Source organism: Phyllobates terribilis, unplaced genomic scaffold, assembly GCF_046119375.1.
Source record: "Phyllobates terribilis strain yellow unplaced genomic scaffold, ASM4611937v1 Scaffold_9__5_contigs__length_417890890, whole genome shotgun sequence".
Classification (NCBI taxonomy): Eukaryota; Metazoa; Chordata; class Amphibia; order Anura; family Dendrobatidae; genus Phyllobates; species Phyllobates terribilis.
In genome coordinates, this window is record NW_027362769.1 from 404985297 (window position 1) to 405057385 (window position 72089).

Consider the following 72089-nt stretch of genomic DNA (forward strand, 5'->3'; position numbering starts at 1 on the left):
TACAGGTTTCCCTCCTGCACTTGGGAGGGCAGCCTTCTTCAGACTGCTCAGCTCCTGGTGGAAGAACATATAAGCAAACCATCCTCATCCTCCTCCCATTGAACAGCAGCTTTCCTAAGTGAGATGTTTCTGTATGTAATGAGGCTGATGGACAGCCACAGGTCCAAACCCTGTGCTAAATGAGGAAAATGTAGTATATTTTATGTAATATGAAAATATGCCCGGGCTCTGATATGTGTCATGGGCTGTTGATATGACATGTAAGATTTGTTCATCTCTATACAGTGGGGAAAAAAAGTATTTAGTCAGCCACCAATTGTGCAAGTTCTCCCACTTACAAAGATGAGGTCGGCCTGTAATTGACATCATAGGTCGACCTCAACTATGAGAGACAAAATGAGAAAACAAATCCTGAAAATCACATTATCTGATTTGGAAAGAAATGTTTTCAAATTTTGGTGGAAAATAAGTATTTGGTCAATTACAAACAAGCAAGATTTCTGGTTCTCACAGAGCTGTAACTTCTTCTTTAAGAGGCTCCTCTGTCCTCCACTCATTACCTGTAGTACTGGCTCCTCTGTCCTCCACTCATTACCTGTAGTACTGGCTCCTCTGTCCTCCGCTCATTACCTGTAGTACTGGCTCCTCTGTCCTCCACTCATTACCTGTAGTACTGGCTCCTCTGTCCTCCACTCATTACCTGTAGTACTGGCTCCTCTGTCCTCCACTCATTACCTGTAGTACTGGCTCCTCTGTCCTCCACTCATTACCTGTAGTACTGGCTCCTCTGTCCTCCACTCATTACCTGTAGTACTGGCTCCTCTGTCCTCCACTCATTACCTGTAGTACTGGCTCCTCTGTCCTCCACTCATTACCTGTAGTACTGGCTCCTCTGTCCTCCACTCATTACCTGTAGTACTGGCTCCTCGGTCCTCCACTCATTACCTGTAGTACTGGCTCCTCTGTCCTCCACTCATTACCTGTAGTACTGGCTCCTCTGTCCTCCACTCATTACCTGTAGTACTGGCTCCTCTGTCCTCCACTCATTACCTGTAGTACTGGCTCCTCTGTCCTCCACTCATTACCTGTAGTACTGGCTCCTCTGTCCTCCACTCATTACCTGTAGTACTGGCTCCTCTGTCCTCCACTCATTACCTGTAGTACTGGCTCCTCTGTCCTCCACTCATTACCTGTAGTACTGGCTCCTCTGTCCTCCACTCATTACCTGTAGTACTGGCTCCTCTGTCCTCCACTCATTACCTGTAGTACTGGCTCCTCTGTCCTCCACTCATTACCTGTAGTACTGGCTCCTCTGTCCTCCACTCATTACCTGTAGTACTGGCTCCTCTGTCCTCCGCTCATTACCTGTAGTACTGGATCCTCTGTCCTCCACTCATTACCTGTAGTACTGGCTCCTCTGTCCTCCACTCATTACCTGTAGTACTGGCTCCTCTGTCCTCCACTCATTACCTGTAGTACTGGCTCCTCTGTCCTCCACTCATTACCTGTAGTACTGGCTCCTCTGTCCTCCACTCATTACCTGTAGTACTGGCTCCTCTGTCCTCCACTCATTACCTGTAGTGCTGGCTCCTCTGTCCTCCACTCATTACCTGTAGTACTGGCTCCTCTGTCCTCCACTCATTACCTGTAGTACTGGCTCCTCTGTCCTCCACTCATTACCTGTAGTACTGGCTCCTCTGTCCTCCACTCATTACCTGTAGTACTGGCTCCTCTGTCCTCCACTCATTACCTGTAGTCCTGGCTCCTCTGTCCTCCACTCATTACCTGTAGTACTGGCTCCTCTGTCCTCCACTCATTACCTGTAGTACTGGCTCCTCTGTCCTCCCCTCATTACCTGTAGTACTGGCTCCTCTGTCCTCCACTCATTACCTGTAGTGCTGGCTCCTCTGTCCTCCACTCATTACCTGTAGTACTGGCTCCTCTGTCCTCCACTCATTACCTGTAGTACTGGCTCCTCTGTCCTCCACTCATTACCTGTAGTACTGGCTCCTCTGTCCTCCACTCATTACCTGTAGTACTGGCTCCTCTGTCCTCCCCTCATTACCTGTAGTACTGGCTCCTCTGTCCTCCACTCATGACCTGTAGTACTGGCTCCTGTTTGAACTTGTTATCAGTATAAAAGACACCTGTCCGCAACCTCAAACAGTCACACTCCAAACTCCACTATGGTGAAGACCAAAGAGCTGTCGAAGGACACCAGAAACAAAACTGTAGCCCTGCACCAGATCAGAGTAATAGGGCCACAAACACTCAGATCAGAGTAATAGGGCCACAAACACTCAGATCAGAGTAATAGGGCCACAGACACCCAGATCAGAGTAATAGAGCCACAGACACCCAGATCAGGGTAATAGGGCCACAGCCAGCCAGATCAGAGTAATAGAGCCACAAACACTCAGATCAGAGTAATAGGGCCACAGATACCCAGATCAGAGTAATAGTGGAACAGACACCCAGATCAGAGTAATAGGGCCACAGACACACAGATCAGAGTAATAGAGCCACAGACACCCAGATCAGGGTAATAGGGCCACAGCCAGCCAGATCAGAGTAATAGAGCCACAAACACTCAGATCAGAGTAATAGGGCCACAGATACCCAGATCAGAGTAATAGTGGAACAGACACCCAGATCAGAGTAATAGGGCCACAGATCCCCAGATCAGAGTAATAGGGCCACAGACACACAGATCAGAGTAATAGTGGAACAGACACCCAGATAAGAGTAATAGGGCAACAGACACCCAGATCAGAGTAATAAGGCCACAGACTACCAGATCAGGGTAATAGGGCCACAGACAACCAGATCAGGGTAATAGGGCCACAGATCCCCAGATCAGATTAATAGTGGAACAGACACCCAGATCAGATTAATAGGGCCACAGACACCTAGATGAGAGTAATAGGGCCACAGACACTCAGATCAGAGTAATAGGGCCACAAACACTCAGATCAGAGTAATAGGGCCACAAACACTCAGATCAGAGTAATAGGGCCACAGACACCCAGATCAGAGTAATAGGGCCACAGACACCCAGATCAGAGTAATAGGGCCACAGACAACCAGATCAGAGTAATAGGGCCACAGACACCCAGATCAGAGTAATAAGGCCACAGACAACCAGATCAGGGTAATAGGGCCACAGACAACCAGATCAGGGTAATAGGGCCACAGATCCCCAGATCAGATTAATAGTGGAACAGACACCCTGATCAGAGTTATAGGGCCACAGACACCCAGATCAGAGTAATAGTGGAACAGACACCCAGATCAGAGTAATAGGGCCACAGACACCCAGATCAGAGTAATAGAGCCACAAACACCCAGATCAGAGTAATAGTGGAACAGACACCCAGATCAGAGTAATAGGGCCACAGACACCCAGATCAGAGTAATAGTGGAACAGACACCCAGATCAGAGTAATAGGGCCACAGACACCCAGATCAGAGTAATAAGGCCACAGACAACCAGATCAGGGTAATAGGGCCACAGACAACCAGATCAGGGTAATAGGGCCACAGATCCCCAGATCAGATTAATAGTGGAACAGACACCCTGATCAGAGTTATAGGGCCACAGACACCCAGATCAGATTAATAGGGCCACAGACAACCAGATCAGGGTAATAGGGCCACAGATAACCAGATCAGGGTAATAGGGCCACAGATCCCCAGATCAGAGTAATAGTGCCACATACACCCAGATCAGAGAAATAGGGCCACAGACAACCAGATCAGGGTAATAGGGCCACAGACAACCAGACAAGGGTGATAGAGCAACAGACAACCAGATCACAGTAATAGGGCCACAGACACCCAGATCAGAGTAATAGTGCCACATACACCCTAATCAGAGTAATAGGGCCACAGACAACCAAATCAGAGTAATAGGGCCACAGACAACCAGATCAGGGTAATAGGGCCACAGACAACCAGATCACGGTAATAGGGCCACAGACACCCAGATCAGAGTAATAGTGCCTCATACACCCAGATCAGAGTAATAGGGCCACATACACCCAGATCAGAGTAATAGGGCCACATACACCCAGATCAGAGTAATAGGGCCACAGACAACCAGATCAGGGTAATAGGGCCACAGACAACCAGATCAGGGTAATAGGGCCACAGATCCCCAGATCAGAGTAATAGTGGAACAGACACCACCGCTACCACCACCGCGTTCCTGAAGGAGGGAGGGCCCTGCGATCCCGCTTCACCACCGCCGCCTGTAACGTTCGGACCATAAGTCGAACCCCCCATTTTCCTCCCAAATTTGAGGGGAAAAAGTGTGTCTTATGGTCCGAAAAATACGGTAAGTATTATAGAACTGCCCTTATTACATCATCCAACGCATCATACGACAGAGGTGGCATCCACAGCAGGACGTAGAGATGAGTCAGGAGTCAGGCAATGTGCAATGACTGCTTGACCGACAAGTCTCTGTTCTTGGAGACATGATCAGGGACCCAAATACATGACAAACTCACCACAGTCCTGGCTCGCTGTGCAACCTATCTCTGAATCTGAATCCTAGGCTATGACAAGGTCCTTTTATGTTTTCATTCAGAATTTATATTTTAAAAAATAATTTCTGATGAAAGGGTTGGCACACACTGGTTTATATTCTACCATGCGAGATTTTCAATTCTCTCGCATGAAAGAACCGCAGGACAGGTGAGCAGAAGATGGAGAACTTAATTTCTCCATCTTCTCCATTGTCTCTGTGAGCAGACATGGGACTGATGACATTAGAATGCAGTCCGATGTTTCACACGCACTCATAGACTTGTATACTTGGGCGTGATCCAAATATCAGAGCCACACGCAGCATGCTGCCGAATTGGCATGAGAAAAAATCAGATAAGCACTGCCCCATAGTATAACACTGGATCGAGTGTGATCCGAAAATACACTGCATAGCACTCGGCCCAATGTTATACGCCAGTGTGAGCGAGGCCTAATGGTGACACCATGAAGGAAAGGAAAATCAAAGAAGAAATGCTGTTTGGAGGTCACACTGTTTTTTTTGCCATCCAAAATGTGTGACTTTTATGTTTTTTCACAAAAATGTTGCTATTTTATGGCACTTTCACCATTTTTCCAAAAGTCAGTGTTAGGGTACGTGCCCACGGACAGGATTAGCAGCTCACTTGCGTTGGGTCTAAAACGCTGCGTTCTACGATACAAGCACAGTGGATGGATTTATAGAGATCTCCTGCCCACTGTGCATCCATTTGACGCTGCATAAACTCACCCGCGGCGCGGCATTACGAGCCGCAGCATGTCAATTATTTGCAGCAGAGACACTAGTCTCCGCTGCATAGTGTCACCCATAGCCATTCATTAGAAGCGGTAAATAACATGGTTCACTAAACACATGAGGATCCAAAATGCTGCGTGATTAAAACGCAGCGTTTTGGACGCAGCAAAAATCCACTGCTGCCAATATGTTGCTATTCCTGAGTGTGGACACAAAGCCTTTATGTGGTGTGGATCACTGCGTGAGTGAACTGCAAGCCAGATTCATTAATTGCAACAAAAAATGTGTAAGTTTGCTCCAGTTAGTGGTTCTGGAAGGTAGAAATGGCGAAATGTGGAGACAGCATTAGAAGTTTTCATAGATGCTCCAAATGTATCAAACACCAAAATTCATGCAAAAAAACAGTAATGCAACCAAAAGGAAAAGAGACTTCAAAAGTTCTTCCAATTACATTGTAACTTTCCAAGATAGTCTTAAAAAACTAATCACAGCAATAAAACCTCAGCAGCGATACAGAGGGCACAAGCTACTAAGCTCAGTGATTGGCTGCAGCAGTCATGTGATCAAGACTAGAGTTTTATTTATTTAACTCGCTCATAGTGCCATTAACTCCACAGTGTCTTATAGACATCATCGCTGTCATCATCAGAGCTCCCAATCTACATTCCCTGTCCGTACACCGCAGCCTGAACTTAGAGGAAACCCACACAAACATGGGGTAGGACATGCAAACGCCTTGCCAATGTTGTTCTTGGCAAAATTTGAAGTCCGGACCCCAGCGCCACTCTGAGCCACTATACTGCATTGCATTGCGCCAAAAGATTACCCGAACCCTGGTCCAGCGGCCACATCAGTAGCCCATGTCCACCGAGCAGAGTCCTGCTAACCTCCTCCTCCAGCTAACATCACGGCTCCTCCTTGATTAGTTGCCCAGCATGGCGACATGTCTGCACCGCAGCACAACTATTGTTTTCACATAAAGGCTCGTGAAGCCACTCGTCTGACCGGTCGGACTCCTAATATTCTGGAGGTATTTTCTTTTCATGATTCAACAATAGTCGTCAGTCATGTGATTTTCTGTATCTGAGCGGATGGATTGTGTAAATGCTTCTTCTTTCATCCATCCTGTCCCAGAATTTCTTACTGTGCTGTATTTCTCCATGTTGTGTTTCTCCTCTTTCCAGCTCATTTATTCTTATGCAGGAGACAGATCTTCCTAGAACTTATTTAAAATGTTTTGAAAAAAATATCCCAATTTTGTCTGTTTAATAAAGAAGATATGATGCCAGTTTATGTAGATAAAGGCTTCACTCAGCTGCTGAACATTAATGGTTATCCAGAACTTTTCTAATTTTTACCTATGGGAATAAGAACTTATAGGCGGGTGTTCATTAACTGTCTGCCTGCTCTGCCTGGCACCGATCTTTAATAAGGGTATACCACAGATAATATAGCCTAATATAAAAAGATATGTGACACCCAAATGGAATATGCCAAGGACCATAACTTGAGGGCATCGCTGATAAAGGACATTAACAAACAAGAAAAACCACGACAATAAAGCCCTCAAAATGAATTATAAAAGTAAAAAAACTTTTATGGAACATTTATATATTATAAAACAGTTATCACACAATAGGAGCGAATGAAACAAGACATGTGCAAAAAGCAGACAGGGCAAGCACGTCACCCAGTATTGTTATGTTCTGCTACCAGAGCTAAGGAAAGAGAGGAGATCTGTCCCTACGATAGAACTCAGCTTGATCCCTACGATGTAACAGGGGACCTGATCCTGCGATCAGACCTGCTAAAGTCCTAAGCTAGTCTGTACGGAGACCTATAGATGTGGGGAAGGAATCTCTACAAGTACTAGGGACTGGGAGCAAAATGGGACACCTCCTAACAGAAATAGTAGCAGACAGACGAACAAATAATATATATAGAACACAGAGGTCCGAAGACCAAGAAAACTAACAGAGTTAGATACTGAGCACCGGCTAGCTAAAGAGTAGTAATACAATGAAGTCCAGCAAAGCCAGAAGGGCGGAGCAGGACTAAATAGGCCAACAAGGTCATGTGACCAGCAATAGAAAAAACCTAAGAGCAAGGTTCTAACAGTACCCCCCCTTCTAAGAGGATCCTCCGGATCCCCTAGGACCAGGCTTATCAGGAAATCTCCTGTGAAACGCTCTGATAAGTCTGGACGTGGAAACATCATCCGACCTCACCCATGAGTTATCCTCGGGTCCGAAACCTTTCCAGGCCACGAGATACTGCAAACTACCTCTATACCGTCTAGAATTAATGATGCGAGATATTTCATATTCCCCGTCCTCCACCACCGGAGGAACAGAGGCAGAGGCGTCACCATCCGATACAACAGCTTTTTTTAACAGAGAGACATGAAATACCGGATTAATTCTCCAGGAGGTAGGAACCTCCAACCTAACAGCAGATTGGTTGACAACCTGAAGCACCTTAAAGGGCCCTACAAACTTGGGACCCAATTTCTTAGAAGGAATCCTCAACCGCAGATTCCTAGAGGACAACCAAACCATGTCACCAACAGCGAACAAAACCTCCTGTCGTTTCCTATCAAAGTAGTCTTTAGATATTCTGTTGGCCTCCTGAAGATTACCACGCACATCCGTCCAAACTCTCTCCAAATCACCGGAAAAATTCTCCTCCTCAGGCACGGCAGATCCCAACTTGGAGAACGACCCAAACGACGGATGTCTCCCAGAACAACAAAAAAAAGGCGAACAACCAGCAGAAGAAGATGTATGATTGTTCAGAGCAAATTCAGCAAGTGGCAGAAACTCAGACCACCCCTCTTGATTGTCTGCCACAAAACAACGCAAGAACTGCTCAACATCCTGGTTTTTCCTTTCTGTCTGGCCATTAGATTCAGGATGATATCCGGACGAGAACGACAGATGAACTCCCAACCTGTCACAAAAGGCACGCCAAAAACGAGCCACGAACTGAGGACCCCTATCAGAAACAATGTCAGTAGGAACGCCATGAAGTCTGACAATTTCCTTGACAAAGGCCTTAGCGAGAGTCTTAGAGCAGGGCAGTTTGACGAAGGGAACCAAGTGACACATCTTGCTAAAACGGTCCACGACCACCCAGATGACAGTAAAACCCTCAGAGGGGGAAGGTCAGTTATAAAGTCCATAGCCAAATGTGTCCAAGGAGCACTGGGAACCTCCAGAGGGCAAAGCAACCCCGCAGCAGGAGTATGTGAGGACTTAGATCTAGCACATATAGTACATTGACGCACCCACTTAATGACTTCCTTCTGCCATCCAGGCCACCAAAAACTGCGACCCACAAGTCTCTTGGTCTCAGAGATTCCGGGATGACCTGCCAACCGAGATTCGTGACACTCAACAAACAAATCTCTCCTAAAGGTCCCAGGCACAAACAACCTCCCATGGGTGTGTTAGATGGGGCATTCTCCTGTGCTTTAAGAATCTCATCTTCCAAAACGGAGTCCAAAGCAGCTATCACAACACCTTCTTGTAAAATGTTCTCCTCTTTCTCAGCACCGACTATGGGAGAAAAACTGCGAGACAAGGCATCCGCCTTAACATTCTTAGTACCTGGGATGTAAGTAACGGAGAAATTAAACCGCGAGAAAAACAATGCCCACCTAGCCTGACGGGCATTCAGGCGCTTGGCAGCATCAAGATATATCAGATTTTTATGATCCGTAAAAACCTGAACGGGAAATTCAGCACCTTCCAAGAGGTGGCGCCAGTGTTCAAATGCGAGTTTAATAGCCAATAATTCCCGATTACCAATATCGTAATTCAGTTCAGTCTCCGAAAATTTTTTTGAAAAAAAGGCACAGGGATGTGTAACGGGTCTGGGAGGCGGAACCTCTGGGCTACTATACAAGGGAGCGGTCCTTGTAAGGGAGCGGGTGGCGACCAGGCAGGCAGTCACAGCAGGTGACCGGGACAGTCTCTGGGTGTACGGGCAGGAGGTCACGGCAAGTGATCAGGGCAGTCTCTGGAAGAATGGGCTGGAGGTCACGGCAAGTGACCGGGGCAGTCTCTAGGTAAAGGGTAGGTACGACCTGTGATGGCTGAACCTCCAGGTAGGCTAGCAAGGCAGATGGAGGATGTGTGCTCCCAGGTGAGCAAGCGAGAGTCTCTGGAATAGCAGGTGGTCACAGCACGTGACGGAGGAGCCTCCAGGTAGGCAAGCAGGCAGGTAGCGGAGAAGCGCTCCCAGGTGAGCGGGCAAGAGTCTCTGGAATAGCTGGTGGTCCCAGCACGTGACAGCGGAGCCCCCGGGCAGGCAAGCAGGCAGGTAGCTGAGAAGCGCTCCCAGGTGAGCGGGCAAGAGTCTGGAATAGCTGGTGGTCCCAGCACGTGACAGCGGAGCCTCCGGGCAGGCAAGCAGGCAGGTAGCGGAGAAGCGCTCCCAGGTGAGCGGGCAAGAGTCTGGAATAGCTGGTGGTCACAGCACGTGACAGCGGAGCCTCCGGGCAGGCAAGCAGGCAGGTAGCGGAGAAGCGCTCCCAGGTGAGCGGGCAAGCTGGTCCATAGACAGACTGACCGGAGTTGTAAGGCAGACCGTCGGACCTCAGGCAAGCAGGCAGGTAGCTGATGTGCGCTCCCAGGTGAGCGGGCAAGTTGGTCCTTAGACAGACTGACCGGAGTTGTAAGGCAGACCGTCGGACCTCAGGCAGGCAGGCAGGTAACAGGAAATCAGGCAGGATTAGGACAGCAAGCTGGCAGGAATCTGGCAGGTAACTGGCAGGTAACTGGCAACGGGACCTGAGGGCTGAATCAGAGTAGAACGGTGCAACAACATTGCTCGGGCACCTCCATTTTGGAGGAGGTGCCTTATATATGGTAAAGTCCTCCGGCCATTGGCCGGGGACTCCTTAGGACGGCGCGCGCGGCCCCTTTAAGAGGGAGGGAGGGCGCGCGCGCGCGCCCTAAGCACAGTGGCCGGGAAGGAGCGCGCGCTGCCAGCAGAGCGGGAGAGGGACGCCGGGCACGGAGCAGAGCGGTGAGGGGAACAGCGTCCCTGCCTAGCAGAGGGCAGGGACGCCGGCACTACAATACCCCCCCCTTTAGGCCCCCCCTTTTTTAGGCCAGATAGAAATTTAGCTAGGATGAGAGGGGCATGGATGTTCTCCCGGGGCTCCCACGTTCTCTCCTCAGGACCAAACCCCTTCCAATCTACTAGAAAAAAGGTCTTTCCTCTTACCCTTTTGGTGGCAAGAATGTTCTCTACCTCAAACTCGTCCTCAGCAGAAACCGGAGCAGGAGGCGTACCTGTAGACTTGGAAAAAGAGTTAAGCACCACGGGTTTGAGGAGAGATACATGGAAGGAGTTAGGGATCCGTAAGTTGGCCGGGAGTTTCAATTTATAGGCCAGCGGGTTGATCTGACTGATGACCTCCAGAGGACCGATGAACCGAGGCCCTAACTTGTAAGAAGGTATCTTGAGTCGAACATATTTAGATGAGAGCCAGACTTTATCTCCTGGACGAAATTGTGGAGGATCCAGGCGTTTTTTGTCAGCGTGTCTTTTCATACGCTCGGATGACAGAAGGAGTGCGGACCGGGTACTCTCCCATATGGAGGAAAATTTGCTAACGAGAGATTCCGCAGCCGGGTTGTCCACAGAGGTGGAGACAGGAAAAGGAATCCGAGGATGCTGACCAAAGACTACAAAAAACGGGGATTTGGAGGAGGATTCGCTCTCGTGATTATTATAAGAGAACTCGGCCCATGGTAGGAGATCCACCCAGTCAGAATGGTGGGCATTAACGAAGTGCCGGAGGTAACTGGTCAGGTTCTGATTGATCCGCTCCACTTGACCATTGGACTGTGGGTGGTAAGCGGAAGAGAAGTCCAGGGTGACGTCTAGTAGTTTACAAGTGGCTCTCCAGAAACGTGAGGTGAACTGTATCCCACGATCCGACACGATGTGGAGGGGCAGGCCATGAAGACGGAAGATGTGGCGGATAAAGTCTTTAGCCAGCTCGGGTGCAGACGGAAGGCCTGGCAGGGGACTAAAGTGAGCCATCTTGGAAAAGCGGTCAGCGACCACCCAAATGACCGTACAACCGGCAGAGACGGGGAGATCTGTTATAAAGTCCATTGCTATATGCTGCCAGGGGGCAGCAGGTACAGGAAGCGGAAGGAGGCGTCCGGCTGGCAGATGTCTCGGGACTTTGTTGCGGGCGCAGGACACACAGGCAGAAACAAAGTCTATTATGTCCTTGTGCAGGGTAGGCCACCAATAGTGCCGGGCAATAAGCTGGAGGGTCTTTTTCTGACCGGCGTGGCCAGCTAGTTTAGACGAATGGCCCCAGTGTAGGATCTTCTCCCGATCAGGTACTGAAACAAACGTCTTACCAGGAGGGAGACGATTTAGACTCACGGGAGCCACCTGCATTACTCTGGCGGGATCGATGATATGTTTAGGTTCTTCCTCGAGATCAGACACCAGAAAGGATCGGGACAAGGCGTCTGCTTTGACGTTTTTGTCAGCCGGGCGAAAATGAAGAACAAAATCAAAGCGAGCAAAAAACAAGGACCACCGGGCTTGGCGCGGGTTAAGTCTCTGGGCATGCTGGAGGTAAGCCAAGTTCTTGTGGTCAGTGTAAATTATTACCGGATGAAGAGCCCCCTCGAGTAGGTAACGCCACTCCTCCAACGCCAGCTTGATGGCCAATAACTCTCGGTCTCCTATGGAATAGTTGCGCTCAGAAGAGGAGAAGAGTTTGGAGAAGAAGCCACAAGTTACCATTCTCCCGGAAGATGATTTTTGAGTAAGTACCTCTCCGGCTCCAGAAGAGGAGGCGTCAACTTCCAAGAAGAACTGCTTATTGCCGTCCGGGCGATGCAGCACCGGGGCGGAAGAGAAGGCCTGTTTTAGGGAAAGAAAGGCCTCCTCTGCTTCGGGCGGCCACTCTTTGGGATTAGTACCCTTACGGGTGAGCGCGGAAATTGGGGCAGTCCGGGAAGAGAAGTGCGGGATGAAGAGGCGGTAATAGTTGGCGAAGCCCAGGAACCGTTGAATAGCCTTCAACCCCTCTGGTCGGGGCCATTTCTCGATGGCAGACAGTTTCTCAGGATCCATTTGTAGGCCGGTCTGAGAGATAATGTAGCCCAGAAACGGAAGCGAGGTCTGCTCAAAGAGGCACTTCTCATATTTAGCGTAGAGATGGTTCTGCCTGAGCCTGAGCAGGACCTGACGAACATCCCTCCGGTGAGTCTGGAGATCCGGAGAGAAGACCAAGATGTCGTCCAGGTACACCACTACGCAGGAGTAGAGAAGGTCCCGGAAGATGTCATTGACCAACTCTTGAAAGACGGCAGGAGCATTACAGAGGCCAAAGGGCATTACCAGATATTCATAGTGGCCGTCCCGGGTGTTGAATGCCGTCTTCCATTCATCCCCCTGACGGATACGAACCAGGTTGTACGCCCCACGGAGGTCCAGTTTGGTGAAGATTCTAGCCCCCCTCAGACAATCAAATAACTCCGGAATGAGCGGAAGGGGGTACTTATTCTTCACCGTGATCTGGTTAAGGCCTCTATAGTCTATACAGGGACGGAGAGAGCCGTCCTTCTTTTTGACGAAAAAGAAGCCTGCTCCCGCCGGGGAGGTAGATTTCCGGATGAATCCCCTGGCCAGATTCTCCTCAATATATTCGGACATCGACCGGGTCTCAGCAGCGGATAATGGATAAATACGCCCACGGGGAGGAGAAGTACCAGGTAACAGGTCGATAGGGCAGTCGTATGGTCTTTGAGGGTGTAGTGTCTCTGCCTCCTTTTTATTAAAGACATCAGCATAAGACCAATAAGGAATCGGAAGTCCAGGTAGATTAGCTGGGGTAGGAGAAGGACGGACGGGATGAACGGGAACCAGACAGGTCTTATGGCAGCCCTGTCCCCAGCGAAGGACTTCTCCGGTCTGCCAGTCAAGAACGGGTGCATGTTTCTGGAGCCAAGGTAGGCCTAGCAAGAGGGCGTGAGAGAGTCCAGGCAGAACATGGAAGGAGATACTTTCAGAATGCAGCATTACCACCTGCAGAGTAATGGATTCGGTGATGAGTTGGATGGGGCGTGGTAAGAGCCCCCCATCCACAGCAGCAACAGACAAGGGTACAGCCAGAGGTTTGGTGGGGATGCGGTATTTCTCTACCAGGGACTGTGAAATAAGATTCCCGGCTGCTCCAGAGTCCAGTTGGGCTAGTTCGAAATAACGATTCTCCCCGTAGACGATTGAAACTGACAACAGCAGGGATGGAGAGGATTTATTCTTGTCTAGGTGGACCTCTCTGAGCGAACCTAGACACAGGCGTTTCCCGACCTCTCTGGGCAGGCACGGATCCGGTGCTCCTTACTGCCACAGTAGAAGCAGGTCCCCTCGGCACGGCGTAAGTCCTGACGGGTCTTGACCATCTTGGTCTGGTCGACCTGCATAGGCTCAGGAGGGTGTACCTGGTTAGAGACAGAAGGAGTGACGGGTTTCTGAAAAGTAGGAGCTAGACGTGGTAACCTCCTCTCACGGGTGACCTCTCTGGCACGCTCCTGGAACCGTAGGTCAATCCGGGTGGCAAGAGTTATTAAGTCATCGAGAGTGGTAGGAATGTCCCGACCGGCAAGTTCATCTTTAATACGGCCGGACAGACCCTCTCAGAAGACGGAAACCAGAGCGTCGTTATCCCAGGCCAGCTCCGAGGCAAGGGTACGGAACCGTATGGCATATTGGCCCACGGTGAGACTTTCCTGACGGAGGCGTAGCAACGATGATGCGGATGAGGTCTTCCGTCCGGGTTCGTCGAAGACTTTCCGGAAAGCCGTGAGAAAAGCAGGCAAGTTGGACACCAGGGGGTCTCCTCTCTCCCATAGAGGATTTAGCCAGGCCAGGGCCTCCCCGGTGAGATGGGACATGATGAATGCAATTTTGGCTCGGTCGGAGTTAAACTGGTGGGACAATAGTTCAAAGTGCAGGGTGCACTGATTTATGAAGCCCCGAGCCTGGGCTGAGTCGCCTCCGAAGCGAGGAGGTGCAGAAAGCCGAGGTCCGGGGTAGGATATCATGGTGTTAGTGGACAGCGGAGCTGCCGGATTGCGAGACATGGCACTGGCGGAGGTTGTTGGTGGAGCAGTCAGAGTGTCCAGGCGAGTATTGACATTCCGCAGGTGACCCAGGATGGACTCCTGTTGGGACCTTTGACGGGACAGTTCATGACACAGGTCCGAGAGCGAGGGAGCTTGGGTGCCACCGGGTTCCATGGCCCGAGCAAACTGTAACGGGTCTGGGAGGCGGAACCTCTGGGCTACTATACAAGGGAGCGGTCCTTGTAAGGGAGCGGGTGGCGACCAGGCAGGCAGTCACAGCAGGTGACCGGGACAGTCTCTGGGTGTACGGGCAGGAGGTCACGGCAAGTGATCAGGGCAGTCTCTGGAAGAATGGGCTGGAGGTCACGGCAAGTGACCGGGGCAGTCTCTAGGTAAAGGGTAGGTACGACCTGTGATGGCTGAACCTCCAGGTAGGCTAGCAAGGCAGATGGAGGATGTGTGCTCCCAGGTGAGCAAGCGAGAGTCCCTGGAATAGCAGGTGGTCACAGCACGTGACGGAGGAGCCTCCAGGTAGGCAAGCAGGCAGGTAGCGGAGAAGCGCTCCCAGGTGAGCGGGCAAGAGTCTCTGGAATAGCTGGTGGTCCCAGCACGTGACAGCGGAGCCCCCGGGCAGGCAAGCAGGCAGGTAGCGGAGAAGCGCTCCCAGGTGAGCGGGCAAGAGTCTGGAATAGCTGGTGGTCACAGCACGTGACAGCGGAGCCTCCGGGCAGGCAAGCAGGCAGGTAGCGGAGAAGCGCTCCCAGGTGAGCGGGCAAGAGTCTGGAATAGCTGGTGGTCACAGCACGTGACAGCGGAGCCTCCGGGCAGGCAAGCAGGCAGGTAGCGGAGAAGCGCTCCCAGGTGAGCGGGCAAGAGTCTGGAATAGCTGGTGGTCACAGCACGTGACAGCGGAGCCTCCGGGCAGGCAAGCAGGCAGGTAGCGGAGAAGCGCTCCCAGGTGAGCGGGCAAGCTGGTCCATAGACAGACTGACCGGAGTTGTAAGGCAGACCGTAGGACCTCAGGCAAGCAGGCAGGTAGCTAATGTGCGCTCCCAGGTGAGCGGGCAAGTTGGTCCTTAGACAGACTGACCGGAGTTGTAAGGCAGACCGTCGGACCTCAGGCAGGCAGGCAGGTAACAGGAAATCAGGCAGGATTAGGACAGCAAGCTGGCAGGAATCTGGCAGGTAACTGGCAACGGGACCTGAGGGCTGAAGCAGAGTAGAACGGTGCAACAACATTGCTCGGGCACCTCCATTTTGGAGGAGGTGCCTTATATATGGTAAAGTCCTCCGGCCATTGGCCGGGGACTCCTTAGGACGGCGCGCGCGGCCCCTTTAAGAGGGAGGGAGGGCGCGCGCGCGCGCCCTAAGCACAGTGGCCGGGAAGGAGCGCGCGCTGCCAGCAGAGCGGGAGAGGGACGCCGGGCACGGAGCAGAGCGGTGAGGGGAACAGCGTCCCTGCCTAGCAGAGGGCAGGGACGCCGGCACTACAGGATGTACTCCATCCCCGTTATCCTGAGACAATACTGCGCCAACCCCCACAGAAGAAGCATCAACCTCGACCAAAAACGGCTTAGTCACATCAGGCTGCATAAGGATGGGAGCAGAGGTGAACCTCTCCTTGAGATACACAAAAGCTTCAATGGCCTCAGAAGTCCACTGAACCGCATCAGCACCTTTCCTGGTGAGATCGGTCAGAGGTTTGACAATAATAGAAAATTTTTTAATGAATTTTCTATAATAATTGGCGAAACCCAAAAACCTCTGTATCGATTTCAAACCAATAGGCCTAGGCCATTCCTGCACAGCTTGAACTTTCACCGGGTCCATCTCAAAACCTTCGCTGGAGATAATGTAGCCCAAAAAACTAATTCTCTGTACAGCGAACTCACATTTCTCCAGCTTAGCAAAAAGCGAATTGTCAATTAATAACTGTAATACTTCACGTACGCTCCGCCAATGAGATTCCAGATCCGGCGAATAAATCAAAATGTCATCCAAATACACAACCACATTTTTGCCGATCAAAGGTCTAAGGATGTCATTAATAAGATTCTGAAAAAATGCAGGAGCATTAGTAAGACCAAAAGGCATAACCAAATTCTCAAAATGACCCACAGGAGTGTTAAAAGCAGTCTTCCATTCGTCACCCTCCTTCATGCGCAACAGATTGTATGCCCCCCGAAGGTCAATTTTAGAGAACCACTTGGCCCCCACTAACTGGTTAAACAGATCAGGAATCAATGGCAGTGGGTAAGGATTGCGTACAGTAATTTTGTTAATCTCACGAAAATCCAGACAAGGACGTAAACCGCCGTCCTTTTTTTTTACAAAAAAAAATCCAACCGCCACAGGAGACTTAGAGGGCCTAATGTGACCGGCGGCCAAACTTGTCTGTATATATTCCTCCAAAGCCTTTCTCTCAGGAATAGTAAGGTTAAATAAACGACTTTTAGGAAGAGTCGCTCCAGGGACAAATTCGATAGTACAATCATAGTCTCTATGGGGAGGCAAAACCTGTGATTCCTTCTCAGAAAAAACTCTCCAAAAATCCTGAATAGGAACAGGCAATTCCCCCCTATCCACAGCTGCAAAACGCCCGTTACAACACTTTATGGCTCCAGGATTTAATTTCATTGGTAGACCAATCCAGTACAGGATTGTGCAATTTTAACCAGGGCAATCCCAACACCACCGGAGAAGGCAAGTTATTCAAAACTACCAAATCCAATTTCTCATGGTGAACACCATTAATAGTGAGGGGAAATTCACAGACCTTGAGAGTAACATTCTTCAAAGGGGAGCCATCCACAGAAACCACAGCAATGGGGGATGACAAAGGTTCGGGTTTTAAATTTAGTTTTTCCAAGAATCCCCCATCAATTACATTCAGAGTAGACCCACAATGGACAAACACCCGAAATTACATAAATTTTTCCTGAGCAATCGTGGAAGCAGCTAAAAATACACCCTTGGAATTTAAACAGGCAATACGGGCATGACTGACCATTTTTTTTTCTTTCTTCATACGAAGCACACAGCTTTTAATGAAATGACCAGAATTTCCGCAATAGAAACACAAACCTTCAGAAAATCTGCGGTCTTTTTCTTGAGAGCGAGGTGCCATCGCTCCAATCTCCATCGGCTCTCCACTGTTAGTACTCACATTCATATGACCAGAAACTGACATAGCAGAGGATTTTCTCTCATTAACCCTTGCACGCAGTCTCCTATCCACCCGTATAGCTAATTGCATAGCCTGTTGCAAATCTTCAGGTGTGGGATAAGCAATTAGCAGGTCTTTAACCCTTTCACTAAGCCCTGCCAGAAACAGACTCTTCAGAGCAGAATCGTTCCACCCTATTTGAGTAGACCACCGACGGAAATGAGTACAATATTTTTCCACATTACCTGATCCCTGTCTCAAACGTCTCAACTCAGTCTCAGCAGATGAGACACGGTCAGGATCATCATATAATAGCCCCAAAGCAGAAAAAAAACTATCCACTGATCTAAGGCATGTATCACTAGGTAGCAAAGAAAAGGCCCACTCCTGAGGTTCTTTGCGCAAAAGTGACATTATGAACCCTACGCGCTGGGATTCATCCCCAGAGGACCTGGGTCTCAAACGAAAATACAATAAGCAAGCATTTTTAAATGAAAAAAATTCTTTGTGTTCACCAAAAAATAAATCAGGCAAACGTACCTTAGGCTCCAAGAAATGTGCTCCAGAACAGTTACTCACGTGCTGATGGAGCTCGGCCACCTCCAGAGAGAGTCCCTGCAGGCGTTTAGCCAAATCCTGAACCGACACCATGATGGAACAGAAAAATCTTTCCTTAGAGAATTTGCGGGCTGGACTTACTGTTATGTTCTGCTACCAGAGCTAAGGAAAGAGAGGAGATCTGTCCCTACGATATAACTCAGCTTGATCCCTACGATGTAACAGGGGACCTGATCCTGCGATCAGACCTGCTAAAGTCCTCGGCTAGTCTGTACGGAGACCTATAGAAGTGGGGAAGGAATCTCTACAAGTACTAGGGACTGGGAGCAAAATGGACAACTCCTAACAGAAATAGTAGCAGACAGACGAACAAATAATATATATAGAACACAGAGGTCCGAAGACCAAGCAAACTAACAGAGTTAGATACTGAGCACCGGCTAGCTAAAGAGTAGTAATACAATGAAGTCCAGCAAAGCCAGAAGGGCGGAGCAGGACTAAATAGGCCAACAAGGTCATGTGACCAGCAATAGAAAAAACCTAAGAGCAAGGTTCTAACAAGAATAGCTGACATATATGATAATTATATGGAGAGTCATTCTCTATATGTTAGTACCTCCATAGTCCTAGCTCTAATATCATTCTTCCTAATAACAGAGTAAGTACACTTAATATATACATACCATAATTACCTGGAATAGAAAGGACTGGAGTACAGCCACATGCTAGGTGGGAGCGCGTCGGCCCCAACGCACGTTTGATATATTTAGGGTGGGACGAAAAGGCATGCAGCAATGTTTTACTAGCAGTACTTTTACTGAAAATGCTAGTTTGTCAAAAGTTATTATCATCTCTCATAATAGCAACATCAAAAAAGTTTATTTCTTTTGCATCATAATGATAAGTAATATGGATGTTCATGTTATTCTTATTGAGAAGTTCCATGAACTGATGTAATGACTCAACAGACCGCTGCCAGATCAGCAATATGTAGTCTATGTACCGCGCCCGGTGAGGATCTGCGTGAGTCACAGTCATATGACTGTCATGTGAACCTCACGTGATTCCGACGCTGCGGACCGCCCGCATTGCTTTGGTGCGACATGCATCAGTAAGGTCCTTGGGCGGTACGATTGGTGGACACATAGTTAAAAATCTCACTGGGATAGTAGTGCACTGCCCCCTGACAAAGGTACAACAAAACGCGCGTTGGGGCGGACGAGCAACCAGCAAGCGGCGGTACTCCAGTCCTTTCTATTCCAGGTAATTATGGTATGTATATATTAAGTGTACTTACTCTGTTATTTGGAAAAATGATATTAGAGTTAGGACTATGGAGGTACTAACATAGAGAGATTGACTCTTCATATAATTATCATATATGCCAGCTATTCTGGGTGACGTGCACTTCCTGTCTGCTTTTTGCACATGTCTTGTGTCATTCGCTCCTATTGTGTGATAACTGTTTTATAATATATAAATGTCAATAAAAGTTTTTTTACTTTTAGAATTCATTTAGAGGGCTTTATTGTCACGGTTTTTCTTGTTTGTTACTGATATCGATCTTTGTCAGCTAAGAGCTAAGAGCGGTCACGGATGGCTCCTGCGGCTTTTGGTGGCGTTATGTTGACAGAGCAGCTTATTCTCTTCCTTTCTGCTGATGGCAGGCCTATTAACAGCCGGTTCCTCATCAATCAGCAGTGACGGCCATTCCACAGAGAAGAGTACAAGAGAAGAAGCTGTTCTGTCGACGTGACATCACCGGAAGCCACAGAGTAGACAACAGGAGGAGTAAATGACCGCTCTGAGCCGGCAGAGATCGGTGCCGAATTTTGTAGCCCCATAAGTAAAAATTAGCACAGTCCCGGATAACCCATTTAACCTTTCTACTACTATTAAACTTAGAAACTTTGAACATTTTGCAATTGATAAATCAGCTACAACATCTGGAAAACAGAAACCAATTCATAGTTTTTGGTGGTTTTGTCCTTTTTTATTTAACACAAAATTCTTCTTTTTATTTGTACCTTTTTATGTCTCTTAAATATGTTTTTGCTTTTTTTTGTCCACCAATGTCGATATAGTTTCTGTTTTCCACATGTTGCTGCCATTTTGTCACTTTTGAGAGACATGCAACGTTTCGCGTTGAAAAAGACACAAAAAAGGTAAAGTAAAAACTTGAGTATTTTTTTTTATTTTGTGCAAGAATTTGGCGCAATAAATGTCATCGAATTACACGAGAAAAAAAAGACTTGTTTACTTCAACAAGTTTCTACATTCCCAAATGTAAAAGTGAAACTATTTAAGGGACAAAGGCGTGAACGATTACATGGTAAAAACAAACTGAGAATAAAGAGGCAGAAGAGAAAATTTCTTATGAGAAATGGATGTCGACCAGCTTCAAAAAAGTATCAGGAACTTCACCCTTGATGACGGGCCTCGGGGAAATCAGGGATACTCCCAGGTTCTACTGCAGATCTTCGGTTACTGCGGTCATGGGAAATCCTCCTTCATCAACTCCTGTAAGTACGTGGTGGATGATGGAGAAGACTTCACAGCACAAGCTCAAGCAGCAGGTAACGATGAACCCATGACAATGGAGAGAAAAGCTTACGACCTCACCAAGAACATCACCATGGTGGACAACAGAGGGTGTTCAACCATGAGCAGCTTCCAGAGAGCGGAAATCTACGCCCAACTGGGTGAGTAAATGCTAAAAACCTGAATATGGGAAGAGAATGATAGAACTGGCCTTTTTACATCCCCCTATAGATCGTATAACAGAGGTGACATCCATAGCCGGATCTAATGATGGTATATGGAGGATTGGCCATGACAAGGTTACAGCGAGTCCTTGTAACGTGACACGGGCCAGGAGCCATGGATGAGGTACTCGTGCTTCAAGCCCCAACATGCTACATGAAAATTGAGGTCTTGGCTGGGTGTGTGGACTTTAACAGGGGGCACCTTTGCACGCCGCATGGTGCCTGTGATTTAGGCTGGCGAGGACCAGATGTTATGGAGTTCGATGAAGGAGACCACCACTTAAAAAGTAAACTGTCTTTTTCTGAGCCATAATGGGAGTAGGAGTATGTACAGTGGATAGCGGGTGCAAATCTTCATGGACGTTTCTCTTAACACACAGAACATCTTTATACACATTCTTTCTTTCTTTACTTCCTAAATGCACATGATTCTTCCTCAGTTAGTCTCTCTGTCTTCACCACAATCCAGCACAGTGCTCCTTGTCCCCAATAATGACACTACAGTTCAGTATGTGAAAGTCCTGTACTTCATCTCGCGGTTTTGCATCCTTTTCCCCATTAGGGGAACTACTTATGCCATTATGGCCATTACTTACCTTCTCTGCTTGCCGACGCCTTAAAATTAGAGCCCGGGCCACTCTCTATGTCTCGCCTGTACTGCTCTGATGCGTCCTGTTACTTCTCTGGCTTGTGAAGCTAGGACTTTCCGCTAGGCCTCCTGCCCCAGATCCCACCTCTGGTATTTCACTTAGACAGTCTACCACTTTTCCTCGTCTCTATTCTGGATCTTGCTATCCATTGCCTCGGTCTCCTTTCACTTCAAGGACACCCACTTCATGCAGCTCTGCACGCTAGTCAAGTCATAGGTCTGCCTCTGCTGTATGCTGGGGCCTATCTGCCTCGTGACAAGAAACTCCCTCTGTCCCTTCACTTTTGCCCCTCCTACTCTGGACTAGTCCCACCCGTTTCACCCTAACTGTTCCTAGCAACCACTTAGTGCTGGGCAGAACACAACTCCATCACTAGCAAAACACATTACTAAACTTACTGCACATTACATTACATCACATTTAATTAATACACATATCTTCAAGGGGAATGTGGGCAAAACTTCCATCTTCTTACAAATATAACATTTGTTAAAATTGATTTTAAAGGGAATCTGTCAGCAGGTTTTTGTTATATAATCTGAGAGCAACATAATATATGGCAAGAAACGGATTCCGGGGATGTGTCACTTACTGGGCTGCCTGGTGTAGTTTTCATAGAATACCTGTTTTCTCTGCTGTAGATGTAGCAGAGGTAAGAGTGCAAACCTGACCCCGCCCACTCCCAACTAGCAGCTTCCTGTATATAACCCCACCCACACCTCGACTGGTAGATTCCTGTGTATAACCCTGCCCACACCTCGGCTGGCAGATTCCTGTGAATAACCCCACCCACACCCCTGATTGGCAGCTTCCTGTGAACACTGAGTATTGTGAGTAAGCTGCCAATCAGTGTTGAGGGCTGAGTTACACAGATTAGCTGGATTGCTTTGCATGTGAGATGTGGTCCAGAAGTGTTAAAAGGGGTTATCCACTACTCGGACAACCCCTTCTCAATCCTGATGTTTGACCCCAGTAGAATACCAATGCTTATACTAACCTCTGGTGTCAACGCCGTTCCAGAGGTGCCAGCACTGGCTCTCCCGGGACCCTGCAGCCAATCAGCGCTGGCTTCACTATCCCCTCCTTCAGATGAATCAAACATCAAGAGGAAGTGAGATCTACGGCTTTAATTATAGCAGCTTTCGGAAAAGGAAAACAGATTTTTTTTTATATAATTGTTACGAATCATGGTTCCGTGCTCTCACCTGGTAATGGAGCTGGCCCGGTACGGCACATCTCTGGTCACAAGCGCCGCCATTGTCCTCGTCCGGGAGGCGGAGTTACCGCTTGTGCAGGTGTGGCACCCCAGGGGTCTGGTTTCCACAGTAATAGCAGTATTACGTCTGTGAGCAGGTGGGAGGTCTCCTGGGCAGGAATCCTAAGCATGCCACACCTCCTGCCCAGTCCTGGGAGGGGAAGAACTTCCCCTACATAAACTGGGGCTGAGGCAGGGTTAGAGAGAGGAGTTCCAGACAGAGACGGAGTCTGGTCTGGACACGCAGAAACAGGGACAGATAGACATCAGGAGCTCTGTAGGAGCCAAGGAGAAGCGCCAGGGGCTGGAGCTGTGCAGAGCTCGCCCTGGGAGAAGGTACTAAAACCGGACACAGGAGTCCGAGGCTGTGGGGACTAAGATATACCCAGCAGCAGAATCCATCCGGCAGGGGATTCCAGGTCCTCTGGCCATAAAAGCCCGGAGGCTCAGTCACAACGAAGGGACCAGCACCGCCATCCCGGAGCGGAGGCTAACAGGAGGCCCCAGGTCACCAGCCATACGGGTGAGCACCACACGGTATACCCAGGGACGTGGGCTACTTGTAACCGCCGAAAGCAGGGTAGCCAGGAAGGGTACAGACTAACGGGAAGGCCTACAACTCCACCTGGCCAGGGGAACTCCGGCTTACTCGCAGACTAACCAGGCCCCAACTACTAGCCAGTACTCCCGGGGGAATTTGCCTTGTACCATCAGTAAAGGCCCTGAACTGTTCCCTCGCGTCTCCGTGCTTCCTTGTCGCACCGTTAGTGCTGGGACATCCACACCATCACTCCCAACATCACCCACATCCGCTGCCCTGAGGCCATACCTCTCCCGTTGGGGGTTATATCAACATTGCTGCACACCTATACCACCGGCCTCAGCGGTCTGCCCTGCAGCGGCGGTTTCATAACCGCATTCAACGGGTGGCGTAGTCGGACACTAATACCATCATACCAATAACAGCCACTTAGTTTGACCACCCTGGGCGCGGACCGGGTCACCGCCACACGAAGACTACTACCCCCATCGGATCCGGCTCCGGGTATCGCCCGCGCGCACGCGCGCCGCACTACAGCACTGGCCCAGGGGGTGAGTCACAGGGAATCTGTCCCAATATGGGGTAGTTTCTAGTTCTGGTGTTGTGGGATGTGTGAGGGCGTGGGTCGCCATGTCCCTCACTGATTTCCTGTGGATAGGGCATCAATGTAAAAGTAGTGGACAACCTCTTTAATGTACATATTTTGATTATTCCACTTTCTTTATTTGGTTTATTGATTATTCCTCTTTCCCCTCCAGCAGCTCGACCAACGCTGACCCTAATAGATGTGAGCAGTAATGAGATAATCTGGAGTGTTATTATTATGTTTTCTTGTAGGAAACTTCCTTCCCATTGGTGAGAAGGTGAAGTGGATGGAAAACTACAAAGATCTGATGGCCAGACTGGAAGACGCCGAACTGAACCCAAACTACTCCGACTTCATTGTCCCCATCCTAATACACAGGTCAGTGGCCACAGACAGCAAGATCAGAGTAATGGGGCCACAGACACCCAGATCAGAGTAATAGGGCCACAGACACCCAGATCAGAGTAATAGGGCCAAAGACACAGAGATCAGAGTAATAGGGCCACAGACAACCAGATCAGAGTAACAGGGCCACAGGAACCAAGATCAGAGAAATAGGGCAACAGACAACCAGATCAGAGTAATAGGGCCACAGACACACTGATCAGAGTAATAGGGCCACAGACACAGAGATCAGAGTAATAGGGCCACAGACACAGAGATCAGAGTAATAGGGCCACAGACACACTGATCAGAGTAATAGGGCCACAGACACAGAGATCAGAGTAATAGGGCCACAGACACAGAGATCAGAGTAATAGGGCCACAGACACAGAGATCAGAGTAATAAGACCACAGACACCCAGATCAGAGTAATAGGGCCACAGAAACCAAGATCAGAGTAATAGGGCCACAGACACCCAGATCAGAGCAATATGGCCACAGACATCCAGATCAGAGTAATAGGGTCACAGACTCACAGACACCCAGATCAAAGCAATAGGGTTACAACTCATCACCCACAAACGGCAATTATTCTGTAAAATATATCTTTGCTACCGTCCTGTGTATGTGAGTGTTTGATTATAAGACGCTGAAGAATAGTGATGAACGAGCATGCTCGCCACTATTTGGTACTCGCCCGAGCATCACAATGCTTGAGATGCTGGGCGATTAATTTTAAAATGCTCAGGTGGGAGCTCGAGTCCCCGCCCCTCATGTTTGGCGCTGTTCAGACAGCGAATTAACCTACCTTTCTGTCCTGATTTCTAGGGGGCCATGGAACACCACTCTTGAAGCCAGAGCAGTGTGAAAAGGTTGTTAATTGTATAGCAGATAATGCTTTCAGTCACTTTGACACCACCACCACCCTGTCTTTTGGCACCACCACCACCCTGTCTTCCACATGGTCCAGTCTCAGTAGCCGTGAGTCTGGACCACATATTGCTCACCCTGATCCTCCTTCCTCCCACCTTGCCAATTGCCCGGAGACAAGTGATCTCACACTTGGACACTCCGAAGAGCTGTTCACTTTTCTATTTATAGATTCGGGCCTCACATCCAGCTCGCTTGAAGTGGGGCATGAGGAGATCGCATGTAGAAATGGCCAAATATTTGAACAACCATGGTCACATGAAGGCGACCATGGGAAAGTGCAATTAGTGTTGCAAGAGATGAATGATGATGATGAGATACAATTGCCAGCAAGAAGGCCCAAGGTATGTACGTGGAAGATGAAGTGGTGGACGATGAAGTCACTCTCCCAACCTGTCAAGGAGACATGCATAGCAAGGACAGCAGCGCATAGGGGAGGGAGCCGTAGCACCATAACAGGCAGGAGCAAGCAGTGGGGTGGCCACAGACACAAGGCATGCAATCGTTCCCCAGAACACCAACATGAGAAAAGCTCCTACTGTTAGGTCTTCCAGAGTTTGGCTCTTTTTTAAAGACTGTCCAGTTAACCCCAAAAAGGCCACTTACAACATCTGCCATGCCAGCATCAGCAGAGGCAGCATAACTACCAGCCTGACGACCACCACCATGCTCAGGCATATGACACCAAAGCAGCTGACTATTTGGACCAAATGCCAGGGTCCAGAAACAGTGTCTGCGGGTGACACCACTGCCTGTTCTGCTGTTGGTCGTATATGCCAATCCCTTGTCCATGGAGCAGGCAAAGATGCCTCCCATCCTGCACCTGTCGTAGCACACTTGCAACCACCACCATCAGCAACCATGTCCACGTCCTAGTACCAGCGCAGCGCTCAGTTGTCTCTACCCAAGTCCTTTGAACGCAAGCACAAATACGCAGCCAACCACCCACAGTCCACAATACTAAACTGCCACATTTCTCGACTTCTTGCACTGGAAATGTTGCCTTTTAGGCTCGTGGAGATGGAAGCTTTCCGCAACCTCATTGTGGTGGCTGTCCCTCGGTACTCAGTCCCCAGCCGCCACTATTTCTCCCAGTGTGCCGTCCCCGCATTACACATGCACGTATCCCAGAGCATTAGACATACCCTCAGCAAAGCAGTTACTGGGAAGGTCCACCTAACCACGGACGCGTTGACAAGTGCTTGAGGGAAGGGATAGCACATCTCACTGACGGCACACTGGGTTGTTATTGTGGAAACCGGGACACAGTCGGACCTGGGACGGAACATGTCCTCTGATGCATTAACAGTATAGGAGACCCATTCCTTTATAATATTAACATTCTTTTTAAATGAGGCCCTCCTCTATGTTTCTTCAAAGGGGAATTGGAGCGCGTCCCAATTTTTGGCAGCCCTTGAACTTGCTACATACACAATAACAGTATATGTCAATATACTGTATGAGAAAAAAGTGTAGGTTTGCTCACCTTATTCATTTTCCTCCCCTTTTTATTTAACTCTGCTTTTGTACTGATCACAAGACATGGTTATGACTAAGAACATTTTTGTTCGAAACGCGTAATCCCCTGGATTTACAATTTTAACAGCATGATTTTAAAGGAATACTAATAAACATGAAGTTTTAACACACATTCATATTCCCATTTGGATGTTTGTCGCTGGATCCTTGCTTTTTGTACAATAACAGTATAGTAGTCCCACTCATTAATAATGGAAACTAAAGTATTAACTTAGGCCCTCCACTACGTCTCTTCAAATTGGTATTGGAGTGAATCCTAATTTTTCCAAGCCCTTGAACATGCTGCATATGCCATAACAGTATAAGAGACCAACTCCTATGTTGTATGTTGCAGTATCAGATGGCCCTTGTTGAAGAATTATTAAAAAAAATGCTGGCGGCAGAGGTCACAGTTTCTTGGACAACCAAGGACTACAGGCGAGGGAGAAACAAAGCAGATGCAGCAGTGGCAGGGAAAGTCAAAAGGTCTGGGACAGTTTTCTCAGACCCTCACAGTGCCCAGGCCCTGATGTGTGGTGGGGTGCTCTGACAAGGAGGGAAAAGTTTTTTAAGATGCCGAAGGACTACCTTGGCGACCGTACCAGCGTCCTCTGTGCCTTACAACTACTGGGTATCCAAACTGGACATGTGGCAGAAACTGTCACTATGCCTTGGAGGTCTTGGCTGCTAGCATTTTGTTAGAGATGGTTTTTAGCGCCACCACTGGTATTATAACATATACTATTTTTAAATATTCTATTTTCTATTGTACTGTATTACCTCTCTTATCTGAGATTCGTGTACAGGTGAAGTATTGCGGTTGGGATAGCATCTTACATGCATCTAGTCAGAGATTACAGTAATATACTCCATGCTGAAAAAAAAAACTATTCCCTATTGATAACGCTGTTAGCTGCTTTTAAAATAGGGACAGGTGCTAGATGGTATTATCAGCTGGAAATGAGTGTTCATTCTAGATGTGTCTGATCATGTCTCACACACCACATGGCCAAATAAGGTAGTAAAATGTTAAAATTGCATTTACTGGTGAACATATTCTTCACTGTTGAAAGCAATGCGAAAGTGCAAAAACTCTACGTGTGAACATAGCCCAAGGTGTGGAGGAGCAGTTTTGTTTTTGGCTATTTATTTTACCTTATATACAAGTCATTACCCTGGAAAGGATGTTCCATAACATTTTTTCCAGGAAAATCCATTTTGGCTTAATAATCAAGTGGCGTAATACTCTGACAACATTGTTCACAGCAGTGACCTGGGAGTCAGAGATGCTTCCAGGGGTCTTCCCCATGCTGTCTCCATATCATTTGAGCACTTTTTATATTGATTTGACCAATTTTTAGGCCCCCTCCAGATCTCCGGGGGGCCGCCGGAAAAGTGCTCGAGATTCCCATAGACTTACATTGGGCTCGTTGCTCGGGTTGAGCACCCGAGTATTCCAATTTGCTCGACCCGAGCAACGAGCACCCGAGAATTTTAGTGCTTGCTCATCACTACTGAATAACTGAGGTCCTGGACACTACAATATTACTCTACTATGGCTGAAATAGAAATTCCCAATGAGGGTTATACTTCTCCATCAATCAGGTGAATCATTAATTTTATTTTCACTTTTATAGTAATTTATTACTATATTTCTTTTTCCAGTGCCACATCTAAACTGACCGATGACGATCATGAAGCACTGAAGGAATTTATAAAGAATTGTGTGAAGATAACAGGTAGGTGATAAATGATCGCTCGGTGTGGAGAGAAGAAACCTCCACAGATTATAAGAATGAGACTTATATCAAGAAACTATAACGTTTATAAGATTCATGTAAATTTCAGAACTGAGCGACTCAGAAACCAACAGAATAATAATAGACGGTTAATATAATCCATCAACAAGTAGATCAGGAATAATGGCGTCTGTACTGTAAATCAGAGAGATGGATGACCCGGCTGAGAAATTCATATAACCCATACAGTGCACAACTTATACAGTGACAGCCACAGCTCAACCCTTATACAGTGCCAGCCACAGCTCATCCCTTATACAGTGCCAGCCACAGCTCAACCCTTATACAGTGCCAGCCACAGCTCAACCCTTATACAGTGCCAGCCACAGCTCAACCCTTATACAGTGCCAGCCACAGCTCATCCCTTATACAGTGCCAGCCACAGCTCAACCCTTATACAGTGCCAGCCACAGCTCAACCCTTATACAGTGCCAGCCACAGCTCATCCCTTATACAGTGCCAGCCACAGCTCAACCCTTATACAGTGCCAGCCACAGCTCAACCCTTATAAAGTGCCAGCCACAGCTCAACCCTTATACCATGCCAGCCACAGCTCAACCCTTATACTGTGCCAGCCACAGCTCAACCCTTATACAGTGCCAGCCACACCTCAACCCTTATACAGTGCCAGCCACACCTCAACCCTTATACTGTACCAGCCACAGCTCAACCCTTATACCGTGCCAGCCACAGCTCAACCCTTATACCGTGCCAGCCACAGCTCATCCCTTATACAGTGCTAGCCACAGCTCAACCCTTATACCGTGCCAGCAACAGCTCAACCCTTATACAGTGCCAGCCACAGCTCATCCCTTATACAGTGCTAGCCACAGCTCAACCCTTATGCAGTGCCAGCCACAGCTCAACCCTTATACAGTGCCAGCCACAGCTCATCCCTTATACAGTGCCAGCCACAGTGCACCTCTTATACAGTGCCAGTCATAGTGCTTCTATCATTGAATGGCAGGTTCAGTGCATTCAACATACATTGCCAGCCACAGCGCAACTCTTATACAGTGCCAGCCACAGTGCACCCATTTACAGTACACCCCTTATACAGTGCCAGCCAGTGCACTCCTCATAAGGTGCCAGCCACAGTGCACCCCTTTTACAGTGCCAGACACCATGCATTTACCACAGAATGCTAGCTATAGTGTTTGCCTTATACAGTGCCAGCCACAGCTCACTCCTTATACAATACCAGTCAAAGCACACCCCTTATACAGTGCCAGTCACAGTGCATCTATCAAAGGATGCCAGGTTGAGTGCACCCCTCATACAGTGCCAGCCACAGTGCACCCCTGATCTTTACTGATACAGTGCAATTCTCAGCTGGTGACAGTTGTAGTGATGGTGAAGGAGGGAGCCTCCCTTTGATACTGAAAAGGGTTAAAAGCATGTTCCCAAAGTTAGAACCTTCTGGTCCAGGTGGAGTTAAGTGTGACAGCCAGCTCAGTAGAGGGATGGGGAACTCAGTGCTAGTGTCTAGTGCAGGAAGTGGGCACACTGTCATGCAAGGTGTGGGAAAGACTTAGTGCTACACAGAGGGAAGAGGGAAAGGGAGCCCAGACACTAGGGAAAGAGGAGAGTGGAGACCTCCTAGTCTGGTCTAGTGTCACCCGGTCTCAACCATCCCTATTTTGGCTCTTCACCAATCGCCGCACGCGTGGCTTGCCCTAACTTTCCCTTGCTTATGGCTAAGGCTAGGGATGAAAGGAGATGAGCAATAGTCGATCTCCACTATAGACAACAAGGATAGACAACCAGGGCCAATTGCTTAGTTTTAGACGACTCCAAATGTGCACACAACCTCAAGCTCCAGAGAGGATGAAGTACTACTCTTGCTAAAGCCTCACAGGAAGTAATGAATATAGCCGGCACCTCCCTCTCAAACACACCAGGTATTTATACACCCAGGCAAGAGAGCTAATTAGCCAGAGAGAGGTAGCCACTAAGTCCTAGAGACAGTCTCTCATCTAAGAAGCTGTCTGTAATGGCAAACATAGAGATCTTCTGCAACCAACTGCAGGGCGACTGTCTGTCACTTCTGACACACTCATGACACACAGTCAGTAGTGCAGTACTTCAGAGAGCTGCTAGGCTCTATATTGGCAGCTAGGGTAGACGTGGGACTGGTATCCCGGACAATGGATCACCAGATAAAAGAATCCCTCCACAAGAGTCCCCTTAGCCGGCCTGGGAACCTCAAGAGAGTCGTTGGGGACCTAGGGGCACATTTTGTCTGCAAGCCTGCAGAAAAAGTTAGGACTCAGGCCTAGAACATGGAGAGAAGATCCTGATATACTGTCTTTGGTGAGGAAGATTCTCTAGGGCTACAAAAGGAAGCAACAAAAATGCTTCACCTAGATCGAGAACCAGAGCTGAAGTTGTATCCAATACCTGTAGGAAAGATGAGAACCTGTTGGGCCTTATCCTTTATACCTGCCAGTAAATACTGCCAGTTACCAAGTAAAGTTCAAGTTGTTGTTATGAACTCTGTGTCCTCTGAAATGATTGCTGCCCTGGTTCCAGAAGACGAATCCCTGGAGTAAGAAGAAGCCGGCTGGCCAGAAGTAAGAGGAAAACACCAAATACACCACAGCACACTAGAGTGAGGGCACAGTTTGTCTGTAGGGTGCCAAAGCTACTGCTCGCCCACGACTACCTCATTTGGGCACCTTTCACAGTCACAGTGCTCCCCTAATACATGACCAGTCACAGTGCATCCCTCATACATTACCAGTCGCAGTGCACCCCTCAAACATTTCCAATCATAGTGCTCTCCTCATACATTACCAGTCACAGTGCACTCCTCATACATTCAAAGTCACAGTGCTCCCCTCATACTTTACCAGTCACAGTGCTCTCCTCATACATTACCAGTCACAGTGCACCCCTCATATATTACCAGTCACAGTGCACCCCTCATACATTACCAGTCACAGTACACTCCTCATACATTACCAGTCACAGTGCACCCCTCATACATTACCAGTTACAGTGCACCCCTCATACATTACCAGTCACAGTGCACTCCTCATACATTACCAGTAACAGTGCTCCCCTCATACATTACCAGTCACAATGCATTCCTCATACATTACCAGTCACAGTACACTCCTCATACATTACCAGTCACAGTGCACCCCTCATACATTACCAGTCACAGTGCACTCCTCATACATTACCAGTCACAGTGCACTCCTCATATATTACCAGTAACAGTGCTCCCCTCATACATTACCAGTCACAGTGCACTCCTCATGCATTACCAGTCACAGTGCACTCCTCATACATTACCAGTCACAGTGCACCCCTCATACATTACCAGTCACAGTGCACTCCTCATACATTACCAGTAACAGTGCTCCCCTCATACATTACCAGTCACAATGCACTCCTCATGCATTACCAGTCACAGTACACTCCTCATACATTACCAGTCACAGTGCTCCACTCATACATTACCAGTCACAGTGCACCTCTCATACATTACCAGTCACAGTGCACTCCTCATACATTACCAGTCACAGTGCACCCCTCATACATTACCAGTCACAGTGCACCCCTCATACATTACCAGTTACAGTGCACCCCTCATACATTACCAGTCAGTGCTCCCCTCATACATTACCAGTCACAGTGCACTCCTCATACATTACCAGTCACAGTGCACCCCTCATACATTACCAGTCACAGTGCACCCCTCATACATTACCAGTCAGTGCTCCACTCATACATTACCAGTCACAGTGCACTCCTCATACATTACCAGTCACAGTGCACCTCTCATACATTACCAGTCACAGTGCACTCCTCATACATTACCAGTCACAGTGCACCCCTCATACATTACCAGTTACAGTGCACCCCTCATACATTACCAGTCACAGTGCTCTCCTCATACATTACCAGTAACAGTGCTCCCCTCATACATTACCAGTCACAATGCACTCCTCATACATTACCAGTCATAGTACACTCCTCATACATTACCAGTCACAGTGCACTCCTCATACATTACAAGTCACAGTGCTCCCCTCATACATTACCAGTCACAGTGCACTCCTCATACATTACCAGTGACAGTGCTCCCCTCATACATTACCAGTCACAGTGCACTCCTCATACATTACCAGTCACAGTGCTCCCCTCATACATTACCAGTCGCAGAGCACCCCTCATACATTACCAGTCACAGTGCACTCCTCATACATTACCAGTCACAGGGCACTCCTCATACATTACCAGTCAAAGAGCACTCCTCATACATTACCAGTCACAGTGCTCCCCTCATACATTACAAGTTACAGTGCTCTCCTCATACATTACCAGTCACAGTGCTCTCCTCACACATTACCAGTCACAGTGCACTCCTCATACATTACCAGTCACAGTACACTCCTCATACATTACCAGTTACAGTGCACTCCTCATACATTACAAGTCACAGTGCTCCCCTCATACATTAACAGTCACAGTGCACTCCTCATACATTACCAGTCATAGTGCTCCCCTCATACATTACAAGTCAGAGTGCTCCCCTCATACTTTACCAGTCACAGTGCTCTCCTCATACATTACCAGTCAAAGTGCACTCCTCATACATTACCATTCGCAGTACACTGCTCATACATTACCAGTCAGAGTACACTTCTCATACATTACCAGTCACAGTGCACCCCTCATACATTACCAGTCACAGTGCACTCCTCATACATTACAAGTCACAGTACTCCCCTCATACATTACCAGTCACAGTGCTCCCCTCAAATATTATCAGTCACAGTGCACACCTCATACATTACCAGTCAGTGTTCCCCTCATACATTACCATTCACAGTGCACTCCTCATACATTACCAGTAACAGTGCACTCCTCATACATTACCCCTCATACATTAGAAGTCACAGTGCACTCCTCATACATTACCTTTCACAGTGCTCCCCTCATACATTACCATTCACAGTGCTCCCCTGTCAGGCAAAATGTATTTTTGTCCTAGTTTAAAAAATGAGAGATGTCTTAAATCTCCACCTCCTGCTCATTTGGAAGAGACCGACATAGAACTCACTCTTTCTCCCCCCAAACAAGGAATTTTTATAACCGCCATAAAACCTCAGCCAAGAGCAAGCATTCTGGTATAAACCGGAGATTCCCTACAATCCTATTGTTTCACTGTACAAACTTTTAATGTCGAGTTTAATAATGCACATGACTGTCACAAACACAGGGACCACATTTTTGGAACGCTCACCTTTTCCCAATTATAATAGTATATCTTGCATAATGAGAAACCACCGGAAACCCGGAAAATGGGTTCTGAGCTTCTGAGCGTCATAGAGATATCATATTTGATATCCATCTTCATGAATATTGGTGACGGAAAACATGATGTCTCCATCTTGGATGTGGGACCCCCCCATACCAGGATATGAAATCTGAAGGATTTTTATGTCTTGTGCAGTTGGGTGGGTTCACAAAACCGAGCCCCCATGTGAGGTAAACAACATGGGTGTCTCCTAATGTTTTGGCCCCTTACTAAAAACCATAACGGACATTTTACTTCATTCTTACCCCGGGACGTCAGACGCAAGCACTCCTCGCTGCGTGGAGGAATCACACCTAATTTCCGGGGAGCCTTCCCCCCCACAGAATCTGAGACCATCACCTCGTGGCGCAGGTTTTGCTATTATTTACCCCTTTTATTTTAATAACTGTTTTATGCATACATGTAAATTGTCTCTTTTATAATATCTTGTATATCTTTTGAAAACACTGCCCACTTTCGGGAGTAAATCATTATTATTTACCAGCTTTGTTCTTCTTGTCCTACGTCGAGCAAACACGTTCCTCACCCGCTAATTCACGTTACCTAACCTGTTAAGCGATCGGTGGTGGCAGTATACCAGTATTTATGTGATATTGTGGTTTGAGGGTGGCTGGACGGAGGTATATATACATTCCTGGAAGGAACTGGTGGTATATATACGTCCTGTCACATCACGTGCCACAATAGTCGACATAAATTAGAGCAGCTGCGCCCGTGCTTATCCTCGGTCAATACCGTGTTTGACCAGCAGGATAAGGGGGCGCCAGAGGGCTTCAAGGTCTGACCAAGTGTTTTCGTGACAATTGGTGGCAAGCGGTGGGATCATAGGACATTAGTGATCTGGTTTGAGCAATCATTCCTCTCACTAAAAACTTGCACGGTTCTTACCTGGACCCTGCACAAAAGTTTTGAAGATCGAACTCAGTGTTTATTAGATCTGAGACAATACTGTATGTGTAGCAGTTACCCCTACCTTTCTTCGTTTTTTCTTTTCTATCCGTATTTTGGTGATCATGGTCATCGTTGGGGAGCTCTGGTACAGCCAGCAGAAAAAAGACACTCTTATTGGAATATGTATAACCAGAGGCATTGACCCCCTCGGCAAAAACAAAGAACAAATTGTTGCTGCACTGGCGCAACTGGAGGCAGAGCAAGCCCTTCTTCTGACCTCAGCAGGGCCAGGGGTCAGCCGAGATATGGACAGTACTGCTGCAGGGGTCCCACCTGTAGACGCATGCCGCATCAGCGACCAGGGCAGCGTGGACCCCTATCTGCAGATGGCTCTACAGCAACTTCCTGCAGAGGATCATGAAGGACGGCTGAAAGTAATTCAGCAGCACCAGGAGGCCGAGAGGGCCGAGAGAGCCGAGCGAGAGGCTGAGCGAGCCGAGCAAGAGACCCAAGACCAGAGGGTCCATGAACTGCAGATGGCCCAACTCGGGATCCCAGCATCCACCTCACGGAACGGTGAGACCAACAATTCGACCTTGTTTAAACCCCATCCAGAGCATTTTCCTGCGATGGAAAAGGACGGCGACCTCGACACCTTTCTGAGGGATTTTGAAAAGCGTTGCAGACAATACCAGCTACCTGAGGGCCAGTGGGCCCAATACTTAACAGCAGGGTTGCGAGGCAAAGCTCTTGATGTGTTTGTGGCTCTTCCTCCGAGCTTCAATGGGAACTATGATGCCATTAAGCAGGCCCTAATCCAGAGGTTCCAACTGTCTCCTGAGGTGTACCATAAAAAGTTCCGGAACCTCCAACGTGGACCGCACGACAGTTACAGCGATGTGGTGCATGGGCGCCGAACCAACTTTGAGCAGTGGATCCAAGGACTGTCAGCGACCACCTTTGAGGAGCTAAAGGATCTGATGGTGAAAGACCAGTTCCAGCATCTGTGTCCGACTGAGGTACGGCAGTTTGTGATGCATCGGGAGCCACCAGATGCCAATAAAGCAGCGCAGATCGCAGACACCTACGAGGCCAACCGAAGACCGGATGTGCAGAAGCCGGTCGTCGCCAGCTGGAAAGGGGGTAAGCCATCAACCACCATCCCTGCCCCTGCCAGCCGACCGTCCGGAGGCCTTTTCCCCGTTACCAATGCCCGGCCTGCATCTGATGCCCGCAGGTTTTATTTCTGCAACCAGACTGGTCATCTCAGTGCCACTTGCCCAGAGAAGCAGAGGAAGAACCCCCCATCCAAGGCCCCAGGGCCTAATGCATCAGTTCTTTTGGTGGGTGGGCCGGTTGGGAGGGCCTGTGAAAACTTGCAGTCTGTCATGGTGGGGGACACTGTCACTGTAGGCCTCAAGGACACTGGGGCTGAACGAACCCTCATTCGACCTGAACTGGTGTCCGCTGAAGAGCTTATTCTGGGAAAGACCATGACTGTCGCCGGGATTGGGGGCGTCCGATGCCCCTTGCCCATGGCCCGGGTTTTTATTGATTGGGGTGCGAGCAGTGGGGTGAAGGAACTGGGAGTATCTGAAAACCTACCTGCAAATGTTTTGTTGGGAACTGATTTGGGGAGGATGTTTGCTTATCATGTCCCTGACACCCCTCCCCGATCTGATACGGTTGGTAAGGTTAATGCTGATAATGTGAATGTCAATGCTTTACGATGATGATGATGACGATGCCGATGACGATGATGATGATTTGGAAGGTACAGGAGAACTCAGCCATGTCACGCTGCGGGGCAATATTGCTGAGGATCCCCTAGCAGGAGCAAATGTCATTGCTAAGGGTAATGGGGAGAGGCACGGGGACCAAGAAGCAGGTGGTGCTGTGCCAGCGACCAGTGTCACAACAGATGGTTACCTGGCTGATGGTAGCTGCCCCATACGTAGCACTGTGCCTGAGGTAATGGGGGAGGAAGGGGAAGTAGTACTCATAGCCGCACAGGATGATGGGACGGTGTTATTCCCCGGGGAGACGGCCTATATAGCCGCTGTTACCCACGGTCAGAGTTCCCAGAACGCAAGTAACGCCCTGCCTTCTGGACCCTCCTCGGACAGAGGAATAACAGAATCAGGTATGGACCCAGAGCCGGTCCCAGAGGGTCCCAGTGGTGACGTGGCCTTAACCTCACTTCTGGCTTCCTCCAGCCAGGAGTTTCAGGCAGCTCTGCACTAGTGTTGAGCCACCCCCGTAGTGTTCGAGTTTGGTTCGGTTCGTCGAACACCCGTGTGTTCGCCAAACTGTTCGTCGAACTGTTCGTCGAACACCTTCGAACACCGTTAAAACCAATGGCAGGCAAACAAAAACACATAGAAACACATAGAAAACACCTTCAAAGGTGTCCAAAAGCTGACAAACTGCTCAGAAGACACAACTAACACATGGAAAAGTGACAAGTACATATAGTCATGTGAAAAGAAAAGAGGTGGAGGAGTAAAAGGAGGGGGAGACACAGATATAGGCATGTCATGCCCTTCTAAAATCCAAAAAGTGAGAAGCCGACACGTTCAGTCCGCTCCTGCCCGTGCCACCTCCGCGTCGCCGGGTTTGTGCCAGAGCCGCGGTGAACCCTGACGGCCAGCCCCCCTCTCCCAATACTGGTGCCTGTCCGCTGGTGGGTCGAGCGAGCCCCCCTGTGGTGGAGGCAGCTCTAAGCTTTTTAATTTAAATTGTCTCTCTAATTTGAATGAATACACTTTAAATCCATTTACAAGGATCTATTGGAGGGCAAGTCTCATGCCAGCAGCCGCGTAATTCCAGCTCCAGTAGCGTCCACTAAAGCTGCTGCAGTTAAAAAGCTTTTATAAGGATCGAGCTCGGCTGTCCACCGCAAGGCATCCTACTGCCAGTCCCAGCCCCTATGCCTTGGGGTGCCTCCTGATGCTCTTCACTGAGTATCCCGTGGTCCCAAAGCATTTCCTTTGAAAAAATTAAGTGTCCAAACTACAGGTGGTGTAGCTTGCTTAACAGCCGGGATAGTCCGCTGACTAGCAGACACTGCTACTAGGCACAAAGTATTTCCTGGGCTAGATGCAGTTAAAAATTTGTAATTAGATACTCTCTTTGGATGCTGAGAAAGCATTCCATAGAGTCTCCTGGCACGCCATATATGATTCTCTTAAAAAGCTTGGGGTAGGGGTCTAGGGGACCCTTTTATAGCCAAAATCACGGCCCTGTATCGCAATACGTCACCTAGGCTGAAGATAAATGGAACTGTAGCACCCTGAGGGCTCGGTTGCTACAGAGGTATTGCACCTCACCCAGAGGTGTGATATCTCACTCTCAGGTAAGGATGTAGTGTGGATCAGGACCCGACACCTGCATGCATTACACCACATTGCCGTGGGGCAGGGCGACCAATATGCCCCTGAGATGGGCACGACAGTCCCTGTCCCTGGCTGGAGTGGCGGGAGGGAACACTGAGGAAGGGGAACCCTGTAGTGCAGGAGCAGGGAGGAAGCAGTTCCTGGGTGCATTGAGAAGGGAGTATAAAAGGTGGGCACCATCTTAGTTCAGTGCAGAGAAGTCTGAGCAGAAGTGGCAGGGAGCAGGGGCTCTGCATGAGCTCTGCTCCGGGGGCGGGCCTAGTAACAGAGGCCCAGGCCTGGAAGAGGGAGAAGGAAGGAAGAGGAGCGGAGAAGGCTCCAGGAACGAGGAACGAAGGGATCCCAGGGGTGCGGACGGGCGAGTCGCCACCACACGCCCGAATCCACCTGCGTGGAGGGGTCAGGCCAAAGGGGGGGACCGGTCCCCGAAACTAGTGGAGGCAGGAAACGACCCTCAGCTAGAAACAGGAGGCTGTGACATTTTATGTGGCGCAGCCCCTCGCTACACCCGCTAGGAAGGCACCACATAGGGTCAGGGAAACTGGCGCCAAGTTTACCAAGAGGAGGCCCGAGGCAGCCGGACAGAAGGTTTGGTAAGAAAGGCCAGACAAAGGACACACAAAGGGGGTCCTGTGAAGCGCTCCAAAGTTATCTGGGAGTTGTCTGAGTCCCTCACCTGGTGAGCACAGTACGACGTGGGCAGCCGTTACCTGCAGACGTGGTCTGGATAATAAGAACTGTGAGTAAAGGCCCTGGACTGCATCACTGACTCCGTGTCGTTACTGCTGCTGCCCTGCACCATCACCCCCATCCTCCACATACACTGCCCTGAGGCTATACTCCTCCCGTGGGGAGTTATGCTACGCTCTGCTGCACCCACAACACCAGCCTCAGCGGTCTGCCCTGGAGCGGCGGTTCACTCTGACCGCAATCCACGGGTGGCGTAGTCGGACATTTAAACATCAAAACCACATAAATAGTTCCGCCACTGGTTTGACCGCCCTGAGCCACGGAACCGGGTCGCCGCCACGGAGACTACAACCACCAGCATCCACCAAAAAGGGTCCGGCTCCAGGTGTCCCAAGGCCCAGGGGGCGCGTCAGAACATTTTCATCACCTTTCACAATCACCAATGGGACAAGGCAGGGATGTTCTCTGTCCCCTCTCTTATACATCCTAGTGACGGAGCACCTGCTCTCATCAATTCGCCATAACCCCAATATTAGGTGGATTGAGGTGGGAGGCACCGAGTACAAGTGCTCTCTATTTGCTGATGATGTCCTAGTATATATCACTCAATCACATATATCCATCCATGCTGTTATGGCTGAAATAGATCACTTTGTTACATGGTCAAATTTTAAAATCAATGCAGCGAAGTCTGAGGCCCTCGATGTCTCCCTCCCCAAATCCATATAGGATTCCATCCAGTCCAGCTTTCCCTTTGCCTGGCCCTCACAGGGTATCAAATACTTAGGAATTTCTATTCATAGAGACCTCTCCCATCTATGTTATCTTAATTTTGGGCCCTTTATTGAACAACTCCATACAGACCACGGTTGGCAAGTTAGAACTGTAAGATTCACTTCGTCAACCACTGGTGTTTTGTGGAAAAGCACATGTACACTGCGTTCCAAATTATTATGCAAAAAGTGTTTAGGAGTGATAAGGGAAGAATTTGTTTGTTTGTCAGTTAAACTCATTGATGGTGATGTGTGTCAGGGCTCTTTATATCACTGTAAGCAATTGCAGACACCTGTGCTAATTAGTTTGGCAGGTGTGTCCAATGAAAGGCAAGACTACTTAAGAAGGCTGTCTCACATTATTAAGCAGCCTACATTTTCTGCCAAAATGGGAAAGAAAAAGGATGTGTCGGCTGCTGAGAAGCAACAAATTGTGGAGTGTTTAGGTCAAGGCATGACTACAATCAACATTGTGCGATGATCAGGATGAAGTGTCTTGGCAATCAAGAAGTATGTATCTGATTCACAGTACACACGTGTGCGTGCTGATAAGGGCAAATTGAGGACTCTTTCCTACAGGCAATTACGTCAGGTTGAAAGAGCAGCGGCAAAAAAGCCTTGTCATAGCAGCAGACAAGTTTTTGAAGCTGCTGGTGCCTCCAACGTCCCCGAACAACAAGATGCAGGGTCCTTCAGAGGTTTGCAGCTGTGCATACGCCATCCTGTCGACCTCCTCTATCCACTTCACACAAGCAGAAATGGCTCCAGTGGGCCAAACATTACATGAAGACTGATTTCAAAGCTGTTTTGTTCACGGATGAGTAGCGTGCAGCGCTCGATGGTCCAGATGGATGGAGTGGAGGATGGCTGGTTGATGGACACCCCACGCAAACACGGCTACAGCGCCAACAAGGAGGAGGTGGAGTAATGTTTTGCGCTGGAATCATGGGGAGAGAGATTGTCGGCCCCTTTAGGATCCCTGAAGGCGCTAAAGATGAACTCCATAATGTATATGGATTTTCTCAAACAGCACTTCCTGCCATGGTTCAAGAAGAAGAACCGTGTATTTCACAGCAAGATCATTTTTTTGCATGATAATGCACCATCTCATGCTGCACATAAAACATCTGCATCTCTGGCTGATATGGGCATAAAAGGGGACAAACTTATGGTGTGACCCCCATGCTCCCCTGACCTCTACCCCATTCAGAACCTTTGGAGCATCATTAAAAGGAGTGTCTATGATGGCGGGAGGCAGTTCACATCTAAGCAACAGCTCTGGGAGGGTATTCTGTCCTCATGCAAAACAATTGAAGCAGAAACCATCCAAAACCTGACAAATTCAATGGACGAGAGAGTTCAGAAGCTCCTTTCGAACAAGGGGTCCTATGTGAAAATGTAACATCACCTAGAATAAAGTTTTGAGTTGAAAACTGTTTGATTTCAGTTTCTAACAACCTGCTAATGCTTATAATTTCAAAAATGACCATTTTTTTGGTCTTTATTAAAATGAAAAGGTTGATCGAAAAGTTTGGGGGATCTAAGAGTGTGGCAACCCAGTAGTCATGATTACTTCGAATTCTGACAATATGAGGGTCATGCTGCAGGTAGTGCAGCAAGAAGGCACTTATGTGTCTTGCACATCTCGGAGCCCCAAAATTATTTTCCGGGCTAGATGCAGCTAAAAATTATTATTAATTTTAAATCTGGTGAAGCTTTAGTATAGATGGCCTAATAGGATCAGTGCTGCACACTGCTACAAAGCCCAAATTATTTTCCAGCCAAGATACAGATAAACATGATTAGTAATTTTAAATCTGGTGGAGCTTATTATAGATGGCCTAATAGAATCAGTGCTGCACACTGCTACAAAGCCCAAATTATTTTCCAGCCAAGATACAGATAAACATGATTAGTAATTTGAAAGCTTAAAACGGTTGGTAGGGTGATTTTAACCAATCATCAAGCTTTTACTCTCCCCAGGATGACACAGGGGTAGAAAAGTCGTTTCGGATCCATGATTTGTTCATCTTTATGAACGTGAGTCTGTCTACATTATCAGTGGAGAGCCGCGTGCGCTTATCTGTCAGCACACCACCAGCAGCGCTGAACACACGTTCAGACAGAACGCTGGCTGCGGGGCATGACAAGATCTCCAAGGCGTAAGTGGCTAGCTCCGGCCATTTATCCAGATTGGAAGCCCAAAAAGAGCAATGGTCCAGTGACACAGTCATGGCTTCAATGTTTACTTGGAGATACTCCTGTACCATCGTCTCTAGGCGTTGACTATGTGTCAGACTTCTTGTCTCCTGTGGCCTTGCAAAGGATGGGCTAAAAAAGTGGTGAAATGATTCCGCAAAATTGATGTTACCAGCAGATACTGTGGTTCTGTTACGGTTTGAGTGCTGAACACTTGACGGTCCCACGTTTGGCAAGTTGGAACTGTGAGATTCACTACGTGCACCACTGGTATTTTGTGGAAAAGCACATGTAAGATTCTGCAACAGTCTCTGCTGATACTCCTGCATGCGTGCATCCCTTTCTATGGCAGGAATAATTTCTGCAAATTTACTTTTGTACCGGGGATCTAACAGTGTGGCAACCCAGTAGTCAGGATTATTTCTAATTCTCACAATTCGAGGGTCATGTTGCAGGTAGTGCAGCAAGAAGGCACTCATGTGTGTTGCGCATCCAGGAGCACCAAGTCCCTGTTGTGTTGGTGGCGAGGTAACAATCATGCTTCCTTCCTCTGTCCTCTCCCCCCAACCTCGCACAACAGAAATGTGATCAAGGTCTCCCTCATCTGATGAGTCTTCCATCAGTTCGTCCTCCACTTCTTCCTGGGCTCCTGCACCTTCCTCACTAGTTTGGCTGCTACCATGCGCCCTGGTAAAACCATCTCCCCCACCCTCACATGCCTGCCGCCTTGGTGCTGCCGACTGCCTGGACCTTGCAGATGTTAGCCCTTCCGCATACAACTCCTCCTCCTCTACTTCCTCCACCTCCTCTTGTGCCACCACCTGACTCCGAATTCTGTTTAACATGTGCTCCAGCATGTAAATCACCGGAATAGTCATGCTGATAATGGCATCGTCAGCACTAAACATCTTCGTCGCCATTTCAAAACTGTGCAGAAGGGTGCATAGGTCCCTGATCTGAGACCACTCCTCCAGCGTGATTTGCCCCACCTCTGGATCTCGTTGGCCCAGGCTATACGTCAGAACGTATTGCACCAGGGCTTGTCGGTGCTGCCACAGTCGCTGCAACATGTGCAGAGTTGAATTCCACCGGGTAGGCACATCGCATTTTAGCCGGTGAAGTGGCAGGCCCAACGACTTCTGTAGAGATGTAAGTCGCTGAGCTGCGGGATGCGAACGGCGGAAGTGAGCACACAGCGACCGTGCCCTCTGCAGAAGGCCATCTAGTCTGGGATAGTGGGCTAAAAATTGCTGGACAACCAGGTTCAACACGTGAGCGATACAAGGCACGTGTGTGACATTGCCCCGGCGAAGGGCCGCACCCAGGTTTGCAGCATTGTCGCACACGGCCTTCCCTGGTTTCAGGTCCAGTGGAGACAACCATTCATGAAATTGGTTCTCCAGAGCTGACCACAACTCCTCAGCTGTGTGACTCACATTTCCCAGACATTTCAATGTAAAAACCGCCTGATGACGTTGAGCCCTACTGCCAGCATAGTAAGGAGGTGTGCAGGATCCCTTCTGCGCAGTTAGAAAGCTTGTGGCATGACCAGACAGGCTTTGGGTGCAGGTGGAAGACCGAGAGGAGGTTGAGGAGGCAGAAGCAGTGGAGGAACTTTGACATAAAGAGGATTGACGCACAACTCGTGGGGACGGCAAGACTTGGACAGCAGCCCCTTGTCCTGCTGTCACAATAGTTACCCAGTGCCCAGTCAGCGACATGTAATGCCCCTGTCCATGCCTACTCGTCCAAGTGTCTGTGGTGAAATGCACCCTGTCACACACAGAGTTTCTCAAAGAAGCGGTGATGTTGTGTGCGACATGCTGGTGGAGCGCAGGCACACCTTTCTTTGAGAAGTAGTGCCGACTGGGCATCTGGTACTGGGGCACTGCGACGGACATAAGGTATCGAAAATCCTCTGTGTCCACCAGGCGGAAAGGCAGCATTTCTGTAGCCAAGAGCTTGCAGATGGTGAAATTCAACCTCTTAGCTTTCTCATGGCTAGGAGGAAATGGTCTTTTACTTGTCCACATCTGAGGGACCGAGGGCTGGCTATTGTGCTTAGACGGGGTTGATAAGGGTGTCCCCGGCAAACTGCCGGTCTGTGAGGAAGATGCAGGCGGACATGTTAGGTTGCCTTGATCCAAAGGTGGTGCTATCGATGTCGGACAGCGCTCAACACCAGCTGGTGTTACCACCTCCAAAGAAAATGATGACCTGCCAATCACGCTGGCTGTTGCGGGTAAAGAGGTGGCAGGTCTGCGCCCCAAAACAGGTGTGACTGCTGTCCCCCCAGTCACAGAGGATGAAGAGGCCGCGGATGCACAAGATATGGCAGACGGCGGTTGGCCCGGCCGGCTAGGCCGCATTGTAGCACACTGAGCTTCCTACTGCAACTTATGCTTCATGTCCATGTGCCGGTTCATGCATGAAGTACTCAAACTATGTATTTTTTGGCCTCTACTTAGCTTTTGCTGACAAATGTTACAGATAACACGAGTTGGGTCATCTTTATCGATCTGAAAAAATGCCCAGGCTATGCAAGGCTTAGCACCCATGCGACCTGAAGAGCCACCACGACTTGTGGTGAGAGGCAGAGTTGTGTTTGAGGATGCAGTTGTTGACGTGCTTCCAGTACTACGTCTCTGTCCAGGAAGGCGCAACCTGACCTCGTCGTCACTAGCATCTTCCTCCACCTCCTCTGCTGACCTCATCTCTTGGCTGACTGTGGGTTGACAGTAAGTGGGATCTCCAACCTCATCATCATCACTCTGTGCGTTATCACACCCGTCGTCCTCAGAGCCAACCTGTTCCTGCCCTGACAAAAAACTAAAGTTGTCGCTCCAATCAGGTATTTGAGTCTTATCATCGTCTTCCTCATTGTCTCCACCAACAGGAGTTACAGTTTGGGAATGAGGGTCTACATTATGGTCAGAACCTTCTGCGTCTGGTCCTGGATCCGACTCATAAAGATTCTGGGCATCAGTGCAGATCATTTCCTCGTCTGGATTCACAGAAGCGCTGGAGTCGACCTCTGATTCCCAGGCTATAGTATGAGTAAACAGCTCTGCAGACTCAACCATCTGTTCTACCTCATACTCAGACGGGCAGCTGGAGATTTGGGAGCTGTGAGGAAGCAAGTGCGATTGGGGTGACACCTTTGAGGACTGGAGTATTTGTGATGTTGAAGTTGATGTGGAGGAGAGCCCACTTAAAGGAGCACATGATATCCGTTGAAGCACCTGCTGTTTTTGTGCCTCATCTGGAATTTGTAGCGATTGGCGTGGCCGTAAGAAAGGGATCTTATCACATTGTCCGCTAAAAGAAGTAGACATTTTAGTTTGGCTGGAAGATGGTCTTTCTTCTGCAGATGTTACTGTTGCTTTAACACCTACCCCACGGACACAACCTTTTTTCCCCTTCCCAACACGCCTATTCCCCTTTCCACCAGCAGCAGGCCTTTTTCCACTCATTTTGGTGGTTAACTAATTCACAACTCTGGAGTTGTTTGCACAAAAAAACAATGGATGGGAACCGAGCAGAGCTGAGTGGCCAAACTGTGGTATCAGGCCAAAACTATTGGCTGGGTTAGATGCAGAAAAAAATTATATTCAATTTGCAACCTGATGGAGGTCAGTATAGATGGATTAATAGAACAAGTCCCACACACAGCTAGAAGCCCAAATATTTTTTCAGAGGTAGATGCAGAAAAATTTTTTATTCAGTTTGCAACCTGATGGAGGTCTGTATAGATGGATTAATAGAACAAGTCCCACACACAGCTACAAGCCCAATATTTTTTCAGAGGTAGATGCAGAAAAAAATATATTCAGTTTGCAACCTGATGGAGGTCAGTATAGATGGAGTAATAGAACAAGTCCCACACACTGCTAGAAGGCCAAATATTTTTTCAGACCTAGATGCAGAAAAAAATTATATTCAGTTTGCAACCTGATGGAGGTCTGTATAGATGGATTAATAGAACAAGTCCCACACACAGCTAGAAGCAAAAATATTTTTTCAGAGGTAGATGCAGATAAAAATTATTTTTAATTTGCAACCTGATGGAGGTCAGTATAGATGGACTAATAGAGAAAGTCCCACACACTGCTAGAAGGCCAAATATTTTTTCAGAGCTAGATGCAGATAAAAATTATATTCAATTTGCAACCTGATGGAGGTCAGTATAGATGGACTAATAGAGAAAGTCCCACACACTGCTAGAAGGCCAAATATTTTTTCAGAGCTAGATGTAGATAAAAATTATATTCAATTTGCAGCCTGATGGAGGTCAGTATAGATGGACTAATAGAACAAGTCCCACACATAGCTAGAAGCCCAAATATTTTTTCAGAGGTACTGTAGATGCAGATAAAAATTATTTTTAATTTACAACCTGATGGAGGTCAGTATAGATGGACTAATACAACAAGTCCCACACACAGCTAGAAACCCAATATTTTTTCAGAGGTAGATGCAGAAAAAAATATTTTTAATTTGCAACCTGATGGAGGTCAGTATAGATGGAGTAATAGAACAAGTCCCACACACAGCTAGAAGCCCAAATATTTTTTCAGAGGTAGATGCAGATAAAAATTATATTCAATTTGCAACCTCATGGAGGTCAGTATAGATGGACTAATAGAGAAAGTCCCACACACTGCTAGAAGGCCAAATATTTTTTCAGAGCTAGATGCAGATAAAAATTATATTCAATTTGCAACCTGATGGAGGTCAGTATAGATGGACTAATAGAACAAGTCCCACACACAGCTAGAAGCCCAAATATTTTTTCAGAGGTACTATAGATGCAGATAAAAATTATTTTTAATTTGCAACCTGATGGAGGTCAGTATAGATGGACTAATAGAGAAAGTCCCACACACTGCTAGAAGGCCACATATTTTTTCAGAGGTAGATGCAGAAAAAAATATATTCAGTTTGCAACCTGATGGAGGTCTGTATAGATGGATTAATAGAACAAGGCCCACACACAGCTAGAAGCCCAATATTTTTTCAGAGGTAGATGCAGAAAAAAATATATTCAGTTTGCAACCTGATGGAGGTCAGTATAGATGGACTAATACAACAAGTCCCACACACAGCTAGAAGCCCAATATTTTTTCAGAGGTAGATGCAGAAAAAAATATATTCAGTTTGCAACCTGATGGAGGTCTGTATAGATGGATTAATAGAACAAGTCCCACACACAGCTAGAAGCCCAATATTTTTTCAGAGGTAGATGCAAAAAAAAATATATTCAGTTTGCAACCTGATGGAGGTCAGTATAGATGGACTAATAGAACAAGTCCCACACACAGCTAGAAGCCCAATATTTTTTCAGAGGTAGATGCAGAAAAAAATTATATTCAATTTGCAACCTGACGTAGGTCAGTATAGATGGACTAATAGAATGATGCTATGCCCAAAAGATTTTACTTCACTAGGTGCAGTAAAAAAATTGGTATTCTATACACAGGTGGTATATCTTGCAACACAGATAGGCTACTCCACTGACTAACACACTCTGCAGTAGGCCAAAAAGGATTAGCTTTGCTAGATTCAGCCAAATGCTGTGAAAAAAACTTGCACAGCACTGGCACAGACCTGCCTGGCAAAAACTGATAGGAACTGATGTAACCTAGTCCTGAAAAGGACTCCAATTACAATTAGTCTTTACTCCCACAATCTATCTATTTAAGAGCACAGACCTGCCTGATAAAAGTCGTAGGAAATGCTGTAACCTAGTCCTTAAAAGGACTGCAATCACAACTATTCCCTACTCCCAAGCTATCTGTAGATTTGTGCGAAAATTGGCTTGAAATTAACAAGGTATAGCGCACACAGCAACAGCGGTGCCGTCTAACACGCAGCTGCAGCAGTGAGAAAATGGTGGCGACGGGGAAAATGGCTTGGTCTTATAGGGCAAGGACATGTGACATACACTGCCAATGACACATGCCCTTGCTTGTGTGAAAAAAAGCACTTCGCTCCGTGTGTGCGCTGCTGATAGGCTGACAGATTGCACCTCCCCACTGTAAATGCGGGAAAGAGAAAAAAAAAATGGAGATCTTCATTGTTCCTGCAGAGATCCATCCCCTGCCCCTCCCCCCACCCCGCTGTACACTCAAACTGCGTATTAACATTAATTTTCATCATTACTGAGAAAAAATCCAGTTATGATTTTGGTGCACGAACAGTTATCGAACATAACCTCGAACAGCCGAATTTTTCTCAAATTGTTCGTGTTCGCCGAACGGCTCGAACACCGCCCAAAACAGCTCGAATTTGAGATTGGCGAACAGTTCGAGTAGAACAACGCTCATCTCTACTCTGCACTCAGATGCTAGCCTGGAGATGTTAAGGATCCTCGCTGAGAAACCCACCTCCGAGTCGGATAAGGAGAGGGTATTCTGGGACCAAGGAGGTTGTACCGGGAGACAGTTCCCTGTACACCCCAACAGGAGTGGCTGAGGAAAAGACAGCTGGTCGTCCCCTACCAATTCAGGGATGAGTTATTGCGGATCGCCCATGAAATTCCACTCGCTGGACACTTGGGGGTCAGCAAAACCAAGGCCCGGCTGTCTCACCACTTTTATTGGCCCAAAATGGGGACGGATGTGGTGAACTACTGTCGCTCCTGTACCACGTGTCAAAGAGTGGGAAAGTCAGGGCCAGCTCCCAAAGCCCCCCTGATCTCTTTGCCAGTGATAGAGGAGCCTTTCCAGAGGATTGCTGAGGACATTGTGGGACCACTGGCCATACCCAGCAGCTCTGGAAAATGTTTCATCCTTACCATGGTAGACTATGCTACCCGGTATCCTGAGGCAGTAGCCCTGTCCTCAGTTAGGGCGGATAATGTGGCGAATGCCCTCTTGGCCATCTTTTCGCGAGTAGGCTTTTCCAGGGAGATGCTTACCGACCAGAGGACCCAGTTCATGTCTCACTTAATGGAGGCCCTATGTAAGAAAATGCAGGTGCAGCATCTGGTATCGAGCGTGTATCATCACCAAACCAATGGTTTGTGTGAGCAATTCAACAGTACCCTCAAACAGAAGTTAAAAATGCTGGTTTAGACCCAGGGACGCGACTGGGAGCATTACCTCCCACACCTGTTATTTGCTTGCAGAGAGGTTCCACAGGCCTCGACGGGGTTCTCCCCCTTTGAGCTCCTGTATGGCAGGCGTGTCCGAGGACCCCTTGGGTTGATAAGGGAATTCTGGGAAGAAGAGCCAAGCTCCCCAGGAGTGTCCATCGTGGAGTATGTGATGCGCTTCCGTGACAAGATGCAGACCTTGACGCAGTTGGTGCATGACAACATGGTGCAAGCCCAGGCTGACCAGAAGCATTGGTACGACCAGAACGCCCGAGAGCGGCCCTAACAGGTGGGTCAGAAGGTGTGGGTGCTGGTCCCCGTACCAAAGGACAAGCTTCAGGCGGCCTGGGAAGGCCCGTACGTCATTCACCAACATCTCAACCCGGTCACCTACGTGATCACTCTTGACCACGCGCAGGGTAGGTGGAAGGCTTTTCACGTTAATATGATGAAGACTTATCAAGAACATGGAGCCTGTGTCCTACCGGTCTGCAGCCTGCCCGAGGATGGGGAGGACGACCCCCTTTTGGACATGCTGGCCCAAGCGAAGGCCAGCGGGTCCCTAGAGGATGTAGAGATAAGCGCCTTGCTTTCCGCAGACCAGAGGTCTCAGATGCGAGCAGTGCTGAAACCCTTCCAAGCAGTGTTCACCAACCTGCCTGGCAGGACTGAGGCGGCAGTCCATGAAATGGACACCGGGAATCATGCCCCACTCCGACGGACAGCCTTCGATTCTCCGACGAGGTGCAGCATGTCATGCACCAGGAGGTCGAGGAGATGCTGCAGTTGGGGGTGATTAAGCGGACCAAGAGCGCGTGGGCCTCACCTGTAGTCCTGGTGCCAAAGAAGTACCAGACCACCCGGTTCTGTGTGGACTACAGGGGGCTCAACGCTATCACAGCCTCTGACGCACAACCAATGCCACGCATTGAGGAGCTGCTGGAGCGGTTAGCCAGCGCAAGCTATCTCTCCACTATGGATCTGAGTCGGGGATATTGGCAGATTCCCTTGAGCCCCGGGGCCCAGGAGAAGTCTGCCTTTATCACCCCCTTTGGATTGTATGAATCTACGGTCATGCCTTTTGGCATGAAAAATGCCCCTGCCACTTTCCAGCGAATGGTCAACCACCTGCTCCAGGGACTGGAGAGGTACGCAGTGGCGTACCTGGATGGCATTGCCGTCTTCAGTCCCACCTGGGAGGATCACCTCGAGCATCTGCAGCAGGTGCTCGGGTGCATTCACCAGGCGGGCTTCACCATCAAACCAGGAAAGTGCCAGATGGGCATGAACGAGGTCCACAACCTGGGGCACCGGGTAGGTGGGGGTACTCTGAAGCCAGAGCCTGGGAAGGTGGATGCTATCGTGTCCTGGCCCACCCCCAGGACCAAGTAGCAGGTGCAGTCCTTCTTGGGCACCACAGGGTACTATAGATGCTTTGTACAAGACTATAGTAGCCTTGCGAAGCCCTTGACAGACCTCACCAGGAGGAGCCTACCCCATTCAGTCAAATGGACAGATGAATGCGAGGTGGCCTTTCGGGCTTTGAAAACTGCCCTGAGCAGCTCTCCTGTGCTAAAGGCGGTCGACAGCCCACGGCCACTCTTTGTACAGACCGACGCCAGTGAGTGCTGTACTCAGCCAGGTCGACTCGGGGAACCAAGAACACCCCGTGTTGTACCTAAGCCGGAAACTGCTGCCGAGGGAAGTGGCCTATTCCACCATAGAGAAGGAGTGCCTGGCCATTGTATGGGCCCTGCACCGCTTACAGCCTTACTTGTACGGGCGCCCCTTCACTGTCGTGACTGACCACAACCCCCTGAGTTGGCTGCACACCATGTCCGGTGCCAACGGAAGGTTGTTACGCTGGAGCCTCACCCTCCAGCAGTACGATTTACCGTTCAACACCGCAAAGGCCGCCAGCATGGCAATGCCGATGGGTTGTACCGGCGAGGGGAGCCTCCAGAGATACGCCTGGAGGAGTACCAGAAGGTCCTACCTCCATAGCGCAGTCTAAAAAGAGGGAGGTGTCAGGCAAAATGTATTTTTGTCCTAGTTTAAAAAATGAGAGATGTCTTAAATCTCCACCCCCTGCTCATTTGGAAGAGACCGACATAGAACTCACTCTTTCTCACCCCAAACAAGGAATTTTTATAACCGCCATAAAACCTCAGCCAAGAGCAAGCATTCTGGTATAAACTGGAAATTCCCTACAATCCTATTGTTTCACTGTACAAACTTTTAATGTCGAGTTTAATAATGCACATGACTGTCACAAACACAGGGACCACATTTTTGGAATGCTCACCTTTTCCCAATTATAATAGTATATCTTGCATAACTGAGAAACCACCGGAAACCCGGAAAATGGGTTCTGAGCTTCTGAGCGTCATAGAGATATCATATTTGATATCCATCTTCATGAATATTGGTGACGGCAAACATGATGTCTCCATCTTGGATGTGGGACCCCCCCATTCCAAGATATGAAATCTGAAGGATTTTTATGTCTTGTACAGCTGGGTGGGTTAACAAAATCGAGCCCCCATGTGAGGTAAACAACATGGGTGTCTCCTAATATTTTGGCCCCTTGCTAAAAACCATAACGGACATTTTACTTCATTCTTACCCCGGGACGTCAGATGCAAGCACTCCTCGCTGCGTGGAGGAATCACATCTAATTTCCGGGGAGTCTCCCCCCCCACAGAATCTGAGACCATCACCTCATGGCGCAGGTTTTGCTATTATTTACCCCTTTTATTTTAATAACTGTTTTATGCATATATGTAAATTGTCTCTTTTATAATATCTTGTATATCTTTTGTAAACATTGCCCACTTTCGGGAGTAAATCATTATTATTTACCAGCTTCGTTCTTCTTGTCCTATGTCGAGCAAACACGTTCCTCACTCGCTAATTCACGTTACCTAACGGGTACCCGATCCACCTGTTAAACGATCGGTGGTGGCAGTATACCAGTATTTATGTGATACTGTGGTTTGAGGGTGGCAGGACGGAGGTATATATACGTTCCTGGAAGGAACTGGTGATATATATACGTCCTGTCACATCACGTGCCACAATAGTCGACATAAATTAGAGCAGCTGCGCCCGTGCTTATCCTCGGTTAATACTGTGCTTGACCAGCAGAATAAGGGGGCGCCAGAGGGCTGCAAGGCCAGACCAAGTGTTTTTCGTGACAACTCCTCATACATTACCAGTCACAGTGCACTCCTCATACATTACCATTCACAGTTCACTTCTCATACATTACCAGTCACAGTGCACTCCTCATACATTACCATTCACAGTGCACTCCTCATACATTACCAGTCACAGTTCTCCCCTCATACATTACCAGGTACATTGCACTCCTCATACATTACCAGTCACAGTGCACCCCTCATGCATTACCAGTCACAGTGCTCCCCTCATACATTATCAGTCACAGTGCACCCCTCATACATTACTAGTCACAGTGCACTCCTCATACATTACCAGTCACAGTGCACTCCTCATACATTACCAGTCACAGTGCACCCCTCATACATTACCAGTCACAGTGCACTCCTCATACATTACCAGTCACAGTGCTCTCCTCATACATTACCAGTCACAGTGCTCTCCTCATACATTATCAGTCACAGTGCTCCCCTCATACATTACCAGTCACAGTGCTCTCCTCAAACATTACCAATCACAGTGCACTCCTCTTACATTACCAGTCACAGTGCGCTCCTCATACATTACCAGTCACAGTGCTCCCCTCATACATTACCAGTCACAGTGCACTCCTCATACATTACCAGTCACAGTGCTCCCCTCATACATTACCCATTACCAGTCACAGTGCATTCCTCATACATTACCAGTCACAGTGCTCTCCTCATACATTATCAGTCACAGTGCTCCCCTCATACATTACCAGTCACAGTGCACTCCTCATACATTACCAGTCACAGTGCTCTCCTCATACATTACCAGTCACAGTGCACCCCTCATGCATTACGAGTCACAGTGCTCCCCTCATACATTACCAGTCACAGTGCACTCCTCATACATTACCAGTCACAGTGCTCTCCTCATACATTACCAGTCACAGTGCACCCCTCATACATTACCAGTCACAGTGCACTCCACGTAAATTACCAGTCACAGTGCACCCCTCATACATTACCAGTCACAGTGCTCCCCTCATACATTACCAGTCACAGTGCACTCCTCATACATTACCAGTCACAGTGCTCTCCTCATACATTACCAGTCACAGTGCTCTCCTCATACATTACCAGTCACAGTGCACTCCTCATACATTACCAGTCACAGTGCACTCCTCATACATTACCAGTCACAGTGCACCCCTCATACATTACCAGTCACAGTGCACTCCTCATTCATTACCAGTCACAGTGCTCCCCTCATACATTACCAGTCACAGTGCACCCCTCATACATTACCAGTCACAGTGCACTCCTCATTCATTACCAGTCACAGTGCTCCCCTCATACATTACCAGTCACAGTGCTCCCCTCATACATTACCAGTCACAGTGCACCCCTCATACATTACCAGTCACAGTGCACTCCTCATTCATTACCAGTCACAGTGCTCCCCTCATACATTACCAGTCACAGTGCTCCCCTCATACATTACCAGTCACAGTGCACCCCTCATACATTACCAGTCACAGTGCACTCCTCATACATTACCAGTTACAGTGCACTCCTCATACATTACCAGTCACAGTGCTCCCCTCATACATTACCAGTCACAGTGCACTCCTCATACATTACCAGTCACAGTGCACTCCTCATACATTACCAGTCACAGTGCTCCCCCCATACATTACCAGTCACAGTGCACTCCTCATACATTACCAGTCACAGTGCACTCCTCATACATTACCAGTCACAGTGCTCCCCCCATACATTACCAGTCACAGTGCACTCCTCATACATTACCAGTCACAGTGCACTCCTCATACATTACTAGTCACAGTGCACCCCTCATACATTACCAGTCACAGTGCACTCCTCATACATTACCAGTACTGACTACTTATGATATTGCTTTTTAATCAATTCACAACACTTGTGTTTTATGTACGTCTTATATTTTTCTATTTAGAATATTTCTTTTATACTTTGCAGTGATAATAGATACAATTGGATTATTTGTGACTTTCCCCTGTAAATGGGCTCTTTTCTGATGTGTAAACTCTTGATTTGTCACTAATAAGGTATTTTGACAGCGGGTAAAGCGGCTGCAGCAGCTCCCTCTCAGGATTTGATAAGAGCCAGTTATGGACTCACTCCGCTATTCATGAACTTGGAGTTTTTTTGCCATTATTAATACATAAGATGATGGACGCAGAATCCATCAACCGTCTTATATTGTTTTTCATGGTCTTACATTTGGCCAAGAGTGTTCCACAATTTCCCGTTTGTTGATTATAAATTTGGGGACTTCTTCACCCCAAGTCCTAGATGTGTTTCCAGGAGATGAATATTCTGCAGCCGTACATAGAATTATTGATGTTATCTCCTCACCTTCTCCATGTGTGACCTCTGGCCTCACATGGATCCTTCCCCAGGTCTCATCATTAGATGATGCGATCGCTGCCGATCATCTACTAAACCATGAATACAGTAATGGTGGAATCACCCAGAACATTATCTCACATCTGTGTCTCTTGCAGGAGTAAAACCGATCGTTGTCATCACCAAAAAAAATAGTGGAAACTTCATGGAGGCTGAGAAGGCAATCAAGCTGATGGGAGCCGAGGTTGTAATATCTGTAGAGAACTACACGGAGAAAGATCATATCAAAACTAGGGGGAGAACCAGAGATATCCTGACCATTCTTCATAATGCTCTGGAAGACGTCAAATATCGGCTGAGCCAAGAAAGAAATCCCCGGAGAGACTGGAGGGAACGGAAGAAGTTCCTTCTGGAGTATATACATGAGGCGGAAATGAAGAAAAAAGAGAATGAGATAAGAAGAGAGAAAGAAAAGAGAAGAGAGGAAGAAAAAAATAGAGAGAAAGAAAGAAATCCTGGGGGAGTCAGGGTGCCACTGTCCATGTTGCTGCTGCATCACTTGCACAAGGAAGAAATGGAGATGAGAAGAGCAGAAGCAAGGAGAAGAGAAGAAGAAGACAGCCGTTGTCTTATCATGTAAATCTCGCTGTCATTACTCATTACCGGCTCGTAAAAGCAGCGATCAATCTAATTCCTGATAAAAGTGTTTATGTAATAACCAAACGGGGGAAATTGTATGTAATTGCTGAATGCTAATAATATTTACCGATGCTAAATATACAGATATACTTCTCATCAGTCTTTGCCTCCTTTGCTGCAGTGAACACTGTGTGCAGAATTCTCAGACCAGTGTGTATTGTGACAAATCGCCAATTTCTGCAGATTTCTCACCTCTGAGCTTAATGTATAAACCTGATTGCTGATAAAGCAGATGAGACTACGCATATTTGTGTAATGAGGGGTGTGGCCTCTGGATGCCACACCCTTTATCAGGGTGTACAAAATTAATAGGAGCTCGTTCTCATCTGGCAAAAATGGCCAAAACAGAGATTCCCCGACTCTGATGACGCGCCCAGGGGATGGGGACTACTCGGCGCCCGGGCCTTGTTGTTGCCTGATCTTGGGGGATGTCGCGGTGGTCGGCTCCCTGGCCCGTACCCTGGGGTTATTCTTAAAAGAAGGGGGGAAGTTATATGGGATAGGGAATGTTCGTGACGCCACCTGTGGTGTCTGGTGAAGATCACCAGCGCTGTGACAGTTCTCTGAGGCCAGTGTTCAGGCAGCTTAGTTGGTGTGGCTCCCCACAGGTGGAGCGGGGCCTCAGGGCAGTGTAGGAGAGGGGATGCAGGACAGAGGGGACCCAGCCGGGTCGGAGGAAGAATAGGCACACACACAACAGTCAAATTCAGTACCTTTACTAGTGGCGTTTCTGTCACGGTCCAGGGTACTTCAGGGTGAAGGGTGCATATCAGGACTCTCCCCAGTGAGCGGGTGTGGGGACTCCTGCTCCTTGCCTTTCCTTGATAAGTTTCTGACCTGCCTGGAGCTAGGCCTAACTTGGTCTCTGTCTTGCACCTGCTGACCTGGTGGTAGGGCCTTCTGTTGGAGTTCACACTCCCTGGTCTCTTGGGCCTCCGTGACTCCTGGCCCTGGTATATCAGTCAGCTTCTGGTGAACCTGGGACGTATAGTTCTCCAGGGGTTCCGGTTATTCCTGCTGGGGTTATAGGCGCCCTGTAGGCGCGGACCCGGTGTCCAGTAAATGGTTTTGGGGTGAGCTGGTTAAGCTCCTCTGCCCCCTATGTTGCTTGCTTACTCCACTCGCCTTCGGCCACGCTCGGGGCCCTCACTAGGCTTCACATGGGAAGTAGGCCTCGCTACTCTTCACCGCTCTTTTGGCATCGGCACGCTCCTGGCTCACTAATCTGAGCTCACTGAGTCTGGACTGAACTGACTGAGCTCCACTGCAGGCTAGCTACTGCAGGGGCACCTCTCAACAGACTGACTGCTTAACTCCACCCTCCAGTATATATATCCCTATCTGGGCTCCAACTGGTGGTCTGAGGTGGTAGCGTGGAGGTGTGTGAATGCTATGATGGCCTCTTGTGGAGAAGTTTATCCATGCACCCCTCTTTGATCTGTGGTACCAATGCGCAGCAGGGCGCCACATTCCCCCCTAGCAAAGGTCAGTACTCCCGGACTGAAGTAATTTTTATAACAGGTAACAACAATAACTCTTCCCTTTATGGGAGGCACTTTGCTTAAACATTGCATAATAAAACATTATAAATAATAAATATATACATACATACAATAAGCAACCTCAGAATTTAAGTCTGTTCTGGTGAAGTCCCATGACGGGGTGTCCATCTCACGGGTAAAGTACAAGGTAGCTTGAGGGACCTGTCCAAAGCAAACCCTCAACGTAGGCCCTGGGGTGGCTGCAGGGCATGGCGATCCTGAGTTGGACCTCCACTTCTGCCACGTCAGACAGGTTTTTGTTCTGAGGTTACCTAATGGGGGAACTCCAGGGAGTGCAATTATTTACAGCAAACAGTTTTTGGGCTGCACACAGTCCTCAGCCACAAAGTTCTTTATGTACCCTTACGGGTAACTAGAGATAACAAGGGAAGTGTCCATATCGCTTAAATTGTCCATTAGTAAGGCAAAGCACATATCAAGATACACATACATGAAAATACGCAAGACAATACCCCAGGGGCAACTATCTACAATATCAGAGTTTTCTTCTTTATTCTCTGTATCTGACAGGGTTCTGACCTCGTGTTCAACGTGTCGACCTACGTGGTACTGGGATGCATGAGGCGCTAGTATTTGCACTACCTCCCATTCTGTCAGCTCTAAGTGTTGGGGGACTGCAAGGTTGCCTTAACTTCTCTACGGGACTGGCAAGTATACCATTGGCTGGGTCTTCTTGCTCTGCTCCAACCGGGGATCCTTCTTCCGGGGATTCTTCTTGAGCAGGCTCTTCTGAAGCACTTACAGGTTCTACTTGCTGTGGAGGGTCTTCTGGCTGTTGAAAGAAGTGGATCACAGATATTATTACTGCTCCTCCTAGTTGAGGCCAATCTGCCGGGAAATCTCCTAAGTCAGTATGGAGTACTGCTTCTTTAGGCTCCTCCGGTACGGTGAGAGGCACTTCTACTTGGGGCTTTAGCAGGTCTGGACACAACTTCAGATGGTCTCTAGATACCGTTGCAGTCGTTATTCCTCCGTCTTTGCTAATCAAACAGGTCTTCTTGTTATCAAATCTTGAATTTAACACAGTGTAGGGTTCTCTCTCCCACTGGTCATCGAGTTTGTGGTTTCTCCTTTTCCTCTTTAACACCACTTCTCCTGTTGTGAAGGGTTCGGCGGGTGCACTTTTATTGTAGTGGGCTTCCTGCTTGTCCCTTACCCGAGTGAGATTGTCTTCGACACAGGCCTGTACTCTTCTGTACTGCTCCTGTCTGGTTGTGTCCCAGTCCTCAGTGGACATATCTGCTTCTGGTTCTACTACACCAAGCTCCAGGTCCATGGGCAACTTCCCGGGTCTTGCTCGCATGAGATATGCTGGAGTACAATTGGTGAAACTCACAGGTATGTGGTTGTACAAATCTACCAGGTCAGGTAGTAGGTCTGGCCACTGATTTCTCTCCTCTAGTGGTAAGGTCTTCAGCAGGTCGATGACGATGTTATTCATCTTTTCACAGAGACCGTTGGTTTGGGGGTGGTACGGTGTAGTCCGGATCTTTTTACACCCGTACAGATGGCAGAACTCCTTGAACAGTTCGGCTTCAAAGGCTGGGCCTTGATCCATCAGCACCTGCTCTGGGTGTCCATGGGGCCTGCAGAAGTACGCCTGAAATGTCTTTGCCGCAGTTTCTGCCGTCAGATCCTTGACGGGGGCGACCACCAGGAACCGGGAGTAGTGATCCACCATGGTCAGGGCAAAGGAATATCCTGGCCTGCTGTGTGACAGCTTGACATGATCCAGAGCCACGATCTCCAAGGGACGAGTCGTCTTGATGGGTTGCAGGGGTGCCTTCTGGCTGCTGTAGTCTTTTCTTCTGAGGCTACAGGGTCCGCAATTCCGGCACCACCTCTCAATGGAACTGCGCATTCCTACCCAATAAATCCGACACTTCAGCAGTGTTTCTAGCTTCTTCCAGCCAAAGTGCCCCGCCTGATCGTGGTAGGCTTCCAACACCATCTGGATGTCTGTCTTGGGCACCACTATTTGCCATACCATCTCATGGGTTTTGGGGTTGACGCACCTCCGGCACAGTTTCTCTCTATAGATGAACAGCCGGCTCTTCTCATTCCACAGCTGCTTGGCTTGTAGAGACGCGTCCTTCTCCAGGGAGGAACCATCCTGGGTTATCAGCTCTTTGATACGGCTGACAACCGGGTCGCTGTCCTGGGTCTCCTTCCAGCTTTGGTGAGGCAGGGGGTTTAACGTCTTACCGCGATGCTTCCTGGAGGCTCGTTGCTCGTGGACAATTCCATTCCGATGAAAGGCAGGTAGTTCAATCTCCTCCAGGTCATCCACTTCTTCTTCAGTGTCCGACTGGTGAGGCATCCTGGACAGGGCATCGGCGTTGGCATTCTTGCGGCCCGACCGGTATTTAATTGTAAATTGGTAGTTTGACAGCCGAGCCACCCATCGTTGCTCCATGGCTCCTAACTTGGCTGTTTCTAGATGAGTCAAGGGGTTGTTATCAGTGTAGGCAGTGAACTTACTGGAGGCCAGGTAGTGCTTGAACCATTCAGTGATGGCCCAGACCAGGGCCAGGAACTCCAACTTGAAGCTGCTATAGTTCTCTGGGTTCCTCTCGGTCGGGCGGAGCTTCCTGCTTGCATAGGCGATCACCTTCTCTCGGCCATTCTGCTTCTGACTTAACACAGCTCCTAATCCCTCGTTGCTAGCATCAGTGTACAGCAGGAACGGTTGGCTGTAGTCAGGGTAGGCTAGGATCTCTTCGCCTGTCAGGATCCCCTTCATCACCTCAAAGGATTCAGCTTGCTCCTTACCCCACTGGAACGGGGGGTTTCTGCCTCTCACGGAGTGTCCTACCAGGAGATCTTGCAAAGGCGCCGCTTTCTTGGTATAGTCCTTCACAAACCTCTGCTAATACCCGACTAGTCCCAGGAACTGACGTACCTCCTTAAGGCTCTTCGGCTCCTGCCATTTCTGGATGGCAGTGACCTTCTCCAGGTCTGGTGCTACTCCCTCTGGACTAACGATGTGCCCCAGGTACTGTACCTTTCGCTTGAGCAGGTGGCACTTTGAGGGCTACAGCTTCATCCCATACCGCCTGGTGCTTCAAGTGGTCGTCATACATTTTGGAGTACACTATCACGTCATCCAGGTATAGTAGTAGAGTCTCAAAATTGCGGTGTCCCAAACAGCACTCCATCAATCTCTGGAACATTTCGGGGGCATTGCAGAGTCCAAACAGCATACTGTTGAACTCGCAGAGTCCCATCGGGGTGGTGAAGGCCGTCTTCTCCCGATCCTCCTCAGCAACAGCTACTTGCTAGTACCCACTAGTGAGGTCAAGGGTGGAGAAGTAATTTGCAGACTTTAAGGCAGCCAGGGATTCCACTATACGTGGTAAAGGGTATGCATCTTTATGTGTAATGCGATTTACTTGTCTGTAATCTACACACATTCTCATGCTTCCGTCCTTTTTCCTGACTAGAACTAGGGGAACTTCCCAGGGACTACAACTATCCCTTACTACCCCTGCCTTCTTCATGCCGTGCAACATCTCCTTCGCCTTCTGGTAATGTGCTGGTGGTATAGGCCTGTAACGTTCTTTGATGGGTGGATGGTCACCTGTGGGGATATGGTGTTGAACCCCCTTAATCCTCCCAAAGTCAAGTGGGTGCTTACTGAATACCGGCGCGTGTTCCTGAACCACCCGGTGTACACCCTGCTTCTAATGGGCAAGAGTGGTGTCTGTCCCAACATGGAGCTGTTGACACCAATCCTCCACCTGGGTTCCCGGGTCATTATCCTCCACTTCGTCTGGTGAGGTTAAGGACTCCGTCATGTGTATGGAGTTGTTATTTACTGTGTACAATTTGGCAACAGTGGCATAGCGTGGTAATCTAACCTCGTCCTCCCCATAGTTCAGAAGACGGACGGACCCCCTCCCATTGCGTACATCCACAACCCCTCTGGCAGTTAAGAGTGTAGGTCTATGCTCTGAGCTAAGGGGCTCTACTACCGCCTGGTAGCTCTGTCCTTTGAGACCTATTGCTGCTCTACACCAAATCAGCATTTCACTCATCGGGGGAATCACAATGGGTATGGGGTCTGTCACCCATACATTACCAATTTCACCGCCTGTTAGCTTTACTTGTTGCTGGTACATAAGGGCTCGGATCTCTTTCTGCAGCGTCCTTCTCTGCCCTGGTCTGGCAGTGTCAGCCATCTGTTGGAGCAAGAACAACACTTCTCCCAAACAGTTACTAACAATATTTGTGCCAAGTACCATATACAAGTCTGTATCATCAGGATTAGTCTCTACTACAATTAGTCCCTGGTCCTTCAGCTCCACTCTTCCCACCTTTACTGCCACATCCTTAACCCCGACTAGGTAAAGGGGGAGGCTGTTTGAGGCATACACGGAAAGATTTGGATCTGGTGGGTGAAGTTTGTCTATGGACCAGAACCTTTTGTAGAGGACATCAGGCATGATGGTTACCTGAGATCCTGTGTCCAGCAGAGCAGGTGTCGCGATGCCGTCCAGCACGATGGACAGGAAAGGTCTTCCTCCCACGAACCTGCGGTACCAGTTTGATGGGTCTGAGGGGTCTACTCCTGGGTGTTGGCCCTCTGCCCCAGGGTTTGCTCATTTAAAGGACAGCTCCGGACGGCGTGACCTGTCTTGTGGCAGCGGCGGCAGACAGGGTCCTTCGGCAGGAGGCATTGTTCGCTGGTCCTCCCAGGGGGTGGCGTTGTCCTCCTCCTCCTTCTCATACAGGGGACATCCTCAGGGCTGTCGGCTAGCAGGATCCTTCGTTCTTCCTCGGGCTCCGTCCGCAGCTGCATGGCACTCAGTACAATGGTCAGGGTTTTGCTCAACTGACGCACTTCAAAGTGCAGGCTGTCCAGCTCACTTGGGGACGCTGCTTGCACCTTGGCTTCAGCAGCCACCGGGGAAAAGGTGGACGCTGCAGGCACTGGGGTGGCCCCACCCTGGTAACATTGGATAGCAGTTGTTTCCAGGGGCTGCAGTCCTTTTATAGCCATGTCCTTAAGGGTGTCAAAGGTGGCATCTGGATGATCCAGGGACCACCAATGCACAGTCCTGCTCTCCTCTTGAGACCTCAGTCCCCGGATAAACTGTTCCTTCAGCATTTTATTTTCATTATTGATGCTGGTTGGACTAACCTGTTTCAGAGCACACACGGCCCCTTGTAAACGCCAGGCATAGTCCCGAACACTGTCCTCTGGTTGCTGAGAGCAGTTGTAGAACCTCATCCGGAGGTCTGTCTCAGTATGATTCTCAAAGACAGTCTGTAACTTTTTAAAGATTGCGGACACTGACTCCTGGTCTGCGGCTGACCAGGCTTCTACTTCTCGCTCTGCAGCACCAGTCAATAGTCCCAATACAACAGCGGCTCTTTGCTTGCCTGTCATAGAGTACATGTCTAGTATACCGCATATTTTCCTTTTGAATCCAGAGAGGGTATCTGGTTTGCCGCTGTACTGGGGGAGCCACTTCGCTCCAGGGATGTTCGGTAGGGCCATAGGTATGACAGGGGTTACAAGCCCTGCTGGTGGAGCGGCTGCACCGGCCTGCTCGGCACCTGGCGCGGGTTGATCATCAGGGCCGTTAAACGGTACTCCGGAGTTGTGTTGTTCTTTGGACATTCTGGCGCCCCCCTAGCGAACCGTGGCCTACCTTCTTTTCTTTTCTTCCGGTAGGCCGCAGCTCCTCAGGTGACGGTCTTCCTTCAGGACCTTGCGTCACTTGCGTCCTACGTCAGAGCGCTCACCAAGGCACCTTCCAGGACCTGGCGCTTCCTGGTTTGACGACGAGGCGTGGGGCGTGTCCGGTGCTTATCGCGCTTCAGCAGGTAAGCCTCTCAGTTTCCCGCGGTTACCCCCTTCTTCCCGCTCGGCGGCACAACAATGGCGGCGATCTTCTCCACAGGTAAATGTAGCACCCCAGGGGTCTGGTTACCACAGTAATAGAAATATTACGTCTGAGAGCAAGTGGGAGGTTTCTCTGGTCAGGAACCCTAAGCATGCAACACCGCCCGCTCAGACCTGGGAGGGGAGGAATCTACCCTTATAAACTGGGTCTGGGGCGGGATTAGTCAGTTGAGTCAGAGCCTGGAGACAGTTACAGACACAGGGAAAGTGTCAGCAAGGAGCTCTGTAGGAGCAGGAGCGAGTGCCAGGGGCTGGAAGCTAGATAGCTCGCCCTGGCTGAAGACATTAAGACTGGACACGGAATCCGAGGCTGTGGGGACATCCAGGTCCAGCAGCAGAATCCAACCGGCAGGGGATTTCATGTCCTCTGGCCAGAGAAGCCCGGAGGCACGGTCACAAGCAAGGGACCAGCACCGCCATCGTGAAGCGGAGGCTAACAGAAGGCCCCAAATCACCGGCCGTACGGGTGAGCACCACACGGTATACTCAGGGACGTGGGCTACTTCTACCCGCACACAGCAAGGTAGCCAGGAAAGAGTACAGATAGACGGGGAGGCCTACAACTCCACCTGGCCAGGGGAGATCCTGCTAGCTCTCAGACTGACCAGGCCTCTACTGCTAGCCAGTACTCCCGGGAGGGGTCTGCTTTATAACATCAGTAAAGACCCTGAACTGCACTGCACGGACTCTGAGTTATTCCTGCTGCGCTCGTGCACCATCACTCCCATCATCCACACTAAGTGCCCTGAGGCTATACTACCCCCGTGGGGAGTCATCCCGTTCTTAGCTGCAAACACAACACCGGCCTCAGCGGTCAGCCTTGCAGCGGCGGTCCCCACTGACTGCAATCCACGGGTGGCGTTGTCGGACTATTATCTCACTAATAAGACTGCCACTGAATTGACCACCCTGGGCACGGACCGGGTCAGCGCCACGGAGACTACAACCCCCAGAGATCTGGCTCCGGGTATTCCCTGCGCAACACAGGCCCAGGGGACGCGTCAACTTTGGCGTAGTCGGCAGTATTCAAACCAACTCGCCCCAACGGGTATTGCGTGCCTGAAAAAAGACTTTTTGCACTTACCTGAGAGAAGCTTCCCGCCATCCGCAGCCATTTCCCGCCATCTGCAGCCGTCTTCTCGCCATCTTCAGGACGCCGCGCGGGAAGAAGAGGGCCGTGGAAGCCGAAAGCGCACGAGATCCGAAGCTCCGCCCCACACACTGACGCTGCGTAAGGTCCTGGAAGGGAGAGGGAGCGACGCTGATGTCACAGGAGCACGACGCAATGTCCTCAACCCCCACGATCGACTGCGGAGCCGCGGCCTACGGAGGAAGATCATTGCAAGGTAGGCCACGGTCCACTAGAGGGGAAGGAGGATGTCAGATACAGAGGGAAGCTCCACCGCCACAGCCACCGCCAGCGCAACCGCTGCTGCGGTCATGCCGTTCACCATGCCCTATATCCCGGGGGCAACCTGGCTAACCCAGTACTCATGGGAGTCACATACCCTAAGTGACTTTAGGGAAAGACTGGATAGCCTCTTCCAGGTATACCCCCTCACGGAAGAGCAAAAAGTGAGCATCCTGGTGGCCCAGTTAATCGGGGCAGCCCAAAGGGAGGTAAAGTCCTGGCCACCTAGAAAGAAGAGGACTGTCAGAGAAATACTAGCCCGGCTGAAAGACACATTTGATACCCGAACCTCGGCCGAAATAAAGCTCAGATTTTACTGGTGCAAACAACGGGCACACGAAAGTATAAGAGACTATGCTCTAAACCTACAAGAGGCCCTGAGAGCAATTAAGCAGGCAGACCCTGACAGCGTGGGGAATGAAGACAAGCTGTTGACTGAACAATTTATTGAGGGTCTACTGTGCAATGCCCACCGAACCCAGTTGCGGGCAATGGCCTTACAGGACCTTGACCTGGACTTTGCACAGTTCAAGGACAGAGCCATCCGGGTGTGCCGAGAACCGGCACCAGGTGGCGCTGTGACCCACAGGTGCCCTGCTATCACTTATCACCAGGACGCGGCGCCCTTGTCTGCAGGGCCTGTGGGAGCTGATGCGCAGGCTTTGAACAATAACCCGGCTACAGACCTGCACCATCAGGTCCAAGAGCTGACTAAGAGCGCTGCCGCGCTAACCAGAACTGTGCAGTCTTTACAGGTCTCTTCTCCAGGAAAGGTCCAGCTGGCATCCGGACCAGAGGACGTCCCGTGGCGCCGACTGAGGAGGACCCCACCGGCCAGAGGAAGACCCAGCGACCGATACAAAGAGGACGGACAACCCATCTGCCGCCGCTGCAATCAACCCGGACATATGGCAAGGTACTGTCATTTAAACGGGCACAAACTGGGGTAGAGGGCCAACCCCCAGGCATAAGATCATCAGGCCCATCGAACTGGCATGATAAATACGTAGGGGAACGTCCGGTCTTGCCTGTGGTACTGGATGGCATTCCTATGAGTGCCCTACTAGACACTGGGTCGCAGGTGACTACCATACCGTACGTGCTCTTCAAGCGGTACTGGAATAACTCGGACATAACCCGCTACCCAGATGACGACCTGAGCATTATCGCCAGCAATGGTCAGCCCGTGCCACAGATAGGATTTAAATAGGTGACCATCAAGGTCGGTAAGGTTGAACTGCCGGCACAAGGACTGATCATTGTGGACATTGACCGTCGCGAGAGTCACCCAAAAATAACCCTAGGTACTAATGTAATCGAAAACTGTCTTGCAGAGGTGATTCTTATTTTGCAACAGGTTGCCAAGAACGCCAGTTCCAGCCAGCAGCGTGTCCTCCAAAAAGAGATCCGGGCACTGATGAAACGGCAACAGGTGGAACTATCTGGTGGTGAGATTGGTAGCGTGAGAATGTGTGACCCGTTCCCTATTGCCATGCCCCCGAAAAGTGAGATGATGATTTGGTGCCGGGCAGCTATTGGTCTAAGAGGTAGAGACTACCAAGCAATGGTAGAACCCGTCTACTCAGACAGTAGGCCCACCATTTTGACAGCACGGGGGGTAGTCGATGTACGCCATGGGAAGGTGCCCGTCCGCATCATAAATATCGGGGAGAGAAAAGTATACCTGCCCCGGTATGCCACGCTAGCAAAATTGTTCACCATCAACCAGAACTCTGTACAGGCCGTGGAACCCTTGCCTCCATCTCAACCAGAGGAAGGTAACGGCTCTAAGAAACCAATGAAGGACTGGTGTCAGCAACTGCATTTGGGTACTGACTCCATTCCCTCACACCAAAAACAGGGAGTCTATCGGGTGGTTCAAGAGTACGAGAGAGTGTTTAGTAAACACTCGCTAGACTTTGGGCAAGTAAAGGGGGTAGAACATCATATCCCCAAAGGAGACCATCCTCCCATAAAGGAGAGATACAGACCCGTACCCCCTGCACACTATCAACACGCCAAGGGGATGCTAAAGGACATGAAGGAGGCTGGCGTAATTAGGGACAGCTGTAGCCCCTGGGCAGCTCCACTAGTCCTAGTGAAAAAGAAAGACAACACCATGAGAATGTGTGTAGACTACAGGAAGGTCAACCGTATCACACACAAAGATGCGTACCCGTTACGAAGGATAGAAGAGTCAATAGCTGCATTAAAATCTGCTAACTTCTTCTCTACTTTGGATCTCACTAGCGGGTACTGACAGGTTCCTGCAGCAGAGGCGGACCGGGAGAAGACCGCATTCACCACCCCGATGGGACTCAGCGAATTTAACTGTATGCCGTTCGGGCTCTGCAACGCACCAGGAACCTTCCAACGGTTGATGGAATGCTGTCTGGGACACCGGAACTTCGAAACGGTCCTATTATACCTGGACAATCTCATCGTCTATTCCAAGACCTATGAGGACCATCTAGAACACCTGGCAGAAGTGTTTGAAGCCCTGGCAAACTATGGCCTAAAGGTAAAACCCTCAAAGTGTCATCTACTGAAGCCAAAGGTACAGTACCTGTGACACGTGGTGAGTGCTGACGGAGTAGCCCGCGACCCTGACAAGTTAAACTAGAAGAAGAGGGGATGGGAAGAAAAACGCCGGACACGAACATGCAACCAGAGAACATACTAATGAAAGATATGAAGTGCGACAAAGAAGGTCCAAGACAAGATACTTGGAAGGGAGGTAAGAAAATTTCTAATACAATCCACAGGGAGAAGATTGGAACAAAACAAAATTGTGTAAACTGCGTGCTAGCAAATGCCAGGAGCCTGACAAACAAGATGGATGAACTGGAAGCAGAAATATCTACAGGTAACTATGACATAGTAGGAATAACCGAGACATGGTTAGATGAAAGCTATGACTGGGCAGTTAACTTACAGGGTTACAGTCTGTTTAGAAGGGATCGAAGAAGTCGGAAAGGGGGTGGAGTCTGTCTATAGGTAAAGACGTGTCTAAAGCCTACAATACGGGAGGATGTATGGGAGGGAAATGAGGAGGTCGAGTCCTTATGGGTGGAGATACATGGGGCAAAAAACAATAATAAAATTATCATAGGAGTCTGTTATAAACCACCAAATATAGCAGAAGCCACGGAAAGTCTATTAATGAGACAAATAGACGAAGTAGCAAAAAATAACGAGGTGATTATTATGGGGGACTTCAACTACCCCGATATAGACTGGTAAACCGAAAGCTGTAGATCTCAGAAAGGAAACAGGTTTCTGTCAATTATCAAAGACAATTATTTGTCACAACTTGTGCAGGAACCAACTAGAGGGACGGCCCTTTTAGACTTAATATTAACTAACAGGCCAGACAGAATAACTGAGGTGCAGGTCGGGGGGCACCTGGGAAATAGTGACCACAACATTATTCAATTCCACATGTGCTTCAGTAGGGTGCCCAGCAAGGGAGTCACAAAAACACTGAACTTCAGGAGGGCAAAGTTTGATCAGCTAAGAGATGCCCTTCACCTTATAGACTGGGATAGTATCTTTAGTAATAGGAGCACGGATAGAAAATGGGACATTTTCAAAACAGTCCTACATAGTCACTGTAGAAGGTACATACCTTATGGGAATAAAAGGGCTAGGAATAGGAGGAAGCCAATGTGGCTAAATAAGGAAGTCAAGAGGGCAATGAAAAACAAAAAAAGGGCTTTCGGTAAACTTAAACAAGAAGGCAGCGAGGAAGCGCTAATATCTTATAGGGAAAAAAACAAAATCTGTAAGAAACAAATAAGAATAGCAAAAGAGGAGACAGAGAGACTAATTGCCAAGGAAAGTAAAACGAATCCCAAACTGTTCTGTAACTCTATAAACAGTAAAAGGATTAAAACTGATGGCGTTGGCCCATTGAAAAATAACCTGGGTAAAATCCTAGAGGGCGATGAGGGTAAAGCAAACCTACTCAATAGCTTCTTCTCCACTGTTTTCACAAAAGAAAACAATTTATCGGAGGAAATGCAGAGTGATAAAGTAAACCCTCCGCTAAATATCACCCACCTAACCCAGGAGGAAGCTCAGAAACGCCTAAATAATATCAAAATAGACAAGTCACCAGGCCCAGATGGCATACACCCCCGGGTACTAAAAGAATTAAGTAATGTGATAGACAGACCGCTGTATCTTATATTCAAGCACTCTTTATGGACAGGGACTGTCCCACTAGACTGGCGCCAAGCAAATGTGGTACCAATATTCAAAAAGGGGTCTAAAAGTGACCCTGGGAACTATAGAGCAGTCAGCTTAACGTCTGTTGTGGGTAAATTGTTTGAAGGATTTCTTAGAGATGCTATTGTAGAATATCTTAATGATAATAACTGTCTAACTCCATATCAACATGGATTCATGAGGGATCGCTCCTGATTGCCTTCTACGAGGAGGTGAGCTCACAGCTGGACCGGGGAGAGTCAGTGGATGTTGTATACCTTGACTTCTCCAAAGCGTTTGATACCGTGCCACACAAAAGGTTGGTATATAAAATGAGAATGCTTGGTCTGGGGGATAATGTGTGCAAGTGGGTAAATAGCTGGCTGAGTGATAGAAAGCAGAGGGTGGTTATCAATGGAGTAAGCTCAGGGGGTGTCAGGGTTACTAGCGGGGGGCCTCAAGGGTCTGTCTTGGGCCCTATATTATTTAATATATTTATTAATGATCTAGTGGAAGGGTTGCATAGTAAAATAGCAATATTTGCAGATGATACTAAACTTTGTAAAGTAGTTAATACAGATGAGGATAGGGCACAGCTACAGGACGATTTAGATAAATTGGGGAGTTGGGCCAAAAAATGGCAAATGGGGTTCAATGCCTATAAATGTAAGGTCATGCACATGGGAAAGAAAAACAGCAGTCACCCATACATATTAAATGGGAAACCGTTGGGGAAATCTGACATGGAGAAGGACCTGGGCGTCTTGGTTAATAGCAAATTAAATTGGAGTGCCCAGTGTCAGGCAGCAGCTGCGAAGGCAAATAGAGTCATGGCATGCATCAGAACAGGAATAGGGGCATATGATGAGAAGATTGTTCTTCCTCTGTATAAAGCGCTGGTAAGGCCGCACTTAGAATATTGTGCACAGTTCTGGGCTCCGGTGCTCAGGAAAGACATATTGGAGCTAGAGAGGGTACAAAGGAGGGCGACTAAGGTAATAAAGGGAATGGAGGGACTAGAATACCCAGAGAGGTTGTCAAAATTAGGCCTATTTACATTGGAAAAGAGAAGGCTTAGGGGAGACCTCATAAACATGTATAAATACATCAGGGGGCAGTACAGAGATCTCTCCCATGACCTGTTTATACCAAGGATGGTGACAAAGACGAGGGGGCACACTATGCGTCTGGAGGAAAGGAGGTTCCTGCACCAGCATAGAAGGGGATTCTTTACGGTCAGAGCCGTGAGACTCTGGAACTCTCTGGGAGAGGAAGTGGTGATGTCCAACTCACTTAATGAGTTCAAGAGAGGCCTGGACGCCTTTCTGGAGAACAATAAAATTACAACTTATGCTTAGTTAATTAATCCAGGGATTTAATCTTACTGCCAGATTGGTGTCGGGAAGTGAATTTTTCCTCAATGATGTAAATTGGCCTATACCTCATGGTTTTTTGTTGCCTTCCCCTGGATCAACGCTGCGGAATAGCTGCAGTGCACAAGAAATAGGCTGAACTGGATGGACGCTTGTCTTTTTTCGGCCTTATAAACTATGTAACTATGTAACTATGTAACTATCACCGTGATTAAGGACTGGCCAAGACCATCCAGCAAAAAGGAAGTGCGGCAGTTCCTCGGGTTGGTAGGCTACTACCGAAGATTCATTCCCGGTTTTACCAAGAAGGCAGCTCCTATGCAGGACCTCCTGATAGGCCAGTCCAGGAAGGCCAAAAACCAGAAGCCACCCTTCAGATGCAAAAAGCTGGAAGAGGAGTAATTCCGCCAGCTGAAGATGGCCCTCACGGGGGAAGAAATCCAGGCGTACCCTGATTACAGCCAGCCCTTTATCCTCCACACTGACGCAAGCAACATCGGGCTAGGAGCCATACTGTCGCAGATCCAGCAGGGGAGAGAACGGGTAATTGCTTACGCCAGCCGAAAACTGCGACCCACGGAAAGAAATCCTGAGAATTACAGCTCGTTCAAGCTAGAGTTCCTGGCAGTGGTGTGGGCGGTAACCTAACGTTTTAAGCATTACCTTGCCTCTTCCAGGTTCACCGTGTACACGGACAACAACCCGTTGACACACCTGGATACTGCAAGAATGGGTGCCCTGGAGCAGAGATGGATGGCCCGCCTGTCCAATTATGAGTTTGCAATCAAACACCGGGCAGGACGCTCCAATACCAACGCGGACGCCCTGTCCAGGATGCCAAACCTACCGGACGGAGGGGAAGATCCAGAAGAACTGGAAGAGGTCGAACTCCCTGCGTTCCACCGTCATGGGATTACCCAGTATTCCCACCGTGTGAAGGGCCAGCGATCCGCTACGTTCAACCCCTTACCCCGCTACAACTGGGCGGAGATGCAAGACAGTGACCCCGCAGTCCGTCTGGTGAAGGAGATGCTGACCCAGGCTGACGCCCGCCTGGACCCAGACGCTCCGGAAGAGACCAAGCAACTGTGGACGGAAAAAAGCAGACTGTTTCTCTACAAGGAGAAGTTGTGCCGCAGAATGGTCAATTCCCGGACACATGAACTGATCTGGCAGGTTGTGGTACCGAGACGGGATGCAGCTATGGTGCTGGAGGCCTACCACAATGGGGCAGGGCACTTCGGATGGAAGAAGCTGGAGTTCCTGCTGCGTGAACGGTTCTACTGGATAGGCATGAGAGGAGCCATTGAGAGATGGTGTAGAGACTGTGGCCCGTGCAATCTAAGAAGGAAGGACCGTGCCAGCCAGAGGACTCCCCTGCAGCCCATCCTCACCAGGCAGCCGCTGGAACTGGTCGCTCTGGACCATGTTAAACTGGCTCCAAGCAGAAGCGGGTATGTCTACGCCCTAACCATCGTGGATCACTACTCCCGGTTCATGGTGGTGGTCCCTGTCAAAGACTTGACGGCTCAGACAGCAGCCAGAGCCTTCCAGCTGCACTTCTGCCGCCCACACGGGTACCCGGACCAAGTGCTGACGGACCAAGGACCACCCTTCGAAGCGGAGGTCTTCCAGGAGTTCTGCAACCTGTATGGCTGTAAGAAGATAAGAACAACGCCCTATCACCCCCAAACCAATGGACTCTGCGAGAAGATGAACCAGATGGTGATAGATCTGCTAAAAACATTGCCCCTGGAAGAACGCAGTGTGTGGCCTGAGAAACTGACCAATCTGGTGGACCTGTATAACCACATCCCGGTAGGTTCCACCAACTGTACCCCGGCTTACCTAATGCGAGCAAGACCTGGTAAGCTGCCTGTTGACCTGGATATGGGAGTCCTGACACCCGAGGACACCTCGCCAGAGGCAGACTGGGATACAGAATGGCAGCAGCAGTACCGGAAAGTACAGGAGAGCGTCGAGCGAAGTCTCTGTCAATCAAGAGAAAGGCAGGAGGGGACTTATAACCAACATGCTCCCGCTGTTCCCCTGGTACTTGGAGAGCAGGTCTTGAAAAGAAAAAGGCGGCTCTATAAGTTGGACGACCAGTGGGAAAAGGACCCGTACACCGTACTGCCCTCAAGCCACAATAATCCAAAGGTGTACGTCATCAGCAAGGATGGAGGAGAGACCACAGCCACTGTCTCCAGAGACCACCTGAAAAAGTGCCCCGAGAAGTTGCAAAGCACGGATGAAGATCAGGAAGACCCTCAACCCGTAGAGGAAAAGGAGGAAATGATCAGCACCATACTCGGAGACTTTCCCCGGTCCTGGACACAAGTAAACAACGCTATCGTGGTGCCCGTCCTCACATTTCTCCAGCCAGCCCCTCAAGTGCCTACAGAAGACCAGGTAGAGCTGGAAGAGCAGCCGGCCCAGGAGGCAGAAGAGTTCACACCAGCAGC

General features: G+C 48.9%; 1 protein-coding gene across 1 annotated transcript; it reads left to right on the forward strand.

The window, feature by feature from the left end:
- The first annotated feature begins 20424 nt into the window (after positions 1-20424).
- On the forward strand, positions 20425-55287 carry LOC141162644 (uncharacterized). The gene is made up of 4 exons (XM_073648971.1): positions 20425-20820; positions 24167-24293; positions 28413-28486; positions 54618-55287. The coding sequence occupies exons 1-4, from the start codon at positions 20502-20504 to the stop codon at positions 55097-55099; spliced, it is 1002 nt and encodes a 333-aa protein (XP_073505072.1). The 5' UTR covers positions 20425-20501; the 3' UTR covers positions 55100-55287.
- Positions 55288-72089: the final 16802 nt, after the last annotated feature.

Bases quoted from the DNA above. Each gene is read 5' to 3' on its own strand.
- LOC141162644 (XM_073648971.1), top strand. From the start codon at position 20,502: ATGGATGTCGACCAGCTTCAAAAAAGTATCAGGAACTTCACCCTTGAT. The intron at 20,821-24,166 runs GTGAGTAAATGC...GTTTTCTTGTAG, and splicing joins GGAAATCTACGCCCAACTGG to GAAACTTCCTTCCCATTGGT. The intron at 24,294-28,412 runs GTCAGTGGCCAC...TTCTTTTTCCAG, and splicing joins GTCCCCATCCTAATACACAG to TGCCACATCTAAACTGACCG.